The sequence below is a fragment of the Stegastes partitus genome, unplaced genomic scaffold (genome assembly GCF_000690725.1).
Source record: "Stegastes partitus isolate 25-593 unplaced genomic scaffold, Stegastes_partitus-1.0.2 Scaffold24, whole genome shotgun sequence".
NCBI lineage: Eukaryota > Metazoa > Chordata > Actinopteri > Pomacentridae > Stegastes > Stegastes partitus.
In genome coordinates, this window is record NW_007577755.1 from 317,655 (window position 1) to 378,602 (window position 60,948).

Here is a 60,948-nt window from a genome sequence, read left to right on the forward strand (position 1 = left end):
GTGTCTTTATACTACAACACCTTGAGACACGTTCACTGCGCTTAGTGATCTCTATTTCACTAATTGTGTGACTTTGAGCACTGATTGACTGTACTTGTGTTGAATAAAGTAGGTCACTTTAAACGGAATGAATACTTACGCGATCACTTTTTTATATATTTTATATTTTTGATTAACTGACATGACTTTGTAGTAATCTGTTTAATTCTGCCTTTAAAATGAAAGAGATTTTTTCGGGTGAAAATTCTTTCCCAAAAATTAAATTGACAAATTGAGATTAAATTGAAAATTTCAAGAGGGTTGAATACTTTTTATAGGTGTTGTACATTGGAGTTGTATCAATAATAATAATAATAAGCATACACAATCTTTCTTATCTACAACTGACTGACTGGAACATTTGTAATTTCCTCAATAAAACTATACATCGATGTGTTCTCGGCAAATAAGCTATAAACTCAGACAAGTGCATTTTACACTGTCGACATCCTCTTAAATTCTTTTCCTCTTTTCTCTGTTTCCAATCAGTTCATAGGCCTCTACCACGAGTCCACAGCCCACCAGAAGAATTTTTTCCCCATCCTGACCATAATGAACTACAGGATGCTCATGACAAGGCTGAAGCAGACAGGAAAACGGTCAGTGCTGCCATCGTTAGAGGGTTATATCAATCAATAATAAATGAAAATTGACTAATTATGTGTCTCATCTTAAGGAGAAACCTGTTCGTTCATGCTTCTGTTTCACATAGTTTTATTTCATTCTGCTTTCTTCAGGACATTTTAAACCATGTTATAAACGACATGGAGATCTTCATGGACAAACTGTCGGCTGTATTTAATGCACCTCAACCGCAAGAGGACAAGAAGAAGAAGGGCTTGCTCAAGATGAATAACTCAAAAAAAAAAGGTAGTGTTCTTGACTAGTTTGTCTTTACAGAATAGTGCCTATAGGTACAGAGCATAGACTCTTTCTTACAGATGTCTGTGAAGTGTTTAACTTTATCTCTCCTGCAGCACCAGTTCAAACATTGCCGCCGATAGAGGAATATGTCTCCTGTCTTCAGAAAATCAAATTTGGATTCAATCTGCTGGTAAATACTTGTTCGGTTAAATGTCCCAACAGATTATATACTGACGACTCAAGTGTTTTTATTTGTGAAGAATTTGGCTGAGAGCTCGATTGTGTCGACTGGTATGCATAATTGTAGCCAAAAAAACACTGGACTGAAAACCTCTTTGTTATATAACAGGGCCAGCTGGATGGGACACTGAGCGGCCCCACTGCTGCCGACTACGTGCACATCTTCTTCACTTGTTTAGGCATGGTAAGCTTTTCTTAGTCTGTATTCTGGTTATTTCCAGTCATTGTCGCTCTGCTATACTAAGGTGCGGCGTTACTTTTCCACAGATTGTTCCTACATATTCCACAGAAGTGCCTCCCAGTGTGATCTCTCCCCTGCTGACGGATGCGGCCTTGGGGCTGCTCAATCAGGTCGTCAGCCCGGTGGAAGACCACTTGTGGAGATCTCTGGGAGATTGTTGGAATATCTCCAGGTAGGGCAGCCTTTATAGTCCTCTGACACTTACGCAAGTCGGATGACCTTCTCATGACCAGAACTCTGATTGTAAAAGCACCTATACCTGCCCTGGCACGCCTTAACTTGGGGCGTAGTGCAGCTGTTTGCTGATACGTAAATACAGAGTCAGAGTTAAAGCTGCATTCATGACATATGGGGAAAAAAATGTTAGATAGCTGTGTTTTAATTTGATTTAAAATGATAAATTCTACTTAAGATTCAAAATTTGGCAACAGACAACAAGGAACTACTGCAGGTTACATGCCCTTGATCATCTGATAATAAACTGTATTGCCAAAATACTGTATATATCTGCCTTTTAGTAGGAATAAACATCAGCCTAAGGGATTTTCCACAAACCCAGCAACCCAAAAGTTTTTCTCGTTTACTGTAGGCTGTGAACTGAATTAGTGAATGAGTTATTTACCATGACTGAACCATTAGATGTACGGCTTTTGTAAACTCATTTGAATTTCTTTTGGAGAGTTTGATAAGAGGATTAATTCCTCACTCATGTCTATCCGTTTAATGTGAAACTACTTGGCTGCCTTGGTCAGAAAATAAAACAATCTGCAGTCAGAAAGTTACGGCCAAGCAACACGTGGACACTCTTAATGGAGACTAGTTGTCAAACCACAGCTTGTCGTTCTTCACCCTTTGGTTCCATGTTGATCGGTGAGCTTTGGAGATGCCTGTAGGTAGATTTTTTTTTTCAACCTTTGGACACTTGTAGGATGGCTGTTTCTTCTTACTTCCGTCTTTATCTTAAGTCAAGCTATCAGTGTAATGGGCATACCTCTATATTTATTATATTTTACGGTACATAAGATAATTAATTTCATCTCTTTATTCCGTTGCCTTCAGGAGGTCAATGTTTGTATTGTGGCTAATAAAGCAGAAAGACAAGGGCACTGTAAAGCTAATATAGACACTTTATGACTTGTTTATTTATCACAAAGTGTTAATATTAAACCATGTTATCTTACACTGTAGGCTTTCCTCATAGTGTGCAGACCTACTGTATACGTGTTAATGGTAGTGTTATTCTGATTCTTGTTACTGAACCACGTCTCCATCTACCCTTCATCATTTCCAGTATGGTGCATACTTAGTCCATTTTACTTGGCTGACGATTTCTTGCTTTCCTGTTCCCTCGCAGGTCTCGATGGATGGGTGGTGATGTGCCACCTTACGTCCCACAGTTCTACGATGGCTGGCAGCCACCGGCACCCATCTACATGCCTCCCTCGGTTTCTTCTCAGAGCCGTCCAATGAGCAGGGCCAACAGCCAGCGCTTCCCTCCTGTCCGGCAGGAGGTTGAACGATACACACCTGAAATCCCGCCTCCAAACAGGGTATCCATCAAATTATGTGTCTTATGCTGTTGTGTGAACAGCTTCAGCAATGTTTGGGACTGTGTTTATAGAGAAATTAGGTACCTGTCGAGGCCGCACACCCAGCTGTCGCTCTGTTAGTGCTTCCATATGGTAGATTACAGTGCTAATGATCGAACCCTGTTGTTTTCACACCGCAGTAACAATTACTCATTAGCTGATGTTGACAGTAGCTGAAATTATATTATCACCACTGAAAAGGATTGACAGCTTTTCTAAGTGGCTTTCACAGTTATAATCACTGCAACCATCTGGCATTTAGTTAGCACCTCTCAATATGACAGTTTTCAAAGCAACAGGAGAATAAAAATAACTTCAGTGAGGCTGTTAACGAAAGGTTTGTACTCATTTTCACCACCATGTATTTTTATGCCTTTTACAGCCTGTGGCCAACGGTTCATGGAGTCCTCCGCCACCATCATAGTAAGCATTATTACACAGCAGGAAATACTGCTTCATTATCACATTTATGGCCAATATTTCGACCCTGTGCTTGATTCTGGATGCTTTGTTTCAAGAGTGTTTCTCTGCTGCTGTTTCAGCCCCCACGAGCAACCGATGTCAATGCGCGTCATTTACACCTTCATGGCCAGGAACAACCAAGAGCTGAGTGTTTTGAAGGATGAGGTGGTGCAGGTGAGATGGCAAAGGTCTTATGGTAATGATCTGACCCAGAAATACAAGATTTCTTCTTGTATTATCCAGCACAGTGCAAAGATTGCTTGTAGCTGTAGATAAAAGTCCTAGAAGATTTACTTTTTGCTATACAAACCACTGTGTCACCTCAGTAAAATGTGACAATTTAGAATGACAGGTTCAGAATTTACTGGCTTCGGAGTCGGATTTGGATTTTGGCATCGGCCACCACTGACGGAAGCTGTCACAGAATGGTGGCCAAAAATTGTCCTGAAGGCAACTTGGCTACAGTCATTTGCTTGCTCTTGGACAGCATGAACTGCAAAAAAGAAAAGAAAAATATGGTACAGATGTGGTCGCATCCATTGGAAGCTGCAGCAGATTATCCTTCACCCAGTGTGTTGACCAGTGGTACAATGAAAACTTATGTAGAGCAAGAATCTAGCGATACATATCATGATACAAGAGTTAAATTCAAAATATCGTGATATATCATTATGTATTGTCGTTCTTCATCTAATTTTGGGAAAATCATGAATCCTAAAACCTGAGAAAAAAAGGTCTACTTTGTCCTGCAGTGACAACAGGGATGAGATCTGCATTCATCACAGTTCCTCTAAAATCCAACACTTCTTTTTTGCTATACTTTTTTTTTGCAATCTAAGCAATGCACGTAGACTATTAGCTGACAATAGAGGGTTGCAATTATTCAGTGATACAATACAAATGTGGCCTCTGAGATGCCTCCAGCAGACACAGGAACTGAAGCAGCTGATGTCCAGTCTTAATGATCTCCTAAATATTCAGCCTGCGTTAGTTCTGAAAGGCTTTAATCAAATTCAAGTTTGTTTATTTACCACTGTCACAATCTTAGCTGTCATTACTGTCAACATTAGCATTCAGGTACTTGAAAGCATTTTCTTTTACAGGTGATCCAGAAATCTAAGCAATGGTGGACTGTTCGCAACGTACAAGGTGAGGAAGGTCACGTTCCTCAGAATGTTTTGGAGCCGATGGATGGTACCCAACCCATGGATGACCTACCGGTGAGTTAAGTGGTAGCCTACCTGATTTCCCATGTCACACCCCTTTGACGGAAATTATAACTCAGTGTAAGCCCAAGTCGACCACTTTTCTCTGTGTTTACATATATTTAATAAACATGATGACGTATACAATCATAGAACTTAAAATCATTTTTAGGAGAACTGTACTAGTCATATATACGTATAAGAAAAGGCCATATGGGTCAGTATGTTAAGTCTGACAAGAAGCTTTAGGAAGGATGTTCTGCTAGACCTCCATGCATCATTGGTAGGAGCCATTCTGCCATTTTCAGCATTCAGATCACAAGCTGTACCGAAAACAACGATTCTATGGGATTTGAATATAAATAAAAAGCCTACAAAGATGATGGCACACAATGTGGCGATGCAGATCATGACAGGAGGTGAGAATCAGCTGATAATCAAACTCTGGGGAGACCTGTGATGCACACTGAGCTGTTTACATGATCTTATTTAAGTTGCTGCTTTCTGCAACAGCTTCAGCTGACGTCTAAACCAGCTCAGTTTGTTGCAGGCGACTGTGTGTTTTGTACAAAAAAGATTGAAGATCCCAGACTCGGATTTAGTTTTCCTTTTCTCAAATGTGCTCTGGTTATTTGGTGTAAGAGTGATTCATGGAGTGTGGTGGCCAGATCAGAAATTCACCACACCTTTACACTCCCTCACAGCGGGACAATCGCAGCGCTGTGTCACTGGACATGAACTCCTCTCCTGCAGAGGTGAAGGCCTGGCTTGAGTCCAGAGGTTTCTCCAGAATGTGAGTATTCCACAGAGAGAGACACTGGGAACCCCACGATGTTTGCACAGGAAATAAGAGTTGCACTGCATGTATTAAAGTGGATATTTTTTGTTTCGTGCCTTCTCTTAAACAGCACCGTCAAAAGCCTCGGCGTGCTGACAGGAAAACTTCTCCTGGAAATGACTAGAGATGAAATAAGAGCTGTGTGTCCAGAAGAAGGAGCAAAGGTCTTCTTCCAGCTTCAGGGCATCAGGACATCAATTGAAGTAGGTGATTCGTTATAGGATATGGACACACACCTAACTAGAGCACATGACTAAAATTTCATCCTGTTCTCTGCAGCTGGCCAGTGAACCACCAAGGCTGTATCACGGTCGCTACTAACAACCACAACTCCAATCCATCCGATTCTTTTCTCTTGAATTTCCATCCACGGATCAACGTCTACAGTGTCAACATTAATCCTACTTTCAGCATGAATTGAACTACATCCGATGCTGATTACTTTATTTCAGGGAAAGCACTTCTAGAGTGAGACTTTCACATGTTTCATAATTTATAAACTTATGCAGTAATTGTCATTTACTCTGGAATTAATTTTGTACTGTAACTGATTTTACTCATCATGTATTCTTTTTAAGTAAACTGTATAGTTTTCCTGACTTTGATTAACCCTCTTCAGGACTTTTGGGGTCTTTTGGACGTCAGGCCATTTGGTTTAGGTGACAGGCATTTTTTTTTTTAAAGATTTTTAAATATAAAAAGAGGGACATTTGTCGTGCATTTGGAACCAAAAATACGTCAACTTATCAGAAAATGTATTTAACATAGTATAAACATCTGTGATGAACACCAACAAGTATTTTGCTCATATTCTTTCTTGGGGTTCAATGGATCCCGAAAGACCTTCTACGTATGGCAACATGAAAGTCCTGAATTGGGTTAAATACAAAAATATGTAGATATTTATGATCCAACCAATTTTGTTTCCATCTTATCAACCATATTGAGTGTCATGAGATATACAGCTGTGAACAAAATTTTTCAAACACTTGTAAAGACCATGTATATCATGGCAGTCTTGAGTTTCCAGTGAATCCTGTAACTCTGAATTTTCCATGATGAAACTGTTGAAGCACATCTGTCTTTGTCACATAAAAAACAGTCATACATTCAGGGTTTTTTTTCATTGATTTATTATAGTTTTTCTGGAAATAGGATGAAATCTGCTGGATCAAAAATGTACATACAGAAATGCTAACGTTTGGTTAAATGTCCTTTGACTATTTTCACCTCAACTGAATGCTTTTGAAAACTGACCACAAGTTTTATAAGTATCTTTGACCACATCTCTTGACAGAATTGGTACAGTTAAACAAAATTTGTGGACTTTTGGACACATATTTGTTTTTCCACCACAGTCCACAGGTTTTTGATGGGGTTTAAGTCAGGACTTTGGGGAGGCCAGTCTAAAACCCTAATTCTAGCCACTTTTAAAGTGTATTTGGGATTACTGGCTTGTTGGAACACCCAACTGTGTCCAAGAACAAACCTTCTGGCTGATGATTTTAGGTTTTCCTGAAGAATGTGAAGGTAATCCTTCTTCATTATTATTCCATTTACTTTGTGTAAAGCACCAGTTCAAGTGGCAGCAAAACAACCTTAGAGCATCATACTGCCACCACCATGCGTGATGGTAGGTTTGGTGTTCTTGGTATTAAAAGCCTCACTATCTGTCCAAATATATTTCTGGTCAAGTTTGGCCAAATAATTCAATTTTTATTTCATCTGACCACAGAAATTCTCCTGAAGGCTGTTTCCTGTCTATATAAACAGCAGCAAACTTCAGTCAAGCTTTAATATACTGATTCTATAGGAAAGGCTTCCTTATTGCACAGCAGCCACAAAGCCCATGGCAACACTAAAACACACTGTCATATTTCCATAAGACCTTCAAAAAATCTATGACAGACACATAGGTTCCATAATAATAATAATAACAATAAATCAGTAATAGGAGTCATTGGAAACTCAGTGACTGCCATGATGAACATGGTTTTTATAAGTGTTTGTATACCTTTGTTCGTGATTGTATATACATATATTTTTCAAAAAGTACATTGCATTTTCTGCCTTTCTGCTGCATTTAACTTATACCCTCAGTATTTTTTCATCAGTGTTTTCATTTGTGATTTGATGTGCAAAATGTGGTGGTAAAATTGAATCTCGAATGAAAAGAAACAGTCAGTACAAGATTTATTTTATTTGTCAAAAATCAGTTTCAAATGTAACAAGTGATAAGTGCTTTACTGGAATTAAAGTTTCACCTTTCACATTTTCAACACAATTTTGAAATCAAAACTATCCAAGTAGTTAACGGGTTATAAAAAGAAATGGTACAGACCAGCTTTTCTCTCATCCTGAATTTCCTGGTTACTGAGTTAGTTGCACTTGTGAAAATGGTTCTATTATTTCTCAAAGGCTTGAATGAACTGTTCTTCGGTCTTATTTGTTTCCCCACTTGGCCATCTTGTTGTTGACTGGAGACTTCATGAATTTGGTTGACTTCATGTAGGCAGCAATCTTGTCCAGAGCCTAAGATAAAACACAAAAGTATTATAGTTATAGTTAAAAAACCAACAACGAAACAACTCGGTTTCTTTAACATTTCATGGCAAGGCTACAACAGAAGTAACTCCGTTGATGCATCACTTACTCACAGACTTCATACAGATTGTCACAAGAATACAGAAGTAGTTAAAAAGGCTTCAGAGGAAGCGTCTATTTCCTGACTACAGCTTTGAGGTAGGTGTAGGTTCTAATCTTCTAATCTTGGTATTTGACACACAGCTGAACCGTCTCACCTCAAAACGGCTCAAAAAGTCTTTGAGCTTTTGGACATCATCCAGGCATTTCGGCTCAAACATCCTGTGCTGATCCAGCAGCTCGTACATAGTGAAGTCCACAAACGTGATCTGTTGTAAAGAAAAGTTACATTAACTTAACACACTGAATGCAACACAATGCAGACTTCAAAGCTGCTTCAATGAATAGTTTTATACGAACAATCAGACAAGAATTACAGAGAATTAGTCAGTTCTGCAGCTCTCAGATCATTGCTTTGGTTTCACTGCCTAAATAGTTCTGATCACTACAGTTTCTAGCTAATATATATATATGTATATATATATATATATATATTTCAGACAAATCACCAGCATCAAACAACACACAGACAACACTTGTGACATCTACCAGCAGCAACACTTAATACTACTTTGTGCCTCCTTTATGTGTCAGTCAACTGTCTGCTAACATGTTTGTGAAAACACTGTATACGACCAAAATATATGCAATTTCTGTCTTGTACCATAGAGTAGGTAGTAAGAAAACCTGATGAATCAGAATGTCTTTATTGTCATTGTACGGGAACAATGAAATTTAAAAGTGCCATCCTTAAGTGCATATTTAATAAATAATAAAAAATAAAACAAAAACAAACAAAAAATGTAAGATTAATGCAGCTTTATAAAAGAAAACACAGCTTCCAATGATTAGGTGCCAGCATACCTTGTCACCTGCAAACCACTTTCTGTCTCCCAAGAAATCGGAGAACTGCTTCAGTGTAGCTGGAAGCTTTTCAACATAACATGATCTCTGGGTATCCTGTTGTGAGAGACTGGCATTAGCGGAGACTCAAAGACGTCAAATAACATTAAATGCGACTTAACTAAACACCTACAAAGTTCATGTAGCAAAGGGTCACAAAGCCATTTCTGAAGTCCATGGCCTGGTTCTCAATGATGTCCACTCGGATCTTTTCATCCTCAGTTTCTCCGCCTGTTATCAGATCAGACAAGCAGGGAATTCAAATTTCTTTTTAAAAACGTGAACCCCCCCCCCCAGCTGTGGTTGTATTAGTTTGACACTTTGCCATAGAGTTAACAATTTATACAAGACTGAAGAAAACCTCCTGTATATCTTATCAACAAAATATTCATGTAGAGTAAACACACACAACACTTACACATGTTGTGCTTGCGAGCGATGTATCTCAGGATGGCGTTGCTCTGCATAATCCTCCTTTCTCCATCCACCAAGTAGGGCAGCTGTGGTGAGATGTTAACACCGTTATCAGGCGATGGTCTAAACTTGCTTCGCAATTAAATTAATATGCACATGTTGAACTTCCTTACATTGGGAAAGTCCAATCCAAGGCTGTTTTTGATTCCAAACCAGCAACTCTTGTCATAGTCTGGGCCTGTGTGAGAAAAATGTGGGTCACATGAATGAACCAGATCTTCAGGTAAAATGACACTTATGTCTGTATGTCGTTTGAAATGATAAATTACCTTCACCACAGGAAAAAAGCTTTTCCTTGTACTCTGTGCCGGTGTACTCCAGCAGGAGGCGGATGGGCTGGGCAAGCTGCATGAGTGTCCATGAATCAGTGAGAGGGGAGGGAGAGGGAGAGAGTGAGAGAGAGAGAGTGAGAGAAGTTTAATATTAACACATTTAAGGTTTAAAGCTGCATCAGACACGGCCTGTCATTTGTTCTTATTATTATCAGATAATGAGGAAAATGAGGGAAGTGGCAACTTTCCCCCCTTGATGACATAAATACCACTTCATATACAAGCAGTTGTGTTTTATATGCTAAAAAACTAGTTGATAAATTGAGTCAGTTCACAAATTAGTTGTACAAAAGAAAAATTAGAATTGCTTGACAGCTACAACAGACACAAATGTTAGATTCTGTGTTTTATTGTCAACTGATTTGAATCGACACATTGTTAAAGTGCATTTTGTGTGAACAACAATCACATAAATACAAGCGACTTATCCGGTACCATTATGTTACTGTTAAATTCTAAGTTTGCATTTTGTTTTTCCAGTATATGCCTCATGATGATCTGTGATGTTACCATTCGTTATATAGTACATTTAAAAACAGGAAGTGAGCTAAAGTCATTTCCAAAAGAGAAATAAGGGTATTATGACATACATCACATACCATACCACAGGTTTAGATTGCATGAAGGCTCGTAGTTAGTTAACCATTTAGAGACTTGAACTTTGACCAGTTGAACAATCTGTGTGCACAAGTGTCTTCCAAGTGAATCCTGTCAGTCTCTAACAGTATGCAACAAAAGTGACTACACCCCATGTGTGCAATCTCCTTTAAATGTCAAATAATCCCAAATTGCATCACATCAGAGGAACTGCGTCATTTTACGAGCTGACATGTATTTTTTTTGCCGTTTATCCCAGCTGCAAGGATATGTCTATGAAGTGACCTGTTAACTCCAGAACTTTCAGTTTTTTGAACTATGGGCTGTGTTTAAATGCACGTCTGCATCATGGCTCCACATGGAAAAGAATTTTCAAAGGGAATTTTAAAAAAATTAAATTTGATCTTAAGTCTCCTAAAGTAATGAAAGGGGACCAACTAAATAACAGTTGGCAGGAGTTATAGCACGAGTCATAGGACTACTAATAAGAGTTGCTGTGGCCATTCTCCTAAAATGATACCACCATTATCACAATCTATCTCTAAAAAACACATGGGCGAGTGCTTCAGACGTGGCACAGGAGCTATCGATGAAAATTTGTGTCTCTGTGAAGGAAAGGTCATAATATCAGCCTCAATGGGTGGGGACCAAGAAAGAAAGCCCTGCTTTGCCATTTGGTACAAAACTACAGGATTAGACTTTGCTAAAGAAGATTAAAAGTATTCCTGATGAAAATTGGGAGCACATTCTTTGAGCAGATAAGACCAAAATGAGGGTGTTGGGCTCAGATGTGGTCCAGCATCTTGGCCAGGATTACTACAGTAAATGCACGGTCCCAACAGTGAAGCACGGAGGTGGAAGTATCATGATATGAGGCCACATGAGTACTAAAGGTGCTTGGGGGGATAACATTTACGATGAACAGCTGTGGATTTATCAAAATACTGGCTGACAATATGACTCCCAGTCTGCAAAAGCTTGGCAGGAGAGGAATATTCCAGCATGTTAATGATTTAAAGCACACTGCAATAAATCACACAAGAGATACTGAAGAAAGTGAAAACCACGATCTGGCCAAGAACGGTGCCTGACTCACATCCAACAGAGCATGTACAGAGAAAAGCAGAGCAGCCCAGCAAGTCACAGATTAATAAATGGTCTTTGCAGAATTGCATAACATCTGTGCAACATGTGCGTGCTCCATGAAGCGCACAAGAAGTACTGAAAAAGAGGAGATCTAAAGCTTAGTGGTGAGTAACTTTCGTTGCATGAAGCTCCTACTGTGGAGGTTGTAGGATGAGAAATGTAAACTTACGTAAGAGCACATAGCTCGTGTTCAACGTGATGCACCCATTGAGGAGGTGCAGCTTTGAATGATTCGACTTTGCACAATGAACAGTAGTGGTGCTAGTTTCTTTGTTTTTTTGTTGTACACTGGAAACGAAGTATGAGAGTGGAAATGTAAGCTTATTGTGCAAAGTGTGTCCCACGTAACTAACTCTGGCTCAACTACAGAGAGCAGCTCAATGCATCCGAATAACGTTAAACTGAAGTTAGAAATGTTAGCAAACATTTAGCTGATGGAAATGCTAAACCCGTCTGGAATGATGAAGATAACGGACACCTGGAGCTCGGCCACGCGGAGCAGCGCTTACATAACATCTTAGCTACCGTTAAACGCTCCTTATGCACTTAGAAAACTCTTGTCTAATTTAACTTAAACCCCAGGAAAAGCTGCAGACGGTGCTATCGGCGGTGAGGGGAGCTGCTCGACCCGCGGTTCGGGGCTGCAGTTAGCGGCCGCCGCGCTGCGAACAACCGGTGTGTTAGCAAACAAGCAAAACGGCTAAACTCACCCCGCGGATGTCCCAGTAAGCAAGTTCCATGGCTGAGACGGTTTTCGGGACCAAATGTGGCTGTAGACAAGAGAAGTGGAGCCGCTGGACGGAGAGGGAGAGAGACGGTTAACTGACGCGGGGTCTCCGGTGGGTTATGAAGGAGACGGGCGGAGCAGGTGGGCGGGGACAACCGGCTCAACCTGATGTCCTGAACGGTGCTTTTTGTTTTTTTTTTCTTTTGTGCTTGTTGCTCTCTGCATGGCCTGAGAGCGTGAATAAGCATATCTGGAGCATAGATCAACTCCCTGACACAAAAGATGTAAATGACTGACACTAGGTGCTGAATGAAAACCCTAGTTGTGTGCAAAACATGCTGCGTCAAGCAGAGGAAGAATGACGCTGCAACTTTGGACTTGACCTTGACACTGATGGGTCAATCATATCTGACAGGTTGTTTAGAAGATGTGTTATTGCACGTCTTATCCATCTGATGAGGTGTTAGTAGTTCACTTCTGTCACCCGTCACAGTCACATGAGGACCAGATGACTGCAAACTAGACACTCAGACCTGCACAGTCATTGAAGTCGCTTTTCCAGATTTCCTTTCTGCAAATTAAGAAAAAAAGGAGAGGAATGATGATTATTGTTGCAGCACTTGCGTTAATGTAATTCAATAAACATGAGATTTATTGCATGCTGAATTATTATCAGTTTCTCAGTTCAGTGTTTATTTCAAGTATCTATAATCAGACAATGTGGAAGCAACTCCGCGTTTATAAAGACACTCTCAGCTCTCTGGTTTTTATATGCCTGCAGATGAGTACACCCATTTGCATGTTACAATAGCAACAAACAACATTGGCTTGACATACTTGCCACATTTAAACTGGTCTCAGAGGGGGGCTGCAAGGTGGGGCAGTGGTTAGCACCGTTGCCTCGCAGCAAGAAGGTTCCCAGGATCTTTCTGCGTGGAGTTTGCATGTTCTCCCCGTGCAGCGTGGGTTCTCTCCGGGTTCTCCAGCTTCCTCCCACACAGTCCAAAAACATGTTGAGGTTAATTAGTGATTCTAAATTGTCCGTAGGTGTGAATGTGAGTGTGCTTGGTTGTCTGTCTCTAAGTGTAGCCCTGTGATAGACTGGTGACCTGTCCAGGGTGTCTCCTGCCTTCACCCTGAGTCAGCTGGGATAGACTCCAGCCCCCCGTGACCCTAGTGAGGATTAAGGAGTGTATAGATAATGGATAGATGGATGGATGATCTTACAGGCCCCAAAAGTTGGTGAAATGTTGATCAAAGACTGTATTTTCAGAAGGAAATATGAATAAATCCACACATATACACTTATAGGGAATTTCCAATATCACCCTTGTTTGGGAGTTTTCCACTTTTTTTTTTTTTTTTTTACCATTTTCAAAGGCCTCTGCTGAAAACAATCTTGTCTGTGTTCGCTCCAAATGTCATGTCTGTGGAAGTTCTATTTCTGTATATGTTGAAGTCTGAAGCGGCTTCCCAGACGAGACTTTATGTTTAACAGAACTCAGTTATGGATCCCGAATAGCAAAAAAATAGACACTGAACAAAACCTGTGAGGCAACACCGCTATCTGAAATGACACAAACTGACTGAAATGAGGGAAAATTGTCCCACAAGCACAAGTTTCTTATGATTACTGTTAAATCTCTTTGCAGAAAGTTAGGAAGAAACCTGCAGAGTCAATAATAAACTTTGCTAAGATGAAACTCTAGCATTTTTATATTGCATCTTTCAAAAACAGTTACTACAATAGAAACAAGTAAATAGGAGTCAAAATATCTCAAGACAAAAGAAACCGTTACAAAAAATACCAACAGTTAAGAATCAGTCATACGATAAAAGAGGATACTGAGTTTGCTTGTGTCCGATCTCCACGGATGACGTCACCTTATGTGGCACGTTGAGACTTTGGAGTCATTAATAGGACACCTATCTAAGATCTCATGCAGTGATAAAACTCATAACACAAGCAGAAAGTCAATATATCAATTATAAACCTCACTGATAACCAGTGAAGGGCAGTTTGGATTGAGATAATACGGTCATTTCTCTTCTTAGTGTATATAAAGCCTGGCGAAGCACAACTGCTCAGCTTTGGTCACATGAGCATTAAAAGCCAACTCAAAGTCAAAAATAACACCAAGGTCGAGGAATTCTTTGTGAACATAACTTGATAAGGGACCTAGACTACAGCAGAGACCGCTAATGCTGCAAGAGCTGGTGGCTGCATGAGAAGTTTGATTTTGGAAATAGGAAAACTGATTCAGTTACCAGATTTTCAGAGAGCTTTCAGCCGTGACATGATCTTCATCAGCAGATAAAGCAGCCCTTACTTGTTATGCAAGCTGGTTTAACTTCATCCTGTTGCACAGCTTAAAGCTCTGGAGAACACTGTTTTGTCAAATTAAAGGCCCAACCTTATCATTCAAACAGAATCTTCAAATTTTAAGATTTTAATCTGATAATTGAACCATTTTCAAGTGCTTTCGGAGTAAAGAACTGACTGTTCTCTTCAGAGAATTACAAACCGTTGTGCCTTACGGTCAAATGACATTCTGCACCTGGCTGCTCCCCGAGTTCGGACTGAATTGGGAAAAGAAGCTTTCCGTTTTTCTGCCCCCTCTGCTTGGAATACCCCTTCATTGGAGCTAAAAGTGTCGGAACTCATCTCCCTTGAAGCCTTTCACTCTTCCCTAAAGGACCGACAACAGAATTCCTTTCAGCAGTGCCTGTGTTTAAAAATGTTACTGAAGTCATCACTCCTGCACTTTATCTGCTTACTGTCTACACTTTCCATATTTTAATGTTTATTTTGTGATTGTTTTGTTGTGTTTACTTGTGGACGTGCTGCCTTTCTTGGCCAGGTCACCCTTGTGAAAGAGGTTTCGATCTCAATGGGTCTTTTATCTGGTTAAAAAAGGTAAAATAATAACAATTTTAATAAAATTACTTTAAATCATGAGCCGTTGTATTTCTATCTATGCTCAGGTCGTGTTCTACATTAATATGACAGTGAGTGCAGGCCAGCTTGCACAGTGGGTTTCAAACTGTTTGCTTTGGAATTAATCATTTTTATGGTGATTTACAGCTATAATCACATCTATGAACATCTATACTCAATACTTTGGAGAGCCACTGTGTGACACCAGCAAACTTCTAGCTGCCAGCTGGAGTGAGATGAGTGTATCTTGCAGGTTATTAATCCTTTATTGCATTTTTAATCCTATTTTTTTTAAAAAATGTAATAGCAATTTGAGTAATAGACCTCTTAAAAACTCCAACAGAAAACCTTCACCTACAGAGTTCCAGAACACAATACCCCAAATTAATAACTAATGAGCTGATAGACAAAACTTATTGTTGCACTGAGCAGTGTTTTGGATCCACAAACTGACTTTACTGAAGCTACAGAAAATCTGGTTTGAGATCCTTATCTAGAAGAAGATGTTATCACGGAGGATGTTTGTTTTTCCAACAGGTCCCTCCAGTTGTGGATATCGCTATCATCTTAGCGGTAGATTTTTTTTGCTTTTCCTGATGTGAAGGTGTTATTGTAGGTTTCTTTCTGGTCCTATCTACTTTTAACTCTGGTTTTATTTGAACTGTTGATTTTCACTTTACATTGCCCTCATCTTCCATTTCCATCTTTAGTGTTAATAAGTACTTCATTTTTCATGATGTCTTTGTATTTATGTGTCAGAGGATAGTGTTATAAAGGAATGCCTTTAGAATTGATGTACTGAGCAGTTATGACTGTCATCTAGGGCAAAATATATAAATATCTTTAACAGGAAACATTTGGGCTACAGCCTCGGATGCCAAGGCCTAATTATGCTACCTCTAATTAATCCTGTTGTGATTGTGTAGTGAATAGCACGCTGAGCCTAAACGGAGGTGCATTTTTACACTCCGTTTTGCTCTTAATGAAAACTAAAAACGCTACGTGCATTTCCACATGATTTATGACCTTTTTGCAGCGAGACTTTGCTGCGAGGTCCGGCGCCTGTCTAAATATTCTGCTCAGCTCCCTGCACTCACTTTGACCCACATTAGAAGGCAGTCAGCTGAACATGAACACACCACACAATACCCTCTTTGTTTTTCCCATCTTTTGATCACTCACTCGCACATACTTCCCCAGACTCCCTTGTGATTTTCAGCTGCTGACCGCCAAACAATCCTCATTTTTCTCGCTAAATTATACACATTTTCATTTGTTCTCACTCCTTTTTTCCTCCTTTTCACTTGTGCAACCACAGCTTTCAACATTTATTTGCTTTCTAAGAAACTAAAAAAAGGAAAGCACTCCAATGTTAATAATATTTATTTTTTTTACAGACACAAATGGCATTAAATAATATCTCATAAACAGCACGTACAATGTTCTGGGAGGACACACACACACACACACACACGGCAACGAGCAGCCTGACCAACAACACCAGGACCCAAAGTGAAGCAAGGAGTTCAACAAGGGTTTGTCAAGTTAGTCAACTTTCAGTTCTCTAAAACTGGAAGTTGTTTATTCATGGATTTGGCACTGGTTGAACTTGTGCAAGGAGTGAAAAGAGAAGGATTTGCTTGTCATGCATCATACTCAGGAATGTATGCCAACTGTACCACTGTAGAGACTGTAAAAAAACTAAAGCAAAACAGGAATATCACACTGATACAAAAGATGGAGATTCATCTGCCAATATTGCAGCATGAGGGACTGTGCTGTGGATAATTAGAGCAAAAAATGTCCAACATGCTGACAACGATTCATTTGTAGTGTTTCTATTTTGAATTTGAGCATTTTAAGGTTTTCTGCATCACATTTTAAACCACAGAAGCGAAGGATTTGGTTCAAAGTCAGAGCCAGAGTCAGGATTTTGGAAACACTGAGGTCATTATTCTACTTCATCCACCTCTCCCTGGAGCGCCAGCCAAGTTGTAATAGCTTTACTGTTAATACTAAATCTATTCAGTATTCTTTTATTTGCAAGTTGCATTTGAATTGAGGTCTGATTTCAAGGAAATTCCTCTGCTTTGGGTTGCACCAGCTGTTCATGAGTTCTTTAATGTGTATATTGGAGGTTGTTCATAATTTTTAGGCCTGGTCATACATGGGTATATTTTTAAAAGTGGGTTCCTGTTCACACAGTTTTTAAAGTCTAATATTTATCCATATCAAAATTCAGAAACACAAATGAAATGGTGACAAGAGCAAATAGGCAACAGTTGGTTGTATAACTATAACCGTAGAGCCATGTGGGCCAATCAGAAGCTGGAAAAAGACTGGTTACATTAGCAATGATGAATCGAGGTGCAAAGTAAAGTTTCTTTTCTTGTTAGCAAAGTCAGTACCAGCACAATTTTGCCGTGTTTGGACAAAACTGGTTCACGTACAGGTAGGAGGTAATGTTGTAATGTGACATGACAAAGAAAAAAAGGCTTCTCTGTCTTCAAATCAGTATTTCAAACTTCAGTGACCTAAAATTGCATTTTGTTTCATTGCATCGAAACTAGGTTCCTGTCCACACGTCATGTTTAAACTCAACGATTCAAAAACACAACTAAAGCGCAGCCAAGAGCAAACAGACAACAGGTGGTGAGATAACCATTAAGCCATGTTAGCCAATAAAAAACTGGAAAAGCCTGTTATCAGTAACATTAGGCTGCCAATGATGGCGCATCAAGGTGCAAAGTAAAATTACTCCTCAGTATGTGTAAATATATAAAAAGTCCTTTTAGCTGCATCAGCACCAATTTTGCCACGTCAACCATTGCTCAATACTGACTCACGTACAGGAAGGAGATAACAGCGCAACCTCTGATGTGACATGACAAAATTTCTCTGTCTACAAGTCAAACTTTCAAAATGTAGTGATCTAAAATACCCTTTTTTTGCATCACACTGTTAAAAAAAAACTGTGTCCCCATCCACAGGTGCTGTTTTAAAATAGGTTTTTGTTCATATTGAAATTTGAAAACACAACTGAAGCGCTGTCAAGTGCAAACAGACAACAGGTGGTGATATAACCATAACCATAAAGCCAAGTTAGCCGATGAGAAACCCCCCAAAAAGTAGTTATCAGTTCCAGCGGGTTGGGAACAATGGCCCATTGAGGTGTCAAGTAAAGTTACTCCTCGGGATGTGTCTTAGCAAAGTCAGCACTGGCACCGTTTTTGCCACGTCAACCACTGGACAAAGTTGGCTCATGTACAGGAAGGAGATATCAGCGTAATGATCTGATGTGACGTGACAAATAAAGTTTTCTCTCTCCACAGTTTAACATTTCAATCTTCAGCAACCTAAATTTGCATTTGCATCTTGATGAAATGCATTGAAAAAGATTTAAAAACACCCGTCTATCTGTGGACAACACCTTTGTGTGACCAACTTGGCATTAGTAGACAAACACAAACTCAATCGCCCGTTTAAGTTGTATAAGGCATGTATGGATTATTTTACATGTAAGTAAGAGTGCCAAATGAAGCAGACTGAAGCCCAATCCCAATCTTCACACTCACTAACTGTGATGCACGTTCCCTTCTGGCCTCAGGGCTGGTTCACTGTGACGTTGTGCCCCATCATGATGGCTCTGATCCAGACTTTTCAATGCTATTACGCACCAATTCTGAGATATGTCTCCAGGACTTTGCCCATAGTTTATTGTTAAATTGGTGTTGTATAAATGCGCTTGTCCTTGACCCTTCATGATGTGAATAAACCCAGCATGAATGGTGGAAGAAATCCAAAAGTGATCACTCTTGTGGTTATTTGTTACACATTTTTGGAGTTGTTTGTATTTTCAGTCAAATTTCCACGCTGGATTTTAAAATGCTTATGACTGTCCTGACCTTTGGTAGTTTGCTTAAATGAACAAACCCTGGAACGTCACAGACAATGAGCTACAGTAAATCAAACTTTGCCTTTGTGAAGCCCTCATGAAGCCACAAAGTCAAACACTACAGCAGTGATGTCAGAGGGTTTAGTGCAGGTTTTAGGGTGGAGACTGGTATTTAGTAGAGAGAGAGTTGTCTCGACCATGGGGGAGTGTAAGAGCATGCTTTTGTAACCTGAACCTCTCCCACCTCTCAGGTGCATTCGCCTTTCCAATGATTCACTTGTGCAGCTGCCAGGAAAAGACAACAGGGCGGAGCAGGAAGCCTGCCAGATGAGCCGTTACATTATTAACTGTTAGATTTGCTGAGTCATGTTGCACAATTAAAAGTTAAAACGTGTCTTAGCTGATTGATAAAGACTATGGACATGTGTTAATCTTGTACTAAATGGAAGCTTTTGTAGCTCCGTCTGACCAAAATCAGTCACCATCAACAGGTTGACACTGACAACTTTTAGCAGTCTTTATGAATGACCAAGTTTGTTTGGTTGTTATCTGTGCAAATTTGGTGTGTGTTTAAATTTCCACTCGATAAGCACTTGCTTTATAGCTAAGGTCAGTTTGAATTTAAGAAAAGCTGGTACAACCGACTGCAGAAAACTCAAACTAGCTAAACTCTTGAAAAAATAAAATAAAAATAACTGTCTCAGAGTATTATCTTAGGTTATCTTGAAATTAATACCACAATATTGTTTATCCATGAAACTTGCTCAGAAATTATTGACCAAAAATATAGGACTCATTCTGTTGGACTAATAGAATCCACCCTGTACAGGTTTTTAACTCTATATGGAGCCTACCTCTTACTTGCTAAAATCCCCAAATTCCAAGAGAAGAAACCAAGAACATGACCTCAGTGTCCTCAACATTAACTTCCAGCCCTGTGTGTAATAAATGCTCTTCTCTTTGCAAAGTTGTTCCAGATTGTCTTCTGGTATTTGAATCCTTTGTATAGGTTTTTATTAGCGAGTTAAATTTTGAATGTGCACATTATTCAAGGCTTGATACAGGAATGACAGACATCGTACAGAAATAGGGTCACAAACCATGAAAATATAGTTGCTGTTGTTTTTTTTTTTTTACATAAATAATCAAGAGACATATTGCATTCACCATGACAAATTAAACAAAGGATGACACAAGGAGACTAAAGGAAGCAAACACCATGGGTACACAGATTTAGGTCCTCTCTCATATTGCCATAGTAGCAGCAGCACTCATAATCCTCCTGTAACCTTCCACAGATGTGATATGTTTATATCCAAATCTGTACAATGTCCTGACGTGGAAACGAGGGAATGTGGTGGGAATTCTGTTTGTGTTGTGCTTTGCATGTTCACTTCTCTGCCTGCACAGCTGCCATACACAGACTGCCCTCCTCCTCGATGGTCTCCAGCTCATCGGTGCGAATCGCCTGTGTGATTAAATTCAGCTCCTCACACATGGTCTCGTACCGATACGCCACCCTGATGTCAGGAACGTTGGTGCGTCTGATGTCGTTGCTCTCCTGTCCCTCCTTGATGTAGTGCGGGCCGAGCCAGTAGCTTTTTGCCTGATTGAGACGAGAGGTGAGCGTGACAGGTCAGAACAAGAGACTGGTGAGATGAAACTGGATAATCTAATGTGCTATAAGGTAACTGATACCTTGTGAGAGAATCCACTCATCAGCACACTGTTTCTGGCAAGTTCACACATGTCACAGGAGCTCAGTTTCCACACCTGAGCGGCAATGCTATACTCCTCCATCAAGGGCTCCTGCACAAAAGGAACACAGTTAAAAACACTCTGTACACTGAATGTTGAAGGACTTCAGTACTGTGCGGTAGGGATTTCCCAATCAAGTTTTCATGCACTCAATCTGATCTGAGTTGTTTATTTAGTATTTACCGATACCCAGCCCCAATCTCTTTCCATTTTCCTACATAAGGCACACAACAAGTATTGTAGATTAGCTGTTGCACCTGATTGCGCCCCTAGGTGGAGCGCCTTGCTCTTTAATACTGTAACAACTACAAGCAGAGAGCATTGTAGGGGTTTAGCTAGTAAAGGTGCATCATGACAAGTCTTCTGTGATGCTTCATAACATGCAGCCAATGCACATGGCAAGTGACAATAGTATCAACTGTTAAAAACATGTCCTATCCTATTAGAACTAATTAAAGTCACTCTTATGGCCTGTGCCGTGCATCTGTGACTTAGAATTGAAGCTGATCAGAAAATAGTTTAAGTTAGGGGTTCTGAATTCATGATATAAATTAATAAATTGATGAGGATGAATTCATCAGGAATGTTTCAACATATAGGACACTTGTGTGATTGCGGATGTAAACAAAGGATCAGAGATTGTGCTCTGACTCATGTCCATACTGATCATTTAAAAACTGTCTTGGTCGGCCTAATCCCAATCTTAAAGTGGAGATCGGGACATCCCTACCATATAAGGTGTGTCAGAAAAGTTCCAGGACTGATGTCACAAAAGATATATGTCAAACTCAAACTACAAACTACAAGTTTTCCCCTTCGAAGTAATCCCTGCGCTGTCATGGTGAAGCAGCTACGACTTGTCCTGCCACAACTCTCACCTCTTCTCGTGCACTGAATGAAGCAAACGCCACAGGATCTCTTTGTAGACGTGCTGGTTGATCATCTGAAGGGGAAAACTGGTAGTTTGGGTTTGAAATATATCTTTTGTGACACCAGTCCTGGAATTTTTCTAACACACCTCTTATAGCATTTTTATTTGAAGGTCCCATTTGGCGAAAATCCATTTTTATTGTTTTTTGTAGCTGTTATAAACTTGAAGGTTAAGAGCTGTTAAGATATGAAGATATTAACTTCTGCTGTTCAGAGCCATTGCCAATCTGTGGCTCTGCATTGCTAAAATACTGTGTTTGATGTCCAAATGCATATAAATTAAACAACTCCTGCACTGTGAATTCTGTGTTATTTCCATGTAAAATGATCTAAAACCAGGGGTTATACAGTCACAGTGAAGTGAATCTTCTACTATTTTAAGCTGAAAAAAAAATCAAAAAACACATTCTGGGAGAGCATGTGAGACTTCCATTAAGCTGCTAAAAGGTCCCACATTATGTGACCTTTAAATCTCAAGCAGTTTAGCTGTAATTTTGCTGTCGACACCATGAACCTAATAAACATTTAGTGGTATTTACAGTGGATTTACAACTTGGGGGGACAAGTGGAGGTTAAAAGTGGCTGTTCCAAATGTTTGAGCGGTTGTGTGTGCTGACCTTGGTGAAGTGAAACTGCAGAGGATCGTCTGTAGACAGAGAAACCATGAGGCCTCTGGACAGATACTCTGGCAGAGGGTTGCGATGGTAGCTGAGGAACAGGCTGTTATTGCTGAGAGGAGACATGGCGATGCCTATCTGGGCCAAGTAATACAGATACTGCAGCACAGGAGCCTGAAGGAACAACGACAAGCAATGCATTAGAATTACTGGAATGTACCAGCCCAGATTTTCCATGAGCGCTTAAAGAAGAAACAGACTAAAGTACAAGGCCTGACACATTCTTTAGATTCATCAGTTCCTTTCAAACTCTGGCAAAGCGTGTTAAATAAGCAGCTGTTGTGACATTGAGGTCACACCTTCCGGAGCAGCAGCCCATGTGAGATATTCTCTGACAGCATGAAACCAGACACCAGATGATGGATCGGTCCTGCTTCTCCACAATGAGGGCGTAGGACGAGTGTGTGAAACCCCCGCTGCCTGGAATGAAAAGACACACAAACAGTGGGAGGGTGACTTCAGTTTATTAAAGTATATTCTGCATAAATGAACAACTTTTGCCGTTGCCCAGGGCCTCAATTACAAATCCCAGGATAAGAGGATAAATCCCAGAGTTTATTTTCTGGTTTGTAACCTTAATGAAAATATCAAACACATTTTAATGAATGAAAATACGCTAACTGTTTCTAAAGGGTTTAGTATTTTTATTTGGATGACGTTGCATTGTGCAATGAGCCTGTAATGGCAATTTTTCAATGTCCTAATGTTCTTTAATTGCCGTTACTGCACAGGTGGAGCAGAGTGAACCAACGCAGACCAAAAACAGAATTTCTAGTCTGTATAATTGCCGTTTAGTGGATGCTTTATTCGATGATATGCAAGAAATGAAAATACAGTGGTTTATATCTGTGCTGGTCTGATGCTGGTCTGGTGAGAACTGTTGACTCTCCCCCTACCTGTGCCTTCCTCTTCCTGTCACCTGTACATACACACCCTGTATCCAGTTACCGCCACCATGTGTCCAAATAATCCATATTAAATTACCTGCCAACAATAAACATGCTACAGACCCTGTGCATGCCTAAAAGCTAAGCATAGCATTGATGCTCCTGCTGCACATGTTCCACAATAAAGGAAAGATTATATATCGCAAAAATCCATTTCTACTGCATTTTTTATGTCTTAAAACTTGAAGGTGTAAAATAAAAGCATAGCTGGTTAATGTTACCATTACCTTTGAGCCTTAATGCTGAGGGACATTCAGAGTTCATGCATACTTTCAGACTGATTGTGTGGTCCTGTGTTTTCAATGTCACCTGCAACCTAAACTCAGTCTGCGATTACATCTAGATCCGGAAGAACCGGACTTTTCCCCGTGGCTGTGAACAGACTGCCGCAGGAGCCATGACAGTCCCAGTTTACGGACTCATTGTAACAAATGCTCTTTTGCACTTTGGTGTAGTGTTTGTTTGCTGCTGTTTTGTTGTTTGTATCACCTTTTAGCTTGTTTTTCTTGGACGGTGATCATATTGGCTGCTGCAAAGATGACGCCAAATGAACTGTATTTTTTCTGTACGATGACAATAAAGCTTCTTCATCTGTTTGCTTCACTCCTGTTCTCTGTGCTCACATAAACTGCATTTTGATACAGCCACATTTCCAATAAAACTGCTTTCATTTACATACTGTTCTGTTTCTGTTGTTGTACAGTGGAACAAGTATAAATACTGACTGAAATGCAGCCCATTGAGACTCCGTGTTACCTTGAAGTAAATGGTCTCCACTTATATAGCGCTTTTATCCAGTGTTTTGTCATTCAGCCATTCACATCAATGGCGACAGAGCTGCCATGCAAGATGCTGTCTGCCATTGGGAGCAACTTCAAGTTCAGTGTCTTGCCCAAGGACATTTTGACTGTGGAGGGGCAGGGGTTCGAACCGTCAACCTTGCGATTGGAGGACAACCTGCTCTACCACCCACCCGTCACAAGTTGCTTGGGCCTGTTTTCTATGTCAAACGATCGCAAGTGATAAAAAGTCTTTGTCTCACACACAAATTTGTGTCTGTGTCAGTTGCTTTGCAGTCATAATTTTTCTCAACTGTCATTCACAGATGTAGAGAGAGTATTCTTTCTGAAGGGGACGTGGGCGGCTACAGCTTTGTTAAATTTAAAGCTACAGACACTAAAAAAAATCCTGTTTAGATCAGGATTAAAAACCAGGAGTTATACATTTATGGTGAATCTGTAAAGTGTTTGAAGTAAAAAAAATAAATAATTGGGGGCATTTGAGACACTTTTATTAGTTTTGCTAGTCAGGGGCTTAATATTGAATCTTGTTTTTGATAGACAAACTTTGTGTTTGAACTATGAGAATCTTGGTTTTTAGATTTAAAATATGGCATGCATACACAATAATAATGCATGACGCTGACTATACACCACAACAGAAAGAAAGATGAGGTTCCCCTGAATCACATGACGTATAACACTTGTCATATGACTATTGCTGCAGACACCAACATAAAAAAGCAGATTATAGAAGTCAATTGAACTGAGGTGAGCTGACTTACCTGCGCAGGTGATTCAGCACAGTCATGTTTGCATACATATAGTAGAGGTAGTAGGAATAGGGCGGGTTGTCCTCCTCAGTCCAGTTGACCGGCAGCGGACTGTCCAGGTTGAAGATATGTTGCTCTGGTTTGGACTCATCATCCACACTGTCAAAACCCACGACCTGTGTGAGGGACCAAGAGCAGATAACGTTAAACCCTCTGAGGACTGACCGCCAGTAAATCTGATTGATCAGATGTGTATAGTTAGGTAGTTTAGAAGTCTCACATGCTGGAGGAAGAGGTGCAGCTCTGGGTGGCTGCTGGGGTCGACGGTGACTTCAAACAGAGGCATGAAGATGTTCTCCAGCATTTCCTGGAAGTTGCACAGTTGTTTCTTTGTGTGGTAGACATCGCTTTGAAGAGAGAATAAAAGCAAAGGAAAAGGTCAGCTGTAAGATGATCACTGATGAAAAGTTGTAGTCGTTATTTTACTCATGTGTGCGAATGTGATATCTATTTACCAAAGGCTTAGTCGCTGTTATCAGATCGTATTTAACAAAAGTACACTTTCTACTTTTTCACAATATTCTTTTACAACTACAAGTCCTGTTTTAAAAAATTCACCAAAACTTATAAGCAAAAAGCAAGTATTAGAGCAAGTATTAAAGGTAAAACATGAGAAAACTGAATTATTACAACACATTCAGCAATTTAAAAAGCTGGAATCAAGTGCAAACAAATTATTTAAACAGAGATAAAACAGTCTTCATGAAGCACATGTTTAATGGGTTTTAGCTCCTCTGTGTGCAACAACAAAACTGACTTAAACATAGATGGATGGTTTAAGTTGCCTCATTATTATTAGTTTGTAGCACTGCTATTCTGTATGAAAGTATAACACACCGGTGCATCATCATTCATATCTACATGTAAACATATCATACCTGTACAGATCCATATGTACATTTGTCACAGCTCATATGTCTGTAAATATATGCATTTGAAAGATGTACATACTCTCTGTTATATCTTTGTTTTGAGCTTTATTGTAATGCAGTATTTCTTGTATTGCTTTATCAATGCCTCATTTGTACCGAGCTGCTGTAACATGTAAATGTACATGTTTACCAATAAAGGTTATCTTTTCTTATTGTGTTATTTATGAAGCTTGCATAAGTGTATTGTTTCCTTGCAACATGGAGACACAACAACTAATTGCTATCTCAGCATATTATGGACTGTTACATTGAAATACTGCATTAAAATGCACAGACGCAGCAAATTGTACCTATTTATGTAATTCAGAATATTCCATTATATCTGATAATCAGTTCAATAAAATACTAAATCTGAGCTACATTTGTCTTCACTACTGTATTTATGTGCAGTATTTGAGAGAACTCACAAGAGTCGTGGCACTTGCACAAGCCAGCGCACGTTATCAGAGTAGACCTTATGTTTAACTGCCCACTTGGCCAGTTTGTCCCACTCGTCCCTGGATCGCCCGTAGATTGACAGCCTGAGCTCCACGTTCTGGTATTTGCTCTCCTCCAGGTCGGCCATCACCTCCTGCGGAGCAGCGACACAAACAGACGGTCAGCAGAGGGCGCCAGCACCTCATGCAGTCATTCTGCTGCAAACACAGAGCTGTTGTGTAACTTGCAAGTGAGCACCTTAATGATGTGCCCAAAGTATTTCCCCTCGATGTAGTTGTCCGTTTTGATGAAGATCTCTCTCAGGATGGACTCGCCAATGGGGTTGTATTTGGCGTTGAACTTGTCAAACCGATGAAAAGTGTTTCGGTCCTGCAAGTAAAAGTTAAAACGTTGTGTCTCAGTGTCATTTTCACATTGTGGCACATTTTTGAGAGAGCTTTCTGTCCATCCTCCATGTTCACTACTCACTGCATGCATGTCCAGCGTGTCAACACTCAGGTCAAAGGCCGTCAGGTTCATGGTCTCAAACACCTCCATGAGCGTCTGACCCTTCCCTCTTTCCACGTGCACAATCTCTTTAGGATACTTCTTCATGGCTCTCTTGATAAAACGTAGAAGGTGCTTTTGGTTCATACAGGATGAAGCGTGAATGTGTGTGTCAACCTGTGGAACAAACCACACAAACAGGAAAAGAATTGTATACGTGTTGGAGTCTGGTTTTGGATTACAACTGATAATTATGATGAAGTGAGGAAGAAAAAAGCTCTCAAGTTCACCTTACGGATATTGTAAAAGTCTCGATGTGGGACCTTCTTCTGTGCTGCGAGCTCTTTCATCTCATTCAGCAGGATGTGCATCTGGAACTTGGAGCTGAGGTACTGCAGACGACGGTAGCAGAAGGACTTTCTGTGGCAAAAAAAAGAAATATTGGGCACTTGATACACTGAGAATTAAGTTAACTGGTATTCTTTGTCCTTATGAGTTCATTCAAACAGCAGATAAGAGACGATCAGGTCAGTGGCAGCATTTTAGGTTCAATCTACTAAAAAATGAGTGACTGCAGTTCTAAACTGTACTCAGTAAAGCTGGCTGAATCCTTTATTTCTCCCATTTTGTCCTTTTACTTAAATTTTTTTAAAGCCTGTCACATACTTAATCCTGTATTAATCACTTTAATTAGTTTGGCCTCTCCTGTTTAATTCACACTTTTGACTATCTTCAAGTGAATTATAGCTCTTTAGGGAATGACAGCATTTACTCTTTAGTTCACCATAAAGCCTGGATTCTTAAGTTGACACATACTTCTGGGACAATTGTTCTCGATACCTCAGCAACCACATTATGTATGTGTATGTTTGTATAGACGTTTATATAAGTCTATATGGATACGCACATTAATAATTGTATATGCGGTTCAGATGCTTTTTTCTTGTTCTTGTTAAGTTGTATATACTTGTTTCTAGTATTTGAAAATTCTTTCTTTTTAATTTTTTATTTATTTATTTGATTGCTAGTTTATTAATTTATTAATTAATATTTATTTTAAATATTATTATTATTATTATTCATAATAGTAGTTTTTTCTTTTATTATTATCAATTACTTATGCAGTTATTATTTATTTAATTGTTAGTTTATTAAATTGTCTGTTAATTTATTTACACTTCTTTTAATTATCAATATTATTATATAATTACTACTACTACAGTATAGTAGCATTTTCTGTTTATTATTAGAATTTATTTATTTATTCATTTATTTGATTTTACATATATATACAAATATATACAAATATATACACATATATACACATATATGCACATATATGAGTACATTTTATGCAAATCCTTGTCAGTTTCTTAAGCAACTGGCTGAAGATGCTGATGTGAACCAAGACACTGTGACTAACCCATGTGACTTCAAAAAAAGAATATCCACTTCAAATGGTGGTTCAGCTTACACTGGTCCGTTGATAATGAGGGCCATCATGACGTTCATGTCGGCGATGTACTCCTGCAGGTCTGGATAGGGCAGGTCCACCTCTGTGCTCCTGTTGGCAACATATGAAAGTTATTGTTATATAATGCGTGAACTGAGTCTAAAAACATCCTGAACATAGATGATGAGGCCTGCATGCACCATCACAAATATCTCACTTTTCCATTATGTTCCTCGTCGTGTACACATGCATGACACCGCCCACCATCTTACAGCCGTAACCCATGTCGGGGGGCATGCTGCCAGGGTCCTGGTTCTCGTAGGGGTGCGTTTCAGAAACAGGTGGGTGCACTGTGGCATCTGAGAGGAGACAGAACGTGGAACAGTGTCACTGCTCTGAGCGAGGTGGGCGCGCACATGCAGCTAAGGTGAGCCTACACGTTGTGAAAGCCTGCTCCCTCGAGTGCAACAGATGGACGGTGAAATCTGTGGCTGTGTTTTAATGTGAAAGTGCTGCACATGATGCTGGAAATCAGATTACCAGAGCTGTAGTAAGTAAGCAGAGCTGGAACAGAGTATTTAGGAACAGAGATACAAATAACCAGTCATTTTGATTTATCTTTTTCCCACCATGAAGGTTTTTTTGGGGGAGTTTTTCTTTATCTTTGCTGAGGGTGTCTTGTGCGACAAAGAAGAGATCAACCGATTATCATCCTGGCCAATTATCAGATCCAAAACTTAGCATTGTCCAGATTATAAAAATGGCTTTTTTTTTGGCGATTTTGGATAAAATAAATGAATTTAAAAATGCAATACTTTGGTTCAATTCCAGCTGCTTTTCTGTCCACAGCACTATCTGGTTGGTCACATGTGACAAGTAGCAGCCTATCAGAACTGAAGGATGAACGCTGAAATGTTCTCTTTAAATTAAACAAATGCAAAATATAAATATGCAAAGAACGTTTTGTGTTGAGTTGTTCAGAATTTTTTATTAAGACTTTCATTTTTTACTCTAAATGTATATCAGTTCTTTTTTTTTTTTATTGTCGGCCCTAAAAAAAACATATCTGTTGTAAAAATTGTTGCCAACTGTGTCATTTGTGGCTTTACCATTACAAATACATCAACTTTTTAATTATACATTTTTGAAAATGGTAAAAAAAAAAATAGCCCATCACTAGTTTCCAAAGATGGAGTTGATGTCTTGAAGTTCTTTGTTTATTCCAACCAACAGTCCAAAACCCAATTTATTCAAATTTCCATGATAGACAACAGAGATAATCCTCAAATTTATAAACTTAAGCCCAAAAAAATGCATTGTTTCCTGAGTAAAGACTTAGTCAACCATTGTTGACCAGCTGATTAGTCAGCTAAGCATTTCATCACAAATCAGTGCTTCCCACAGGTTCCACATAAATGCTCTACTTTTCAGTCTGTGACGATAGCGAGAGTGATGCTGTAGATGAGTTCAAGTGTACCTGCAGTGACTGTGGTCTCTGGAATCTCCTCCTCATAGACATCTAAGTCCAGAGGTCTCTCGCTCAGCTCCTGCAGGTACCGAGAGGTGGTCCTGCAGAAGCTCTGCAGCGACAGACCCATGTACTTTTCTCTAATGAACAGAGCCTTCACCACACATTTGGCAGCATCCAGCAGATCTGTGAATGGAACCTTGATGGGAGAACAGCAGAAGCAAAAGCAATGACTATAAAAGCAAAACGATGACAGAGGAGGTGTTATTTAACTGTGAGAAACGTCACAAAAGAAAGTCTGTGCCTCTACTAAGAACTTTTTTTGTTACTGTTATACCACTCCAACTTACCCCACATTTCTCTTCTCCAGAAATAGTGACTCGCTGGTACTCTTTCTCTGGAACCACTTCTCTCTCCTGCAGGTCAGGAGATTGGCTCTGCTCCTTCATGTATCTAATAATCCATAAACATGTTGTAAATGTACTTCTCAGACAGGTGAAGAGACATGCTGAGTGGTTAATGAAATTGCTTTTGACTCACTCCAGATCTGTGGCACTGTCAGTCTTCATGAACTCCTGTTTGGCTCGCAGGAGGATGTCAGGTTCAAACCTGAGGACAGGTAAGACTGAGTTCACTTTGGGATTATCACTGCAGAATAAGACTGCAAACACAGTCACATGTGTTGCTTAACTAACTATCTACACTTGTGAGCCAAAGTTTACATACACTTGTAAAGATCATGTGTATTTTGGTATTCTTGGGTTGTTGATGACTTCTATAACTCTTAATTTTTTAAGATGGAATCATTGAAACGCACTCGTTTTTGTCACAAAAAAACAATCATGCATTTTGATTATTTCATAGATTTATTATAAGTCTTCTGGAAATATGACAAAATTTTCTGGGTCAAAAATATACATAACAGCAATACTAATATTTGGTTAAATGTGGCCATTTTCTACTAAAATAGGCAATTTTGGTAGCTTTCCAGAAGTTTTTGGTTGTAAATATGACTGCTGCTGTTGACAGAATTGGTACAGTTCAACTATTTAGTGTGTTTTGTTGGTTTGTTTCTTGTTTCTTCATCATAGTTCACCTGTTCTTAAAGGGGTCGTTAAGTTAGAACTTTGGGGAGAACACTCTGAAACTTTAATTATAGCCTGGTTTAACTATTTCTTTTCCACTTTTACAGTGTTTTTGGGATTACTGTGTTGTAACACCCAACTGCATCCAAGACCCAACCTTCTGGCTGATGATTTTAGGTTTTCCTGAAGAATGTGGAGGTAATTGTCCTTCTTCATTATTCCATTTACTTTGTGTAAAGCACCAGTTCCACTGGCAGCAAACAGTCCCAGAGCATAATACTGCCACCACCATGCTTGATGGTAGGTTTGGTGTTCTTGGGGTTAAAGACCTCACATTCTCTCCTCCAAACATATCTGGTCATTGTGGCCAAATGGCTTGATGGTTTTGTTTCGTCTGGCTACAGAACTTTCTTCCAGAAGGCTTTTGCTTTGTCCATGTGATCAGCAGCAAACTTCAGTTGAGCCTTGAGGTGCTGCTTGTAGACGAAGAACCTTGTTCTTCCAAAGCAGCCTCTCAGCCCATAGCGATGCAAAACATACTTCACTATGGACACTGACAGCTGTGTTTCAGCAGCCACTAATTTCATTGCAAACCTGATGTTTGATAATTCTTGATTAACTCTTGACCATCCTGACCTGTTGTCTCTCTGATAGCTTTTGTGTTTTGTTCCTCACCTTAGCAGTGACACAGCTGTACCATGCACTTTACACTTACAAACAATTGTTACAGATGATTTTGGGACCTGAAGCATCTTTGAAATCTCTCCTGACTTGTTCAAGTCAATGATTTGCTTTTCCACATCTTTGCTGAGCTCCTCAGGCTTTCCCACTGTAGTCTTCCTGGCTAAGTCTGACGAGCATATTAAATAAGCCTCATTTAAATTGGCTCAGAGGAGTCGGAATGTGATTAACACAGCTGTCAACATCAGCAAAAAGAGAAATTCAAGTTGCTGTATGTATATTTTTGATCCAGCAGATTTTCTCATTTTTCTAGAAAACATTTGTTAAATTTATGAAAGAACAAAGACAAATGATTGTTTTTTGGTGACAAAGACGGATGTGTTTCAATGATTCCATCCCAGAAAATGTATGTTATAGGAGTCACTGTAAACTCAAGAGTGCCATGATATCGACGGGCTTTACGAGTGAATGTAAACTATTGTTCACAAATGTACCTTCCTCCTTTCTCCCACTTACTTGACATCCTGACTGATCTGTCGCTCGAGGCGCTGACGTCTCTCCTCCAGCTGTTCGATGGGGCTGTCTTCAGGAAACTCATAGGGGGCGCTTCGCATCTCACTTTCTGCCAGGCTGCGGGAGAACAGCTCCTTCACATAGACACACATACAGCACAAAAGCAAGAGTGAGTTCACAATAAAGCTTAACTTATTAGGTTAATAATTCAACACAATGATCGAGGACTGACTTCAGCAATCTCCTTGTATTTCCCATCCATGGAAGTACGCAGGTCAATGGACTGTTTCAAGGCCACAGGGATCCCAGGCAAGGAATGCTGGGAAGTGAGGAGGTGGCGAGCACCACGGAGATCAACTGCAGATAGAGAGGGGGAGAAAACTGCATGTTAAATACTGAGGAATTCTATGAAAATCTAGTCTTATTGTGAGACTTAACACATAAGTAAAAGCACATATTGTAACTTTGAATGGGACAAATAACATATTTCTTTTCCCACGAATAAAGCTCATGACAGACTCAGCATCTAAGAATATTGAGGAAAACATAAACTTCCTCTTAAAAATGTAAACATGCTCAAACACCTTGAACCCCAAAACCCACCAGCGGGTTTGAAATGCATGTTATCTTATAAAATTGCCAAAAATTTGTTAGAGCCAGAAACTGAAAAGGACAGAATTATCAGATATTTAACAGTCTGGCACAAACAAATCTTGCGCGATGTACAAGTTCTGTTGAGAGAATGAACCAAATCTAAGCTAAAAATTGTGACATTCCATCAAAATCTCTTTTTTCTACATGTCTCGTTTAAAAAGTCAACAAAAAATAAATTGTTTACATGAACCAGATACTGTAAAAAGCACAAAAGAGGCACCATTAGTAACTCAGCTGTGAGCAACTTTAGAGTGGCAAAAACTCAGTGACTCTTCAGTTGGACTGGGCTGAACTGCAGGTTGTGCATCACTTATCTAATGCACCTATAGTCATTTTTGGTTTGGTATAAACAGTAGCTCCCATATACAGTTAGCAAATGCAACACTTTTTAAGCTGATTGTGTCTTTCGGTCAGTCCGTTGCTGGTTTAAACTGTCAGCTGAGTGTAAAGCTATTAGAGTTATCACATTGTGGTTGGGGGCTGCAAGGTGGCTCAGTGGTTAGCACCGTCGCCTTGCAGCGAGGAGATCCTGGGCGTCCCAACAGGGACGCGAACCGGGGATCTCCTGGGGGTCTGGGATCTTTCTGCGTGGAGTTTGCATGTTCTCCCCGTGCAGCATGGGTTCTCTTCGGGTTCTCCAGCTTCCTCCCACAAGGTCCAAAAACATGCTGAGGTTAATTGATGATTCTAAATTGTCCGTAGGTGTGAATGTGAGTGGGCTTGGTTGTCTGTCTCTAAGTGTAGCCCTGTGATAGGCAGCTGGCTCCAGCACCCCCGCGACCCTAGAGAGGATTAAGCGGTGTATAGATAATAGATGGATGGACTTCATGGTTGTTCTTGATGCTTTCAGGGATCTTAAAAAGAAGCGTTTCACCATGAAGTAATGTACTGTCAAACACAGCTGACAGCGCTCTGAGTCACCAGTGAGGTGAGCTCCACTGTTGTAACCATCTGTTTTTCTAACAAAAGTGATTCAGTGCAGTTTATTCACTCTGAAGGTTTTTAGCTGAAGGTTCCTTTGTGCATTCACTGAAACCCCTCTACAGTGGCTGATGCTTGTTACATAGACTTCCATTGACAGTAGTTAAAAAGTAACTCCTCATAGCAGCAATAATTTTAGTTAGGGAAGATCACAAATCAGCTTTACTTGCAACAACTGCGTCGTATTAACTGCCAATGAGCTTATCAAGTGAATAAAACTATAAAGCGTCTCTTCAGTTGGCCCAGTAGAAACTAAGTGGGTCAAACAACCATGACTCAGTTGAACTCACTTATTCAGCCTGCTGAGAGATTTTTTTTTTTTGCTTCTTTATTCCTGCAACCTGTTGCTATTTCACAGAGCAGCCTGCAGAAGCTTGTTGTTGCTCTTTTAGTGGGCCTTTCCACAGCAGTGGAGGTCTGAGCTCAGTGGCTGTTTGTCCCTGGAGACACAATGGACCATTCAGGTGGAGTGGCCATCAGCACATACACCGGCTAATACAGTCCATTGTCGCCACCGCAAGACTCAAGTCTTATACAAACCCAGTTGTCATGGAAAGACGAGGAGGGAAAATGAAGGGGGATGGTCCTTGAAAAGAAAAAAAAAAAAAAAGACTCGGGACAAGGACGGCTGTGAGTGGACGAAGGTTGTTAACGGCGATGAGGAAAACAGAGAGGTTAAGTATTTGCTGGTGAGAAACAGAAACAATGACATGGCTTTCAATGCCGTGTTTCCCCTCGGGTGTATATTTAGATAGATATTAATCTTTCCATTGAAACTATGCACCTGCCCCTGAAATATTTATCATCCTGCTAAATATTTCATCCCCTGCACACTAGAGTGTCAGTGGGCCTGTTGTCCACCGGTATTTATAGAACATCCACACTGGAAGGTCAGAGAGGGAACACTGTATGATACCTCCAGTCTGTACCCAAGTCTGATTTATTTAATGTCTGAGTGTGTCTGCTCTGTGGGGACAGCAAAGGAGACCAGAGAGGCGCACTAACTGGGCCAATTAGGACTCGACAAAAAGCTTCATTAAAATGTATGAAAACACTCGGTGAAGCAGACAGAACGGTTGCTATAAAGAGAATCAGAGATGACGGTAAAATAACTGGCCCGGCCGCAACTCACCACGTTTTTATCACCTTCTGCTCAACACCGTCCCATCATCACGTCCCACTCAACACAGAGGACAAGTTTTTCTGCACCACGAGGCAGAAATGTCGAAACATACACTCAGACTAAAGTACTTTAACACTGAGGGATGTTTTGCCCCATTAATCCTCTAAACCCCAAAATCTTCCAGCAGGCCAAAAATGACACCATTTATCTGAGCCAGAAACTGTAAAGAGAGAAAAAGCTGTCTGACTTTCAACTTTCTGAAAGTTTTTGGGGTACAAGGTACAGTTTAGTTTGGAAAATTAACCAAATCTAGACTTCAAATTGCGATCTTTTATTAAAATCACATCATTCTACATGTCCGATTTAAAAATTCACCAAAAACACACTGAGTACACTAAACAGATACTGTATACATGAAAAATTTGGAGATGTCAACTGTCATGTGATTAAATTAAATAGCAGCTGTGTGTAGCATTATCATTTCTTCCACCATTAGGAGTACCTATGGGAACCTTGTAAAAATGTTTTCAGTTTTTGAAGAACACATCAATAAAGAAATTTAACTTTAATTTTTTTTTATTTTTTTCTTTAAAAAAAAATCATAATGCTGCATAGAAAATATTTTGAGTTCTCTTTCCTTTTAGCAACTGTGGTGGCAGAAAAATACAATAGGAGTTGATTAGTTCACTGACAGAAATTAATCATCAACTATTTTGATAATCATCTCAGTTCAAGCTCAGTTCAGTTGTCGAATATATTAGACTTTATATTTTGGAGACAAAATAAGTCATAAAAACCTCAGGTTATAAGGAAATTATAATTATATTTATACTATATATATATATATATGTTTTTATATAATTTCACTATTTTCTGACTTTGTACAAACAAATCATTGGTCGAGTAATTCAGAATATAATGTGCAGATTAATCACTAATGGACATAATGATTACAGCCTTTGTCAAAATGCATAGAAACTAAGGAGTCTCCTGCAAATTTCACAAGGAGACCTTGGCTGAACACATATAAAAATAATAAATACAACAATTAACTTAACCCTCCTATTACCTTCAAATTGACTGGCATCTTGTAATCTTGTAATTTGACCCCAGCAATTTAAACTTGCAGAGAATTATCAAAATTCTAATTGTTACCCAAGTGTGTGTAAATAGCCCTTTAAATAAAACAAAAAAAAAAAACATGTCAGTCCCTTATTTAGAGACATTAAACACTGAAACAAAGATAACAAGAGCATTAACATTAATAGCAGTGATTTTTTTCCAAAGCAAGGTTGAGTCAATGAAAAACGAAACACATGCTGTGATGTTAAACCACTCTCTCATTTACAAAGTCTACTAACTGAAGCCACAGACTGATGCTCCTCTGCTAATAAGACGGGACTCGTTTGTGCAGCAGCCGGTGACCATTTCTATCTCCTCTGTCGGTTTGGGGCGTTTCAAATCGTCCTGATTCGAGCGGACGCCGGTGTGGAGGGCAGGAGGTGACCAGTGGCAAAGACATCCACGCTGGGCTGCAGCAAAGCCGAGCCTAGCCAAGCCTACCAGACCCGGAGCTAATCCCCTAATGGCTGCTATATTTGGATCAGTAGCATCTATGGTTACATAACAACTCATCCCCCCACAGTTGGGCAGCAAACCACTCAGAAATTACACCCAGCTACGTTACAGTTGGACATAATCTTGCCTGCATTAAGGTTTTATTGATCTAACAGCACGAGGGCCTGATGCTACATGAGTGTGGCACACTTTAAAGTGCAACCAGATGTCTAAATCACAAACATGTTGAATAAGTCACACAGTAACACACAGTCTGCCACAGCTCATCCTCTCATATTGCTGCTGAGCCTTGTGAGGGAAATTTCTTCCATGTTGGTTTCAGGGCTAAAAGACACCTTTGATGGAGACAAGCCGATCATGTCCCCAACAGCAAACAATGATGTAACAGAGTCAAAGTCAAAGGTGTTATAAGTTTGCACAGGTATAAAGACACCTTGCAAGAAAATGAACAAGCAGTTTGACATCTGCTGCTTTCCTCAGTCCACCTTCAGTAAACTAAAACACCTTCATCTCCTGAAATTTCCTCCTGCACGAGTGAACCTGCTCGCAAGATTTCCATCACAACCCCTCCACAACAAGGTCAGATAGTATCAGCTTGCAGGGAGACTTCCACCGCATGCATATTTCAGCAGCAATACAGGGCGTCCAGAGTCCTAACTCGGGTCTAACTCACACCAGATGGCGCGGCGTAAACGCTCCTCAGGGATGCAATGACAAGTGGAAAGTCATCCGAAGCCATATGAAGTCAGAGCCGGGCGAGAGGTCAGAGGTTAAAGAGACATCCTGCGGAAATTCATACACAGAGCTGCTTGCTTTTTTTTCCTGTCATCTTTCTTTGGAAACTTCCCAGAAAGAGCCAAAATCATAAAAATTCTGCATAAATACATTTTGGATGATTATATTTGAACATGTCCTCTCTTTTACCTCCATCTCTCTATGTGTTTACCACCCAGCAAGGCTATGCATCACCGAAAGCCGTCTACCTGCGTCCGATATTAGCTCACAAAAAACAAAGCCAGTGACTCACAGCCTCTGTGGCAAATGTCTCGCAGTGAAAGCCGTATGTTGTCACAGCGAACACGTGCCAGTGTTACCAGAGAACAACAAACATAAACAAGGCAGCAGAAGAGGTTCAGCTGAAAAGGTTAGCACCACTTGATGAATGCAAATATTAGAAATGTTGTTTAAACATTAGCATTCATAAGAAAATTGTTAAAAACTGGCCACATTTTAATGCAATTCCAGAGCTAAATGACAAAAAATAATAAAATCATGCCAAATGCATATTAGTCTGAAACCTGGGATGCATTTTGATCAGTCAGTCACCAAACAACCGACCTGTAAGCAGTTCTGCTCCCACAGCGAACAGGTTGAGACATTAACGCACACAGAGTCTGAAAAATCAACATGACTGAAGTGTTTCATCCAAAAACGTGGCAGACACACACTTGAACAAAGCATTTGTTCACTCACTATCATATGAGGAGCCTCCTGTCCAACACACTTGTATAGCAAAGAGAATGCAGCAGGATCTAACAGCCCTCCTCTGCTTCCTCCTCCAGCATCCCTGCATCAAACAGCTGACATCTCTCAAGATGTGTAATGAAAGAAACCAGAGCTGCTTTAGTCTCTGCAGCTGCACAAGCTGCACGTCTTGCAGGCCGGTGTTGTGATGTGTTCCTCCTGTATTTCCTCTACTCTTGTCAGTCTTCCCACTTGAACCATAAAGACAGACAGAGTGCCCACTACCCTTGACAACCATTTCAACCTGATCCCACAGTTGCAGGTGCAGCACGATTTATCGACCCGCCTCCTTGTGCAGAGTTGCACCTTTTTTCTTTCTTTTTTTTTTTGCATGACTCCCGAAAGACATGAGAAAGCTGCTTTTTTGTGGGACAATCAATCGACACACATTCTCTCCTCGGCACACTAAAGACAGCACTGCTCCGGGCTGTTACACAAAGCCGTCAAGGGACAGGCAGAGGAGAGTGGCAGTGATTGTGAAAGAGGGGAGAGAAGAAAGAAGAGGGGGGAGAGGGAGGGTGAGAGACAGGGGAGGGGGAGAGAGGGGTTATTTGTGCTTTCTTGCAAAGGGATGAGGGTAGTGGAGCGTACCTGTCTCCTCAGAGCCTGCGTTAACCAGCAGCTAGCAGGGCCGAGGGAGGACAGAGAGACAGACAGAGGGAGAGAGAGGCTGTCCTGGCAGGGAGATGGAGCATGCCGAACAGCAAATGGCCCAGGATGGCGTCTGCTGTCCTTTCAAGATGGGTTAAAAACATGATGGGAGGGAGGGATGGAGAGAAAACAAGAAAGAAACACTTCAAACACTCAGTCAAATGTCAAAACTGGCACACACACACACACATGCACATCAACACACTCACAAGCAGTCCACCTCCTCTACTCCCTTAATCTGTCCCTGTCATACATACAAAGAGCTGGTCCAGCAGGTCCATGAACTCCCCCCTCACATCCCAGTGTGTGACCCCCCTCTGCCTCCTGGTTCAGGCCAGCTGTCGCTGCACTAGCTGCCTCTGGAGCTGATCCTCCTCATTTAAATGCCTCTGACATCTATCTGGAACGTACCACAGGAGGGTGAGGAGGCAGGGGGGTAGAGGACGTACATCACCAGCGGATGTGGATCGTCCTGCTGTGATATTCTCTGACAGCACCCCCTCTGCCGTCTGCTTTGTCGGCCGGCCTGTGTTTTGCTGAGGGGACCATGTGTTTGGGATGTTTGTGTATGTGTGTGAATAAAATGGTGCTGCCTCAGCAGTGAGGTTGGACATGTCAGGGTTCTTTTTTCTTTTTTTTTCTTTTTTCATTTCCGTTCTCTGAATAGTAGCAGTCTGAGAGAGATGACTGTCTAATAAATGAGAACTTGCCTCCGTCTCCTCTCACATGAATGAAATTAAAGGGCCAGCACATTGTCCCCATTATGTCTGCAGCAGTCATTTCTGGAACATGCCTTCCCACGTTATAAACACAGGCCTGTGTGTATGTTGTGGGAAATAACACGGTAATAACTCAGTGAAATGCTGCTGTTCCATGACTCGATGTCATCATAACAAAATGCTTATAAAATCCTTCATTGTGTCTCTCCAACCAAACCTCCCTACTTATGCAATTAATTCAAATTTGCTCTGTATAACAGCAACAACCTGATAAATTGACTAAGGAAATTGCTGAAAAGCCTGAATGTTTCAGTGGGCTGCACTTTGCCTGTGATATGTGTCAGAATAATCTCCATGAATATCAATTCTATTGAAACACACTGCAAAGAAAAAAGCCAAAATCCCATCAAAAGGTGTCTAATGTAGCTTTTCTGACAGTGTTATAAGGATGCTGATTTGGTTTTCAAACCCAATCAGCGGTTCTTTGTGTAGGAAGTGTTTGCACTGAGTGTCTTATCTTCTCTTGCTCAATGCTGTCAAAAGTTCAGCTCAGTTTGCCTTCACTCAAACCGGAATAAGGAATCTTTACCTTTTCTGACCAGACTCTTGCGTAAGCATTCGTGCAGTTTTTCTAAGATAAGGCAGACAATATTCTGTATCTCTATCACAAATTTAATGAAAAGACCAAATGAACAGCGTGTCAGTCTGTCTCTCTCTGCATTTTCTGGCTTCCTGCTAAATTTTTAATATTTTTTCATTTTCATTCTTGTCCAGATTTCTAATTTGTGTGTTCATGTAAAATAATATACCTCAGTGTGCTCTGGGTTTAAATAAAGGTGGAATGAATTAAATAAAGCACACATGCTAAATAACTTCCTGCAGAAGTAGACACTGCTACTTTAAATTTAGATTTGACTGGTGCTGAGTCTTTACTGCTGTATGTGGAACTGAATCAATGGAAGAAGTTGTGGCCCAAAGTTGTTAATGATTTTTTTTTGACAACAATAGAATCCTATGAAATAGAGGAAGAAGCTGTATTAAAATGTAGCTACGCAGACAATAATAAGTGGGAAGATTAGTGTTAGTTTTGGTCTTTTCAATGCAAAAACCAGCAAATAGAAAAGTCCATAATCTTGCCAGCTTCATCCTTTTAACAATAACTTCTCGAGACTTAAAAGTCAGAATTTGCACACAACTCTGTACAAAACACACACAGTGACAACTTTATATCTATACAGAGGATGTTATACTAGAAATAAAATAACATCCTGACTGACATGAAAGCACAAACTGAAATAAAATCCATTTACAGTCACCCAAGACTCAAAAGCACTGCTGACCAGAGACGTGCATCAGAGTTAACATGACTACGAGCAATTTACCACTCTGCCTCTCACTCAAATTCAAAATTGCTTTCAAGAGGTGTAATCAAATTGTTCAGACCCCACGAGAAACACAACATTGATTCATCAGTGTGGCTGCTTCAGACCAGACTCCCTCTGTTGGTCGAACGCAGCATCACAGGACATGAGCTCATCATCCTGAGGAGGATTCAGTTAAAGAGTTCATGAAGCTCTACAGGCCCGAAAAGCTTTATTTAATTCAATAATAATAAAAAAAAGCAGCGGAGGACCTCTCTGATGCTTCATATTATATAAAACAAACAATGTACCTGGATTAATATTAATGTTGATGCATTACTATATCAGAGGGGCAAACAGAGAGCACATCCTCAACCAAGGCCAGTGTCTGATATCACAGTTGTTTTTTATTATTTTCAGGAAAGTGATCCAGATCCCCAACAAAACTTATTTGTCTTTTCCTGTGTCCATGCTGCACCTCTCTGCCAAGTCCCATTAAACTCAGTTTTGTTGTTTTTGCATAATCCTGCTGACAGACTGATGGGTGGCACTGAAAACATACATGTACCAAAGCAGGAGCTGAGCTGGAGGAATAAATCATACTTTGGTTTTGCATCCAGTTGAGACAGAGCAGATTGCAGCTGTGCCACATACTGCTGATCATTTTCATCACAGGAACGCATCATATTTTGATTATGAAATGTTTTATAGTTTATTCTGATTGGCAATTAATGTGATGATTATTTTGACAGCTGTTTGTAAAGTAAATTGTAGAGAGATGTAGCAAAAAGTAGAGCTGCATCTAGTAGTTTACTCATTTGTCATTTCAATGGATAAATTTGGTCTAAAAAGGGCATAAAAATCTGGAACATTCCCTTCATCATTTATCAAACCTAAATTGGCATCTTTCTGTGTGATATTTTGTCTTGCTAAAAGTCCAATTCCAAAGTCAAAAGATTCATCACAGGTGACAGAAACCAGGAAATATTTAAGTTTTAGAAGCTAAAATCTGAAACCTTTGATTTAGGCTCAAAGTGATGAATTGATCGATTAATCAACAGCTCTGATAGGAAGTAGCATCAAACAGAAATAGTCACAGTACATTAAAATTGTGCTTAATAATTCAATGCATGCTACCACTGAGTAAAAGGCCCCATTAGACAACAACGTGTTTCAGCAGCTACATATTTGCTTCAGTCTAAGACACCATCATGCACTGTACCTTCAAACTGGCTCTCTTCAGGTCGATGTGCTGCATTCAGCAGCTGGTGGCCTTTTATCTACTGCATCACCCTTAAACATGAGCAACAATACAACAATGAGGAGGTCTCACCCTCAGGGCACAAGTCCATCAGGACCCGTAATCAGGTCGGATGTCAGTTCAGACACAAACAGTTAAACAGCGGGACAAACTGTAGATGCACAGTGAGGAGTGACTGACTGAAGGTCATCAGCTGAGGGCGTGTCGAGGCGAGTGTCCCAATGTCTCGGTCAATCATTAAGAAAAATTTGAGTGATTACTGGTGCAGATTAGGTCCCTGTGGGGGAGTGATTACAGGGTGGGTACAGTGTATGTTAATGACACATTGTGACACATGTGTGGGCTTGTAAGGATGACAGGGAGTGACACAAGCAGAAGAGGTGTGAACGAGATGTGGGCAAAGTACAATCTGTCCAAAGGTCGTTTATCAGCCTGCATTACGCTGTTAAAATCAAAAGAATAAAACCCCACCCTGATTCTACCCCAAATAACTACAATTGTCCAATGGTTTTCTGTCTTTCTTATTTTATAGAAAATTCAGTAAAATTACTGACGTTATCTGTAAATAAACGACCCAACAGCTGTATTAAGGATTAGGGAAACAATACTAAATCACATTTATCTTTTTTTCCCCACAGAAACGGGATTAAATACATTAAGCAAAAATATAAGCAGTGACACCACAACACTCCCCAGTTATGGCTTCTTATACACTATCTCTGCTTTCTTAAATTACATGCTGATGACTATATGATAATTTGAGATGGAATAACCCACAAGACGTTGTTTATTTTCATCAGGTAAACAGGACAAACTGTTACTGGCTTGTAATTCTCTCCGGTGGCAGCCTGTCGTATTTATTTTCCAGTATTGCCAATTAATTCACTGCTTATGCGATGTAGACATTCATAGATTGACACATTCCTGGAATGCGGTGATGGCTTCCTTTAAGTATGTACCTCTCGTAATAAACTTTTTATTGCCATAATATTACTTTAAGATTTTTTTTCTTGTACTTTTAATGGAAATCTTATCCGTTGTACATTCAGACACTATAATTCAAACATGCACTGCTCTTGAGGTTGAATCTTTCAGGCATGTTGCCTCCTCTGAGCCTGCAGCGGTGGTGAGTTTTTAGAAGCTACTGTCTACTGTACTGATGTGCTTTACTGTCCACACCTGAGTAGGTGTGAATACAAGTGGGGAGTCTCGTATTCTCACCTCACTCTTGTTGCTGCTCTCAGTGCTGCAAATATTTTTGCACTTTCTCCCCTAGATATTTACTTATGATATTTACTTACTGAAATAAAACTCTTATTGTTGTCATCTCTGGTGTCAGTCTCCACGTTATGTTGCAGCTCATGAGCCATGTCACAGTGCATAATGACCATCTTTTGTTTTTCAGTTCCTCCTGCCAGTTTATACAGAATTATATGTGAATAATTGGTTGATGCTGTACTTTTTTTTTATCTGAATCATTGTATTTGTCAGTCAAACTAAGACTTTGCTAACAGTTTTTCAAAGTTGTTTGATTGTATTAATTGACTGTAATTATTTTAAATTTAACAATCTGTAACATAAAACTGTTTCACTACAGAATTGTTACACCTATCAGTTTACTGAAGGTGTTTAATTACAATAATTCAGGGAAAAAGCTGTAAAATAACATCTTCTCCACAAATCATATAAAGAAAATATCCATAAACGTAAATTTCTTTCTTTCTTTTTTTTCTTTTTTACTGTGTATTGTCTGAATAACCATTTTGAATTGGGAAGCGGTTTGGTTGTGACGTGTATTTTTATTGTTTGATGCTCTTATGAAAGCATTGATTTATTGCAGAGGTGGAAAGTAGTTTTGCACTTTCATTCCTGTGTACTCCACTACATTTCAGAAGCAAGCGTGTTTTCGCTCGACCGAATGTTTATCCGACAGCTGCTTTGTTGCACATTAAAACCATCTATGACTAACCCGTAAACAAATATCTACGGCTACATAAATGTGTTGTCATCTGATTTAAGTGGTTCAACAAGTGCAACAAAAAAAAAACAACACGAGGCGCAGAATAGAAGAGTGAGTGGGTGTCACCCTAATCTCAGAACTACCTTGTTTCACAGCCAGAGAAGTGATTCACTCAGCTGAGCTCCACTCCACAAACCCTGCAATAGTGTGCTAAATATGGACGCTATGCCGCAGAACTTCACACAATAACCGCACAAAAGAGCAAAGTGCTGTTGGTAGACGTAGGACGATAAATTATGTGCAACCTTTAAAGTGCTGGTTGGATCCTCTTGCAGTCTTCCACGTCTAATTAACTGCTTACTCTCAATAAAAAAACGACTAATAAGCTGAAGATCCTCCAGCATGCAAAGTGTGAATTTAGACAATCAGTATTGACAGACTATTGAAAGGAAAGTGTCACCCAGTCTATAATTTATGATCCTACTGCAACAGAAACAAGAATTACATTTCCTTGAGCATTTTAAGTCATGACATTGGCAATTGTTCAAATATGCCATTTACTAAAGTCAAAATACCATTTATCTGCAGCTTGTGTTCACTGCATGTACAGTATTTGCACAGACTGTACTTCTGAGAGAGCCCATTTGAAAAAACAAAAGAAGATGAGTCATCTAAATGTCATCTTTGCTTACTCAGATGGTTCCCAGGATGCTTTAACAACATAAAATGTTAATGTTAATCCAAATATGCCTCTGCAAAGACTTTCTAAATCAATCCCTGGAGGCATGAAAAATTGAATCTGTAAGCAGTCCGCTCAAGGAAAAGAAATCTCCCTCTGCCAATACTGCCTCTCATCAATTCTTTCCACCAGCTTGAGGGCAGTTTTTGTAATTCCACTGTGAGCTACTAGCTGCAAATGAGGGTAATTACTGAGAGCATCTTGACTGGGGGGGCTGGAGAATCGCTCAGCCCTCCTACTGTTGCATGCATTGTCAGGGTTCAAAATCAGTCTCTGAATGCCTCGGCAGTCACCGTAGTGCCACAGCATGTCACTGTCGGTCCCCAGTGGTGATATGACCTGTGAGCGAGAGATCTTTTTAAAGATACAGCATGTTTTTAAGACAATGTTATGTGTGCATTATGTAATTCTCATGTTTTAAAGATCTGCCAATAGGGGGAGACTGTTTTATTTACTCCAAATAAACACATCAAGAATCAAGTGTGATTTTCCTGACACAAGTGCATCCATCGTTCTCATTCGGTGTTGTTGCAGGATATTAATATTCATGTGTGGGAAAGAGAGAGAACCTGCGATAGGGCTGAAATTATCACATCGCATTTGCATATTTTTTGCCTAATGAAAGAGAGCCCTCAGAGTGTGATTATGGTGCTAAAAGGCACAGATACTCTCTCACAGAGTCATTCTGACATGAATGCATCAGTGGTTGTTTGCTTCTGTTTAGGAATATTATCATTTACTTGATATTGTAATAAACCAAACGACTGTGTTTTCGATTTTAGAGAAAATAGGGTTAGACTGGGAGATGACTGAACAGAAATGTTCTATCATTTGGCCATTCCTCCCTCTTTGTAGTTTGGGTGAAAGGCCGACCATGTGCATACATCACAGTGGAGGCTAATCCTCTCATTCAGCGGGGGATCAAGTCATGAAGGACCAACCTACATATTATCTGCAGGCCACATACTGGTATCAAACTGAGTGAAAAACACATTCATCTCAGCAAGACATCACTGTTCTCAAAGGAGAAGCCGACATATAGGCACTGAAAAAAGAAACATTCTTAGGCTAAGCTTGCATTGTTTTTTTTGTTTTTACTGCATGCAATCTGATTTTTAAAGTGTGTCACAAGCCAAAGCATCTCCAACTTATAAAGGAGCGTGCAATCCTTTAGGCTATAACAGTTTTCACCATAAAACCAGTCACGTAACACTGGAACTGCAGCGGCTCATCTAACTGCACATTGGCTTTGCAGTGGATGATGTGCATGTTGTGCAATTTTTAAAAATAAAGGATGAAAGGGATCACCAGAAGCCAGTGCACTGATGTGAAATTGCAGAGCACAAATGCCAAAACCCTCCACTCAGAGCATCCTCTGTCGCACCCCCCCTTCATCAACAGGTTTGCATTCCCCCAACTACTTCCACAGAAAAAGTAATTCGACTCTTCCTTTCGTCAGTGTTTTCTGTCACTGATCCTCTAAAATCTAAAATCAAAACTCTGATTTCACATAAAGATGCAGAATGCAGAGCTAAACCCTCAGTTCATGTGAGATTCCTGCTTCTGTCACAGGACCAACACACTCAAAACATCACCCCTCTCCATCCCCAGACCCCGTCCACTCACCTGTGCTGGCTGTGTACTGCAGGCTTCCCCGCTTCCTAAAGGGGGAGAGGGGCTTGTTTTTGACCCCGGCTCCCCCGGCCGTGGCTCCGGAGGGCAGGTTGGAGGACATGTTCCCGGGTCGTGTGGTTCAGCTGGGCTCGGATGGGAGAAGGAGAGCTGAGTGAGTCAGAAATGCAGAGGACAGAGCGTCGGAGAGCTGTACAGTGAGAGAGGAGGAGGAGGAGGAGGAGAGGGAGGAGACAGGGGAGATGTAGCACAGATGCTGGGAGCTTGAGGGAGTCTGATTGCAGTCAGTGTGGATGTCTGTTTGGTTGTGTGTGTGTGTGTGTGCTACGTGCCTATGAGCAGGGATTTCCAGGCTGGTTGGTCCAGCGTGGGGCTGCGGAGCATCCCTCTGCAGCGAAACAGACCCCGCCCCCTCTAAAGGACTCCCGTGCCTAGGCTGCAGCACTGGTAGAGGCTGGGGGGGGAGAGGCGTGATGGAGAGGCTCGACTTCCCGCCTTCCATGCGCACACAGAAAAAACACACCCACAGCAGCAGCAGTGCCAGTTCTGCTGTTGCCATGACAACCACAAATCTGTGTGTGGGCAAACCAGTGGGGGAAAAAGTTGTGGTTACAGAACACATGAAAGAATAGCAAATTAAGACCATGTATGTCAGGGCAGTCCTGAGTTTCAAATGTGCTTTGATGGAATCAAAATCTCAATAGTCTTTGTCACAAAAAAATCAATCATACATTTTATTTTTTTATAGATTTATTATAGGTCTTTTGGAAATATTATACAATCTACTGGAGATGTAAATTTTTGTTTCCAATTGTATATATATATACTGTACATAGATATATATTTTATCCCTTTATTGCTTTTCAACATTGAATCATGGTCACTTTAATGTGGATTTTTTTGACAAGAATTTATTTTAAAAAAAAAAAAAAAAAAGGTTCTTTCATGTCGAAGTGAAAATAGATTCCTAAAAAGTAGTGTCAAAAGATTTAAAATATAAAACGCAAAATGAGTGATTGCTCATTTTTCAAGTTTTCACCCCCTTTAAAGTCACTAACCGAATTCAACACAAGTGCAGCCAGTTTATGCAAATAGTCCCACAATGAGGGAAATGGAAATCACTTGAGTACAGTAAATGTGTCGCAAGTGATTTTAGTGTAAGGACACCTGTCTCTAGAAGGTCTAGTCACTGGTGAACACTCCTGGCTACAACTACACCTCGAAGACAAAAGAACACTCCAAGCAAGGTTGTGAAATGGTTGTTGAAAAGTTAATTGAAAGTCTCAACATGAGCACAGAAAATTTCCAAGTCTCTGAATATCTGTTGGAGTACAGTTAAATGCATCATTAAGAAATGGAAGGAATATGGCACATGCGCCTAGAGCAGGTCGTCCTGATAAACTGAGTGACTGTACAAGAAGATGCTAGTGAAGGAGGCCACCAAGACACCGATGACTCCCCTGAAGGAGTTAAAAGCTTCACTGGGTGAGTTGGGAGCGACTGTTCATACAACAGCCGTTTCCTGGTTTTCATCAGTCAAAGCTTTATGGGAGAGCAGCAAAGAGAATGCCACTGTATATTAAACATTGACTAGAGTTCACCAGAAGGCATGTGGGAGACTCTGAAGTAAACTGCAAGAAGATTCTTTAATCGAATAAGACTGAACTTGAACTTTGACACCAAACACAGCACTTCATTCCCAACACATCACTTCCAATGTGAAGCATGGTGGTGGCACCATCATCATAATGTGGGGGATGCTTCTGAGCAGCAGGCCCTGGAAGGCTTGTAAAGGTAAAAAAGATAAAATGAGTGCAGCAAAGTATCAGGAACTCCCAGAGGACAACCTGATGCAGAACTGTGACATGAGAGAAGATTTGTGTTTCAGCAAGACAATGACCTGAAGCATACAGCCAAAGGTCAACAATAACCTAAATGTAAACATTTTATTCACGGCTTCACTAAAATATTTAAAGTAATGCACTGTTTTATTTTTCACAGCATGACTAATATAGAATGTAGAAAGAATCATAAACACTAACTACTGTAATGGAAATTCCATATTTTACTACTTATATTAGCTTATACTACATATATTATTCCTCTCTGTATTTTATGTTTTATCTGTATTTTATGTTTTATCTGTGTGCTGTTTCAAGCAAAAGTTTGTTGCAACTCTTGGTTTGTTTGACCCAGTTTCAGTGAGGAACAAACGAAGACCCATTTACACAGAACCTGGATGCAAGCTGCTGATTATTGATGGTGAGAGCACTGCAGCACTTTGCAGTCAGCACCCTCTTGTGGTATAACGACGCAGTGAAACCAACCTTATCTCAACACCACACTAGTCTGTGCTGTCACTACAGAGAATCATCATGACCATCAAGAAACAAACACATTTACATCTTACAGCCAAACATCCAACCTAGTGAATACTATATTGTCTCCAGCTTTATTTACACGCAGCGAAAATAAAGGCAACTGTTTGCAAAATGCAATAAAGCTAAACTGGAATAAACAGAAAACCTAGACTATGAAGTTTGAATACGTGATCAGACACCAGATTTAATTGTCTGTAACTGCAGCCTTCAGCCTTTCTGCGTACGTCTCTTTGCACACCCAGATTAAGGAATGTTTGCTCAGTCTTACTTGTAGAATTGCTCAGGTTCAATCAAATTGACCCCTCTTGAAGTTCATTAACAGATTTCCAATCGGATTGATGTCAGACTTGACCACACAAGGGCAGGACTGTCATGCTGGGAGGTGAACCTTCTGCACACCTTCAGCTATCTCATAGAGGACTGGAGGTTTTACTCAAGAATTTGGATGTATCTGTCAGCATCAGCTTTCCCTTCAGTCCAGCTACATAATGTTGCCACCACCACAGCAGGTGCAGCATGTTCTGGATGTTGGTTTTTATGGGCCAAACATAGCACTTGGAGTTCTTCCTTCTTGCTACTCTGTCATACAAACCAGCTTTGTGTAAAGCTCATGAGATTGATGTCACATGAACAGACTAACCAATCCCATTGGGCTCTCAGTAGCTTCTCTGATCAATATCTTCCTGGCTTAGTCATCCAGTTTGGACGGATGGACTGACCCGGGGAAGGTGTTGGTGTCGCCAAATGCTTGTTCTCTTTTAATAATGCTCTGAACTGTACTCAGAGGGATGATTCATGCCTTTGAAACATTTTAAAATATATTCCCCTGAGTCATATCTTTCAATCACTTTTTCATTTCCAGTCCTTTTGAAAGCTTCTTTTCAATCGTGGTAAATTCTTTGTGTTGCATTAACTTCTCAGCCGGGGGCCAATTAGCCTGGTTTGGGATCAGGACGCTGACTGGTTGTATCTTATCAACTTAATACTGTGAGGCAAGGATCACTTATCTAAAACAGGCACTTTCCTAAACGTTCATAATTGTTCCTATATTTTTAAATGTTCTTTTCTCTTTTACCTTGAGAGATAAAATGTAGAAATACATTTTCAAAAACTTTCACTTTTTCCTCCAAACCTTAAGTAGTTTCTGGGTGTTTTTTTTTTGTTTTTTTTTTTGCTCCTGCCACATTTTCTACTCATTGTAGTCTCATTTTTTACTGCATTATAAAGTCCTGCATCTCTATGGAAAACAGCACAACTAGGGCGAGAAGTAGAGGGAACTAAAAAAATGTCTTTAGTGTAGTATGACAGAGGTACAATCACGAAGAAAAGCAAAAAAACAAAAGTTGAATGATTCATTTTAACAAAAATGAGGGAGGAAAATCAACATCTAGAACATTTTTCCAGGTGTCCACTTATGTTGCCAGTAATGGAAAAAAGGGTCTCCATGTGCTACAGATTGGACATTACATCTGGTCTATCTGCATTTTTAGAACTTCTGCAAAGTCGGTGTTTTTCACACGACTCTGCACATCATGTTGGACCATTTTTAAGCTGTGTTAATTTTTTTTTTACTGACCAAGTAGGTTTTATATTCCTATACGTCATTTCTTTTCTGCTCTGTGCAAATATAACCTTAAAAATCTTCAATTTTAGGCGCCCTGGTAGCTCAGCCCGATAAGATGGCGTCCCATGAAGAGGGGCTATAGTCCCTGACCCAGCCTTGTGAGTTCAAATCCTGCTTACGGCCCTTTGCTGCAGGTGTCTCCCTATTCTTCTCCCCCCTTTCCCGTCTCTCTGCACTGCTCTACTAAAAATAACAAAGGCAAAAAATAAGACATTAAAAAAATCTCAAATCTTTGTTCATATAACTGTCTGCTGCAGCTGTATCAGTTGTGGCTTCTCAGTTGTGCCAAAGAGTGCCCAAATAGTTTTTCTTACAGAATCTGATTATAGCAGATGATTTATTTGTTGTGATTTCTTGAATGAGACATGTAGAATACAGTGATTTTGATTAAATATAAAAAAATATAAGCTGGATGTTTTTCCTGGCAAAGAGCTACGTTACACATACTCATCGACAAAATGGCAATATAAAGCCCAAACAGTCAAACATAGGTCTGTTTATAACCCTAGAGAGCATACAGTGAAAAGCGGAAAAATTGATCCTTAAATATAATGTTTACAGTGGGCCTATATGACACTTCTTTTTGTCTTATATGTCAACAAGCTGATGTTCTGATCTGATGCTTGTAAAACTGAAAATCACAGTCAGAGAGAGTGAGCAGATGAACCCTGGAGCACCAGAACCACACGGAGGAATCTTTGACGTTTCAAAGGCGAGACAAAGCCAAAGAGATGAAGGGCTTTTGTTTGGTGTGATGTGACATCACTTTCTCCCCTGGTGACATTTTTAGAGCAGACGGAGACGGCGAACGGGTGAACAGATTGGGGCCTTTCAGTTTTCATGCAGCTCCCTGATGCAGAGCTGCAGAGAGCTGAGAGCAGCCACAGTGGAGCTGTATCAGAAACAAATAAATGGGGTCTATAAATGTAATGCATCCGTGAATAAAATCACCTTGTGCACTGCGACTTCTTTTAATGACTTATGCTCTAATGTTAATCTGCCTGCTAATCCCTCTTCAGCTGCAGCACAAACAGCTTCCTTCCATATGGCAAAGACACATTTGCACTATACATCTCACCACTGACAAGATGGTTAGCAGAAAAATTGGATTTATTATTGGGTAATGTATGTATCTGCATCCTGCAATTATTCACCAGACATGAATTTAGATAGAGCGGTTTGATTGTAGTTGAACTGTATGACTAAATGTGTCTTATGTAATCTCTTATTCTTCTCATCTTGGTGTTTCATCTGATTTCTTCCCAAAAAATACTGTGAAAATTCAATAAATAAGGAATAAAAGCAGGTTTTTGGCTGTTAAATGCAAAATTAAATGTAAATCCTCCCCAAAAAGTGTTGCTAAAACACTTAAAAACAACCTTTTTTCTATATTCCTTCAAATTTTGTTTTAACTGAAGCTCAGAAATTCATGTATAACAAAAAATAAAGTGTTAAAAATCAATCACAGTTTCAGCTGGTGTTATGACTTGGACACACGTTCATGTAAAAGTATTTGCCAATGCAATAAAACTAATTAATGGAGTAAATAAATGAGTGCATCATTCTTCATGACAAGAGCGATTGCTTCTGTTTTTATCGAGTTAAACGTAGCTGCATGGAGCTGCAAGATGTTCTGTGTGGGTATTAATGGTGAGCATTACACCCGGCTGTGTGTAAACTCTGCAGCACTGTGTCACCGGCGCTCACACTCGTGCGTCATCTGTGGGAGTACACCTATTTATTTTGCAGACTTGTAGAAAAGCTTGTAGATTAAACCACATGAGCTCATCAGTGGGTGGGAACCTCCCGAAAGAGACCCTGCAGAGGATTTTACACTCAGGAAAAGCACAGAAGATTCATCTGTGTAACTATTAAGCATAAACGACATGTTGAGTGTGTTGCTGTCGGGAGGATTATTGGAGGGCGTTAAAACACATAACTGATTTCACAGAGATCTGGTGAATGACTCGGGTGGTTTCTGTGCATGTTTGTTCCAGTTAAAGCTCTCAGCAGCTACTGATTTAAGCAAGAGAATCAACTCTTTATGTGAGAAAAATGATCTACAGATCTGTGCGATAGAGCATCACTAAGATCAGGCACATTCTCCTCCATCCATTCTGCACCGCAACGTACAATAAGGTTGCTAAAATAAAAAAAAAAAAAACGTATGCTCCGTATTTTCAGTTTCTCTGCTCCCCATCACACCCATCAGCCAAAAAAGACGATGTGTTAAGCCGCTGTCTCTCGGGTTGATCTGAGGCTCTGCGAGTAATCTCGTCAACAGATCAGAGACGCAGGGACTGAGCACAAACCGGGCCTCCACCATCCACAGCCCTAATGGGATTGGCCGCCATGACTAGATGTGCTGCTGTGATTAGCCTGCTTGGAAGCGTTCGGGGATTTAGACCACAAGCGCCCTGCCCCGGGCAATTAGTACTACATGAGGAGTGCAGGAGTGACGCCAGAGCAATAATCAGTATTTCAGGGACAAAAGTGGACTCTGATGCGAGGCAGGATAATAGAGGAAGTGCACTTTGGTTTTTTGTTTTTTTTTAATGCATTGATTGTAGGATACAGTGTGTGAGAGTAATAAGTAACAATTGGAGCTTTTTTTTTTTTTTTCATGGTTAGGAGTATTTATCCCGTCATGGGATTTAACAATATTTTCACTTTTTAAGACAGGAAGGAGATGTTTTATGAATGGATGTGGGATCCTGTGTGAAACCTCCTTTCTTTCTGTTTTCACCATCATTCACGTGTCACACTTTTTCCTTTACAGAGTTCCCAGTCTGTCAATCCTTTCAGCTGCCTGCTGAGCCTATTTGACCCTGACGTCACTAAACTGGATCTCTGACTGTCTGGCTGGCTGAAGGACAGACCCAAACTTGTCATAAACCTACAATAGAACCCACAGTGGATGTTTTAAATAAATGCAAAGCATGCAGACTTTAGAAAAGGCTTTTCTAGAAATTAGTTTTTTTAGTTAAGCCTGAGCAGCTGTAGTCGGATCTTTATGAGATATTATGTGATTAAAAAAGGGACTTGCAGTGGGGGCTGCTGTCTGTGCAGCTTCGTATGACTCCAACACTGAAGCCTGATGAACACACATTAAACTGCTGCTGTAGGTGAACACAGCAAACAAACACACCTGTAATCGCCCCATTTGGCAGCTGTGCAGTGTTTTCCTGTGATCACCAAGACACATTAAGCCGTTGCAAGAACGAGGACACCAATTAAAGTAATTATTGTAATGAATAGCAGACATTTCTGTGTCAACATGTTTGTCACCACATAANATGGTTGTTCTTGATGCTTTCAGGGATCTTAAAAAGAAGCGTTTCACCATGAAGTAATGTACTGTCAAACACAGCTGACAGCGCTCTGAGTCACCAGTGAGGTGAGCTCCACTGTTGTAACCATCTGTTTTTCTAACAAAAGTGATTCAGTGCAGTTTATTCACTCTGAAGGTTTTTAGCTGAAGGTTCCTTTGTGCATTCACTGAAACACCTCTACAGTGGCTGATGCTTGTTACATAGACTTCCATTGACAGTAGTTAAAAAGTAACTCCTCATAGCAGCAATAATTTTAGTTAGGGAAGATCACAAATCAGCTTTACTTGCAACAACTGCGTCGTATTAACTGCCAATGAGCTTATCAAGTGAATAAAACTATAAAGCGTCTCTTCAGTTGGCCCAGTAGAAACTAAGTGGGTCAAACAACCATGACTCAGTTGAACTCACTTATTCAGCCTGCTGAGAGATTTTTTTTTTTTGCTTCTTTATTCCTGCAACCTGTTGCTATTTCACAGAGCAGCCTGCAGAAGCTTGTTGTTGCTCTTTTAGTGGGCCTTTCCACAGCAGTGGAGGTCTGAGCTCAGTGGCTGTTTGTCCCTGGAGACACAATGGACCATTCAGGTGGAGTGGCCATCAGCACATACACCGGCTAATACAGTCCATTGTCGCCACCGCAAGACTCAAGTCTTATACAAACCCAGTTGTCATGGAAAGACGAGGAGGGAAAATGAAGGGGGATGGTCCTTGAAAAGAAAAAAAAAAAAAAAGACTCGGGACAAGGACGGCTGTGAGTGGACGAAGGTTGTTAACGGCGATGAGGAAAACAGAGAGGTTAAGTATTTGCTGGTGAGAAACAGAAACAATGACATGGCTTTCAATGCCGTGTTTCCCCTCGGGTGTATATTTAGATAGATATTAATCTTTCCATTGAAACTATGCACCTGCCCCTGAAATATTTATCATCCTGCTAAATATTTCATCCCCTGCACACTAGAGTGTCAGTGGGCCTGTTGTCCACCGGTATTTATAGAACATCCACACTGGAAGGTCAGAGAGGGAACACTGTATGATACCTCCAGTCTGTACCCAAGTCTGATTTATTTAATGTCTGAGTGTGTCTGCTCTGTGGGGACAGCAAAGGAGACCAGAGAGGCGCACTAACTGGGCCAATTAGGACTCGACAAAAAGCTTCATTAAAATGTATGAAAACACTCGGTGAAGCAGACAGAACGGTTGCTATAAAGAGAATCAGAGATGACGGTAAAATAACTGGCCCGGCCGCAACTCACCACGTTTTCATCACCTTCTGCTCAACACCGTCCCATCATCACGTCCCACTCAACACAGAGGACAAGTTTTTCTGCACCACGAGGCAGAAATGTCGAAACATACACTCAGACTAAAGTACTTTAACACTGAGGGATGTTTTGCCCCATTAATCCTCTAAACCCCAAAACCTTCCAGCAGGCCAAAAATGACACCATTTATCTGAGCCAGAAACTGTAAAGAGAGAAAAAGGTGTCTGACTTTCAACTTTCTGAAAGTTTTTGGGGTACAAGGTACAGTTTAGTTTGGAAAATTAACCAAATCTAGACTTCAAATTGCGATCTTTTATTAAAATCACATCATTCTACATGTCCGATTTAAAAATTCACCAAAAACACACTGAGTACACTAAACAGATACTGTATACATGAAAAATTTGGAGATGTCAACTGTCATGTGATTAAATTAAATAGCAGCTGTGTGTAGCATTATCATTTCTTCCACCATTAGGAGTACCTATGGGAACCTTGTAAAAATGTTTTCAGTTTTTGAAGAACACATCAATAAAGAAATTTAACTTTAATTTTTTTTTATTTTTTTCTTTAAAAAAAAATCATAATGCTGCATAGAAAATATTTTGAGTTCTCTTTCCTTTTAGCAACTGTGGTGGCAGAAAAATACAATAGGAGTTGATTAGTTCACTGACAGAAATTAATCATCAACTATTTTGATAATCATCTCAGTTCAAGCTCAGTTCAGTTGTCGAATATATTAGACTTTATATTTTGGAGACAAAATAAGTCATAAAAACCTCAGGTTATAAGGAAATTATAATTATATTTATACTATATATATATATATATGTTTTTATATAATTTCACTATTTTCTGACTTTGTACAAACAAATCATTGGTCGAGTAATTCAGAATATAATGTGCAGATTAATCACTAATGGACATAATGATTACAGCCTTTGTCAAAATGCATAGAAACTAAGGAGTCTCCTGCAAATTTCACAAGGAGACCTTGGCTGAACACATATAAAAATAATAAATACAACAATTAACTTAACCCTCCTATTACCTTCAAATTGACTGGCATCTTGTAATCTTGTAATTTGACCCCAGCAATTTAAACTTGCAGAGAATTATCAAAATTCTAATTGTTACCCAAGTGTGTGTAAATAGCCCTTTAAATAAAACAAAAAAAAAAAACATGTCAGTCCCTTATTTAGAGACATTAAACACTGAAACAAAGATAACAAGAGCATTAACATTAATAGCAGTGATTTTTTTCCAAAGCAAGGTTGAGTCAATGAAAAACGAAACACATGCTGTGATGTTAAACCACTCTCTCATTTACAAAGTCTACTAACTGAAGCCACAGACTGATGCTCCTCTGCTAATAAGACGGGACTCGTTTGTGCAGCAGCCGGTGACCATTTCTATCTCCTCTGTCGGTTTGGGGCGTTTCAAATCGTCCTGATTCGAGCGGACGCCGGTGTGGAGGGCAGGAGGTGACCAGTGGCAAAGACATCCACGCTGGGCTGCAGCAAAGCCGAGCCTAGCCAAGCCTACCAGACCCGGAGCTAATCCCCTAATGGCTGCTATATTTGGATCAGTAGCATCTATGGTTACATAACAACTCATCCCCCCACAGTTGGGCAGCAAACCACTCAGAAATTACACCCAGCTACGTTACAGTTGGACATAATCTTGCCTGCATTAAGGTTTTATTGATCTAACAGCACGAGGGCCTGATGCTACATGAGTGTGGCACACTTTAAAGTGCAACCAGATGTCTAAATCACAAACATGTTGAATAAGTCACACAGTAACACACAGTCTGCCACAGCTCATCCTCTCATATTGCTGCTGAGCCTTGTGAGGGAAATTTCTTCCATGTTGGTTTCAGGGCTAAAAGACACCTTTGATGGAGACAAGCCGATCATGTCCCCAACAGCAAACAATGATGTAACAGAGTCAAAGTCAAAGGTGTTATAAGTTTGCACAGGTATAAAGACACCTTGCAAGAAAATGAACAAGCAGTTTGACATCTGCTGCTTTCCTCAGTCCACCTTCAGTAAACTAAAACACCTTCATCTCCTGAAATTTCCTCCTGCACGAGTGAACCTGCTCGCAAGATTTCCATCACAACCCCTCCACAACAAGGTCAGATAGTATCAGCTTGCAGGGAGACTTCCACCGCATGCATATTTCAGCAGCAATACAGGGCGTCCAGAGTCCTAACTCGGGTCTAACTCACACCAGATGGCGCGGCGTAAACGCTCCTCAGGGATGCAATGACAAGTGGAAAGTCATCCGAAGCCATATGAAGTCAGAGCCGGGCGAGAGGTCAGAGGTTAAAGAGACATCCTGCGGAAATTCATACACAGAGCTGCTTGCTTTTTTTTCCTGTCATCTTTCTTTGGAAACTTCCCAGAAAGAGCCAAAATCATAAAAATTCTGCATAAATACATTTTGGATGATTATATTTGAACATGTCCTCTCTTTTACCTCCATCTCTCTATGTGTTTACCACCCAGCAAGGCTATGCATCACCGAAAGCCGTCTACCTGCGTCCGATATTAGCTCACAAAAAACAAAGCCAGTGACTCACAGCCTCTGTGGCAAATGTCTCGCAGTGAAAGCCGTATGTTGTCACAGCGAACACGTGCCAGTGTTACCAGAGAACAACAAACATAAACAAGGCAGCAGAAGAGGTTCAGCTGAAAAGGTTAGCACCACTTGATGAATGCAAATATTAGAAATGTTGTTTAAACATTAGCATTCATAAGAAAATTGTTAAAAACTGGCCACATTTTAATGCAATTCCAGAGCTAAATGACAAAAAATAATAAAATCATGCCAAATGCATATTAGTCTGAAACCTGGGATGCATTTTGATCAGTCAGTCACCAAACAACCGACCTGTAAGCAGTTCTGCTCCCACAGCGAACAGGTTGAGACATTAACGCACACAGAGTCTGAAAAATCAACATGACTGAAGTGTTTCATCCAAAAACGTGGCAGACACACACTTGAACAAAGCATTTGTTCACTCACTATCATATGAGGAGCCTCCTGTCCAACACACTTGTATAGCAAAGAGAATGCAGCAGGATCTAACAGCCCTCCTCTGCTTCCTCCTCCAGCATCCCTGCATCAAACAGCTGACATCTCTCAAGATGTGTAATGAAAGAAACCAGAGCTGCTTTAGTCTCTGCAGCTGCACAAGCTGCACGTCTTGCAGGCCGGTGTTGTGATGTGTTCCTCCTGTATTTCCTCTACTCTTGTCAGTCTTCCCACTTGAACCATAAAGACAGACAGAGTGCCCACTACCCTTGACAACCATTTCAACCTGATCCCACAGTTGCAGGTGCAGCACGATTTATCGACCCGCCTCCTTGTGCAGAGTTGCACCTTTTTTCTTTCTTTTTTTTTTTGCATGACTCCCGAAAGACATGAGAAAGCTGCTTTTTTGTGGGACAATCAATCGACACACATTCTCTCCTCGGCACACTAAAGACAGCACTGCTCCGGGCTGTTACACAAAGCCGTCAAGGGACAGGCAGAGGAGAGTGGCAGTGATTGTGAAAGAGGGGAGAGAAGAAAGAAGAGGGGGGAGAGGGAGGGTGAGAGACAGGGGAGGGGGAGAGAGGGGTTATTTGTGCTTTCTTGCAAAGGGATGAGGGTAGTGGAGCGTACCTGTCTCCTCAGAGCCTGCGTTAACCAGCAGCTAGCAGGGCCGAGGGAGGACAGAGAGACAGACAGAGGGAGAGAGAGGCTGTCCTGGCAGGGAGATGGAGCATGCCGAACAGCAAATGGCCCAGGATGGCGTCTGCTGTCCTTTCAAGATGGGTTAAAAACATGATGGGAGGGAGGGATGGAGAGAAAACAAGAAAGAAACACTTCAAACACTCAGTCAAATGTCAAAACTGGCACACACACACACACATGCACATCAACACACTCACAAGCAGTCCACCTCCTCTACTCCCTTAATCTGTCCCTGTCATACATACAAAGAGCTGGTCCAGCAGGTCCATGAACTCCCCCCTCACATCCCAGTGTGTGACCCCCCTCTGCCTCCTGGTTCAGGCCAGCTGTCGCTGCACTAGCTGCCTCTGGAGCTGATCCTCCTCATTTAAATGCCTCTGACATCTATCTGGAACGTACCACAGGAGGGTGAGGAGGCAGGGGGGTAGAGGACGTACATCACCAGCGGATGTGGATCGTCCTGCTGTGATATTCTCTGACAGCACCCCCTCTGCCGTCTGCTTTGTCGGCCGGCCTGTGTTTTGCTGAGGGGACCATGTGTTTGGGATGTTTGTGTATGTGTGTGAATAAAATGGTGCTGCCTCAGCAGTGAGGTTGGACATGTCAGGGTTCTTTTTTCTTTTTTTTTCTTTTTTCATTTCCGTTCTCTGAATAGTAGCAGTCTGAGAGAGATGACTGTCTAATAAATGAGAACTTGCCTCCGTCTCCTCTCACATGAATGAAATTAAAGGGCCAGCACATTGTCCCCATTATGTCTGCAGCAGTCATTTCTGGAACATGCCTTCCCACGTTATAAACACAGGCCTGTGTGTATGTTGTGGGAAATAACACGGTAATAACTCAGTGAAATGCTGCTGTTCCATGACTCGATGTCATCATAACAAAATGCTTATAAAATCCTTCATTGTGTCTCTCCAACCAAACCTCCCTACTTATGCAATTAATTCAAATTTGCTCTGTATAACAGCAACAACCTGATAAATTGACTAAGGAAATTGCTGAAAAGCCTGAATGTTTCAGTGGGCTGCACTTTGCCTGTGATATGTGTCAGAATAATCTCCATGAATATCAATTCTATTGAAACACACTGCAAAGAAAAAAGCCAAAATCCCATCAAAAGGTGTCTAATGTAGCTTTTCTGACAGTGTTATAAGGATGCTGATTTGGTTTTCAAACCCAATCAGCGGTTCTTTGTGTAGGAAGTGTTTGCACTGAGTGTCTTATCTTCTCTTGCTCAATGCTGTCAAAAGTTCAGCTCAGTTTGCCTTCACTCAAACCGGAATAAGGAATCTTTACCTTTTCTGACCAGACTCTTGCGTAAGCATTCGTGCAGTTTTTCTAAGATAAGGCAGACAATATTCTGTATCTCTATCACAAATTTAATGAAAAGACCAAATGAACAGCGTGTCAGTCTGTCTCTCTCTGCATTTTCTGGCTTCCTGCTAAATTTTTAATATTTTTTCATTTTCATTCTTGTCCAGATTTCTAATTTGTGTGTTCATGTAAAATAATATACCTCAGTGTGCTCTGGGTTTAAATAAAGGTGGAATGAATTAAATAAAGCACACATGCTAAATAACTTCCTGCAGAAGTAGACACTGCTACTTTAAATTTAGATTTGACTGGTGCTGAGTCTTTACTGCTGTATGTGGAACTGAATCAATGGAAGAAGTTGTGGCCCAAAGTTGTTAATGATTTTTTTTTGACAACAATAGAATCCTATGAAATAGAGGAAGAAGCTGTATTAAAATGTAGCTACGCAGACAATAATAAGTGGGAAGATTAGTGTTAGTTTTGGTCTTTTCAATGCAAAAACCAGCAAATAGAAAAGTCCATAATCTTGCCAGCTTCATCCTTTTAACAATAACTTCTCGAGACTTAAAAGTCAGAATTTGCACACAACTCTGTACAAAACACACACAGTGACAACTTTATATCTATACAGAGGATGTTATACTAGAAATAAAATAACATCCTGACTGACATGAAAGCACAAACTGAAATAAAATCCATTTACAGTCACCCAAGACTCAAAAGCACTGCTGACCAGAGACGTGCATCAGAGTTAACATGACTACGAGCAATTTACCACTCTGCCTCTCACTCAAATTCAAAATTGCTTTCAAGAGGTGTAATCAAATTGTTCAGACCCCACGAGAAACACAACATTGATTCATCAGTGTGGCTGCTTCAGACCAGACTCCCTCTGTTGGTCGAACGCAGCATCACAGGACATGAGCTCATCATCCTGAGGAGGATTCAGTTAAAGAGTTCATGAAGCTCTACAGGCCCGAAAAGCTTTATTTAAT

The 60,948-nt window shown here is 40.3% G+C and overlaps 3 protein-coding genes across 5 annotated transcripts in view; 1 reads left to right on the forward strand and 2 right to left on the reverse strand.

Annotated features, from left to right (window-relative positions):
- Positions 1-6,135, forward strand: part of eps8l3b (EPS8 signaling adaptor L3b) — a 9,836-nt gene extending 3,701 nt beyond the window's left edge. Inside the window, exons 8-19 of the mRNA XM_008296722.1 lie at positions 529-638; positions 777-909; positions 1,017-1,093; positions 1,253-1,327; positions 1,411-1,556; positions 2,739-2,934; positions 3,356-3,396; positions 3,516-3,609; positions 4,539-4,655; positions 5,345-5,433; positions 5,549-5,681; positions 5,758-6,135. Of these exons, the coding sequence (XP_008294944.1) occupies positions 529-638; positions 777-909; positions 1,017-1,093; positions 1,253-1,327; positions 1,411-1,556; positions 2,739-2,934; positions 3,356-3,396; positions 3,516-3,609; positions 4,539-4,655; positions 5,345-5,433; positions 5,549-5,681; positions 5,758-5,799 (1,253 nt within the window). The 3' untranslated portion in view covers positions 5,800-6,135. The remainder of the gene's footprint in view (positions 1-528; positions 639-776; positions 910-1,016; positions 1,094-1,252; positions 1,328-1,410; positions 1,557-2,738; positions 2,935-3,355; positions 3,397-3,515; positions 3,610-4,538; positions 4,656-5,344; positions 5,434-5,548; positions 5,682-5,757) is intronic.
- Positions 6,136-7,658: 1,523 nt separating this feature from the next.
- Positions 7,659-12,437, reverse strand: LOC103367824 (glutathione S-transferase Mu 3-like). Its single transcript, XM_008295976.1, has 8 exons — positions 12,284-12,437; positions 9,768-9,843; positions 9,612-9,676; positions 9,443-9,524; positions 9,158-9,255; positions 8,986-9,081; positions 8,280-8,390; positions 7,659-8,010 (listed from the first exon to the last, which is right to left on the reverse strand). The coding sequence occupies exons 1-8, from the start codon at positions 12,311-12,313 to the stop codon at positions 7,921-7,923; spliced, it is 648 nt and encodes a 215-aa protein (XP_008294198.1). The 5' UTR covers positions 12,314-12,437; the 3' UTR covers positions 7,659-7,920.
- Positions 12,438-20,092: 7,655 nt separating this feature from the next.
- On the reverse strand, positions 20,093-46,399 carry ampd2b (adenosine monophosphate deaminase 2b). Of its 3 annotated transcripts, XM_008295996.1 has the most exons (19): positions 38,882-38,970; positions 38,565-38,700; positions 32,346-32,470; positions 32,117-32,247; positions 30,375-30,443; positions 30,185-30,287; positions 29,844-30,033; positions 28,584-28,725; positions 28,388-28,477; positions 27,204-27,333; positions 26,896-27,090; positions 26,665-26,796; positions 26,397-26,560; positions 25,278-25,404; positions 25,010-25,173; positions 22,798-22,918; positions 22,439-22,612; positions 20,832-20,942; positions 20,093-20,739 (listed from the first exon to the last, which is right to left on the reverse strand). In XM_008295996.1, exons 3-19 carry the CDS (start codon positions 32,373-32,375, stop codon positions 20,524-20,526), a joined length of 2,289 nt encoding a protein of 762 aa, XP_008294218.1. In that variant the 5' UTR covers positions 32,376-32,470; positions 38,565-38,700; positions 38,882-38,970; the 3' UTR covers positions 20,093-20,523. The 3 variants fall into 3 exon arrangements, with proteins under 3 accessions (XP_008294218.1, XP_008294210.1, XP_008294226.1); XM_008295988.1 differs by lacking the exons at positions 38,565-38,700; positions 38,882-38,970 and adding an exon at positions 46,291-46,399; XM_008296004.1 differs by lacking the exon at positions 38,565-38,700 and having other exon boundaries at positions 38,882-38,954.
- Positions 46,400-60,948: the final 14,549 nt, after the last annotated feature.

Coding starts and splice junctions, on each gene's coding strand:
- LOC103367824 (XM_008295976.1), bottom strand. CDS start 12,313: ATGGAACTTGCTTACTGGGACATCCGCGGG. Junction 9,677..9,767: donor GCTTTTTTCCTGTGGTGAAG/GTAATTTATCAT, acceptor TTTCTCACACAG/GCCCAGACTATGACAAGAGT. Junction 9,082..9,157: donor CCCTTTGCTACATGAACTTT/GTAGGTGTTTAG, acceptor CTCTCACAACAG/GATACCCAGAGATCATGTTA.
- ampd2b (XM_008295988.1), bottom strand. CDS start 46,399: ATGTCCTCCAACCTGCCCTCCGGAGCCACGGCCGGGGGAGCCGGGGTC. Junction 27,334..28,387: donor CTCATTATCAACGGACCAGT/GTAAGCTGAACC, acceptor TTTTTGCCACAG/AAAGTCCTTCTGCTACCGTC. Junction 25,174..25,277: donor TGCACCTCTTCCTCCAGCAT/GTGAGACTTCTA, acceptor TCCCTCACACAG/GTCGTGGGTTTTGACAGTGT.